The sequence below is a fragment of the Heterocephalus glaber genome, unplaced genomic scaffold (assembly GCF_053883595.1).
Source record: "Heterocephalus glaber isolate CG9 unplaced genomic scaffold, H.glaber_assembly_v1.0 deba00001662, whole genome shotgun sequence".
NCBI lineage: Eukaryota > Metazoa > Chordata > Mammalia > Rodentia > Bathyergidae > Heterocephalus > Heterocephalus glaber.
The window spans coordinates 16,654,327-16,726,415 of NW_028258403.1; the positions used below are offsets into that span (position 1 = coordinate 16,654,327).

At 36.7% G+C, this 72,089-nt stretch overlaps 1 protein-coding gene and 1 pseudogene across 4 annotated transcripts; one reads left to right on the forward strand and one right to left on the reverse strand.

Moving 5' to 3' along the window:
* The first annotated feature begins 17,831 nt into the window (after window positions 1-17,831).
* On the forward strand, window positions 17,832-52,473 carry Brms1l (BRMS1 like transcriptional repressor). Of its 4 annotated transcripts, none has more exons than XM_087197121.1 (11): window positions 17,832-18,126; window positions 21,635-21,725; window positions 26,114-26,241; window positions 28,572-28,651; window positions 42,781-42,877; window positions 43,877-43,960; window positions 45,093-45,157; window positions 45,853-45,892; window positions 48,278-48,404; window positions 50,040-50,107; window positions 50,903-52,473. In XM_087197121.1, exons 1-10 carry the CDS (start codon window positions 17,985-17,987, stop codon window positions 50,092-50,094), a joined length of 909 nt encoding a protein of 302 aa, XP_087053247.1. In that variant the 5' UTR covers window positions 17,832-17,984; the 3' UTR covers window positions 50,095-50,107; window positions 50,903-52,473. The 4 variants fall into 4 exon arrangements, with proteins under 4 accessions (XP_087053247.1, XP_004867609.1, XP_004867608.1 ...); XM_021246637.2 differs by lacking the exon at window positions 50,040-50,107 and adding an exon at window positions 20,435-20,496 and having other exon boundaries at window positions 17,850-18,126; XM_004867552.4 differs by lacking the exon at window positions 50,040-50,107 and having other exon boundaries at window positions 50,428-52,473.
* Window positions 52,474-59,773: 7,300 nt separating this feature from the next.
* Window positions 59,774-60,212, reverse strand: LOC101707339 (small ribosomal subunit protein uS13 pseudogene; annotated as a pseudogene).
* Between the last annotated feature and the right edge of the window lie 11,877 nt (window positions 60,213-72,089).

A 72,089-nucleotide genomic window follows, 5' to 3' on the forward strand; every position in this document is an offset into this window, starting at 1 on the left:
ACTGTAAAAAGCTGAAGTATTAGGGATGGGCACATGACTAGATCAGCCCAATGTAACTCTCCTAAAGGATTGGGAAAAAGGAGTTCTCTTTCTGATGGACTGAGTGTAAATAGGATGAAGGTCTGGCTGGAACTATTGGAAACCGTGTGAAAAGAATCTGCTGGGTAAGTCATCATGAAGGAGAATGGGGAGGATAGAGTTTTGATAATATGATTTGGGGATTTAGACCAACTTGGCTTGAAGTACTATGATCATTTTAATTTCACAAACCAGTAAATTTTGCTTAAGCAGTCTGAGTTGGATTTTAATCACTTGCAGTAGAAAAAGTCCTGGTTTTCACATTTTAAAGATATTATACTAAATTGAATAGAAATAAGGATGTTAAAAGAAAAAATATTATTTGAAAACAATATTTCAGTCCTCTATGAGGTCCTCTACCATGAAACTTTGTGCAGTCGTTCTTTCATTCTTCTCTCTCTCTCTCTGTTTTTGAGACAAGTCTCACTATGTAATTTGGACTAGCCTTGAACTCACTGTGTATCCCAAGCTAGCCTCGAACTCCCAGCGATCCTCCTGCTTCAGCCTTCTGAGTGCTGGGATTATAGGCACCTTCAGGTCTCTTATATGTGACTGTAATCTCTCTTAAAGACAGATTAGGGTTTTAGGGGCTGGAGATTTAGATCAGTGGTTTCACCACCTGCTGTACAAGCGCAAGGACCAGAGTTCGATCTCCAGAACCAAAAAAAAAAAAAAAATTTTTAAAAAGGGGCCGGGGATTTAGCTCAGTGGTTTTGCCACCTGCTGAGCAAGTGCAAGGACCTGAGTTGGATCCCCGGTACCAAAAAAAAAAAAAAAAAAAGACAGGTTAGGGTTTTGTATGTTTCAGTATTCCACAATCCAAGATTTCAAGCCCACTCTTCAGCCTCCCTCCCTCCCTCCCCCTCTTCCAGATCCAGTAACTCAATATATATTTATGGAAAGAATGAGTGAACACTAGGCATTCAGTAATTACTTACTGAATTTATGCAAATACAATATAATTGCCATTTTTTCAGTTCATCCATTAAGTTACCTACTTTAGGGAACACCAGAGGAGGGGAAAATAAGGGCAAGAAAAAGGAGAAACATGCATAACACAGGCAAACCAGAATATAGGGAAAGTAAATCTTTTACTGTCCAGGTTTTCATTCATAGGGAAATGTGTTCTGTGTTCTCCTTAGGCTTTGAAGTTGAAAACTTTCTTTTTATGTTAATCTATTTCAACTGTGGAGGTTAAATTGCTGCTATTGTCTTAAAATAGAATGTTATATATGACTGAGACAAGAATAAAGTACAGAGAGTAAGAGACAATGACAAGAAAAGGGAAGTAATCTTTATTAAACATTTCCTTGATTAATCCATGAAAACATGCATGGTCATCAGAGACCAGCAGAATAATAAAGCTGAAGCTACAGTTTGGTGGTGCCTTTTCTCCTAAATCTATTACTGAGAGTATTTCATACAATATTTATGTGTTTTCTTTGGGTGGGGCAGTACTGGGGACATCCCCAGCCCTTTTTTATTATTTATTTTGAGATGGGGAGGGTTCATGAAGTTGTGCAGGCAGGGCTCCAGCTTCTGATCTTCCTGCCTCAGCCTCCCAGTGCTGGGATTTCAGGCATGCATCATCATGCCTGGCTAATGCATTTTCTTTCTCTTGGCTATAGCACATATCCCTGTTTTGTTTTGTACAAACAACTTGACAACAAATACTTTTAAGCAGAGATACATAGGATTTTTTAATTTTAGTTTTTAATTTGGGACAGGGTCTCACTAAAGTTGCTAAGTTGTCCAGGTTGGACTCAAATTTGTGATCCTCCTTCTCAGCCTCCCACAGTATTGGGAGCCACCATACCTGGCTGATTTTTGTTTTGTTTTACATAAAATAGCCTTACTTTTCTCCTTACTTCTATTTTTAAATCCTCTTCCTTATCTGTACCCAACATAAACATGGATATGTAAACTGTGCATGGTGGTGCATGCCTGTAGTCTCAGCACTCAGGAGGCTGAAGCAGGAGGATCATCACAAGTTTGAGGCCAGCCTGGGCTGCATAGTGACGACCTCTCTCAAAAAACAAATAAACAGGGCCAGGGATTTAGCTCAGTGTTTCTGCCGCCTGCCTTGCAAGCACAAGATCCCTAGTGGGATCCCCAGTACCCAAAACAAAACAAAACAACCAATAAACCTCAATAAACAAAAAAATTGACACATGAACATAAAGTAAAAATATGGATGTGTTAGGGCCGGGGATTTAGCTCAGTGGTTTCCCTGCCTGTTGCGCAAGCGCAAGGACCCGAGTTCGATCCCCGGTACCCCCCCCGCAAAAAAAAGTGCACTTGGAAAAATATGGATGTGTCATTAGTTTTTCCACTGCAAGGAAAAACTTAGGATATCTTATTACATTAATGAAGACATCTGAAGAATCTGCAGTACTTGAAAAATATCAGTGAAATTCAGAATGATAGAAATTGAAATTGCTCTTGGAAACTCTGTTCATAAATTAATCTGGTTAAGAGTAAGCCTCCTTGTTTGCAGAACAACTATTTCCTCCTATACTGTCACCAATAGCGATACTGTAGTCTTGTTCAAAATGCAATGAAATATTTAATTAGTATAGAAAAATAACAAAATGAAGAGAAACAAGACATTTGCTAAAATTGTGTTAAAATACAGTACTGTGCTGAGTGAAACCTTGTTTCAAAACAACTCTATAAGTTTTTGTTGTTATTGTTTGTTTTTTGAGACAGGATCTCGCTATGTACTTCAGGCTGGCCTTGAATTCACTATGTAGCCCAGGCTGGCCTCAAACTTGTGGTGATTCTCCTGCTTTAGCCTCCTAAATGCTGAGATTAGAGGCATGTGCCATCATGCCGTGCTCTAAAAAACAATTCTATAGTTTTAAAAGGTTACAAAAATGTATTCAGTTCCTACATGTATGGTTTGTATAATCCAAGTTACAGAGCTTGTTTTGAGAACATTCTGATATAGTGGGAAAAGAGTGTATTTATTCAAGAGATTTTAGTTCTGGTTTCCCTCATCATCAGTTTTCTTATTAGAAAAATCAAGATAAAATTTGTCCTTCCCAGGTTTGTGAAATTCAGGCAGCAGTATAGTGTTTTCAACCATAAGTTTTAAAATTATGTCTAAATTAGACATTTTGTTTCAGTATTTACTTGCTCTGGGGTCCTTGGCATGGTTTAATCTCTCTCTGCCTCATTTTCCTGATATTAAAGTATGTCAAGGATTGTGATAATTAGGTGAGAAAAAGTGCTGAAAGTTCCTTCTATTGTGGTTAATATCTAATAACATTTCTTTTCCTTTACAGAATAGTAATTTGTGTAATTGTTTAGAGATTTGTATTCCCACTAGGATGTAAACTCCCTGAGGACATAGACCATAAAGGTTTTCTTTAAAGCTGTATTCCAGCCTGCAAAGTATTCTGTTACACTTTAGATCTAAAAGGTCCCCTAAATTCTAATGTTCAGAGGTGGGGCCTAGTTGGAAGGGTCTGGTCCCTGAGGAAGTGACTGGAAGTGTGTGTTCTTGTTTCCACCTCCTCCCTTCTCTCTGGTTCCTCACTGCCATGGGTTGAGCACCTTTTTCTCTGCCAGGCCCTTCTGCCACCCTGTTTCTCCCTCGGAGCCAGCCAAACTAAAATTGTGAACTAAAGTAAACATCTCCTTTAAGCTGCTGGTGTCAGGTACTGAGGCTCACCTGGGAGAAAAGTGACTAAGACATGCTCTCTACAAAATAATCACAATGAATCTTTATTAAGTGAGAGAATAAATTTGAGTTTACCTCTCTTGCTTTCACATACACTCAAGTGTTTGGTGAATGAGTGAAATCATTTAAAAAAATAAAAATGTAATACAGTGGCCCCCCAAAATTCAGTGTTACGTTCCTAGAGCACCCATGAATCGTGAAAAGTCACGAATTTCAGATGTGGTCAGAAAAATGCCTATAAATGCCTATTTTTATAGTTTCAGCCCTAAATATGCTATGTCTCCCATAGTTATGTAATTTAATTTAATAGAATACTGTATTAATAAAGACTTAGAAGGTGCAGGGTGTTTTGGTGGCATCTTAGGGATGTTAGGGCTTTAAGAAGAACAAAACCAAGAACACTGGAGATAGCTACACGAGGTGCAGCAACCCAAGAGATGGGTTACAGGGCAGCAGCCAATCAGCAGCAAGGAGAACTGAATAACGCTCTCGGATTGGCTACTTGCGAACTTCCCCCCAAAAAACAATTGCAAGGGTATTTGCGGTTTCCACGAAATTGCGGTTTTCTGGGAACAATTATTAGTTAGGTTCTAAGGAAAACTCCACAATCAACTGAAGCCGGGAACTCTGAACCCTGACTTCATGGAGGTATACTGTAATAATTATATGGCTGGCATACTGAGGAAGAAAAATGGGAACACCATTGCAAAACAAACTAGCATCATATAATTTAGATATGGAATGTCCAGCCCACTGCCTGATTTTCTCTCCTCATTGACTTAAATACATACTAAAATTCTTTGAAAGTGTAAGCCCTCCCTTCGCTGGGTGGGGTGGCACATACATATGATTGTAGCACTTTTTTTGGGTGACCGAGACAGGAGGGTGCCAAGTACAACTCCCACATGGGGAACATAGTGACATCCCATCTCAAAATAAAAAATAAAATGGGCTGGGAATGTAGCTCAGTGCAAAGGCTCTGGGTTCAATCTCCAGTACCAAAAAAAAGGAAAGAAGGTAATGAAGGAGGAAGAGCTCTCCTCACTAGAGACACATTTACTATGAAAAGAACACCCCAAATTATTTTTGAAATATTGCTTATGAGAACTAGTATTTAAATTTATGTCTAAAAAATCATGATCCTCCCAAAAATATGCATTATTAATCTCTCAAATGTGAACGTTACAATACTATTTTTATAAAGTCAGGTATAGTCAAATGAGACTGTAAAAAATTAACAGAATTATTTTTACTACCATTTGAATTTACAGAAAAATTGAGTCAATAGTATGGAGAATCCCCATGTACTCAACTCCCAAACATTATTTTTTTTTTTTCGGTACCGGGGATCCAACTCTGGTCTTTGAGCTTTTGAGCCAGGCGGCAGAACCACTGAGCTAAATCCCCATCCCCTCCCAAACATTATTAACATGATATATTAGTAAGCTATTTTTGTTGAGATTAATGAACATTCTTATGAATTGAACCATATGGTTTATTCAGGTTTCCTTACTTTTACATATAATAATCTTCTTTTTGTTGCAGAAACTTTTCTAGGATCCTGCTACATTTGGTAGTCATATCTCTCTAGGTTCCTTTTGGCTATGGAAGTTTCTCATACTTTCCTTGGTTCTGATGACCTTGATGACTTTGAAAAGTTCTGTTCAGGCATATTGAAGGATTCCCCTCTATTGAAATTTGTTTGATGTTTTTTTCTTATGATTACAATAAGTTTACGGGTTTTGGGGAAGAAGACTACAGAGGAAAAGTGCCATTTGTATTATGTCATACCAGTGGTATATACCACCAACATGATATCACTGTTGATGTTGACCTTGACATTCAGCTAAAGCATTGTTGATTAAGTTTCTCCAGTGTAAAGTGCCTTGTTTTTTTTGTTTTTTTGTTTTTTTGGTACTGGGGATGAACTTGGGTCCTTGTGCTTTCGGGGTAGGTGGCAGAACCACTGAGCTAAATCCCCGGCCCCTATTTTTTTTCTTTTTCTATAGTGTACTCTGGAGGGAAGTCATTATGTGCAGTCATAATTCTTAATTGGTTGTATTTTATTATAAAAGTTTGTATATTTATTTCTATAACTTTAGCTGTGGTATCTGTTTTAGTTTTATTACTTGCATATGAGAAGTCTAAAATTCCAACAGTGTTGCAGTGGTAAGAGTAGTTGCATACTGCTTACCGGATATCATATGAAACACAGGTGGCAAGGATTCAAATTTAGCAATTGGAAAGTTAAGACCCAAAAGGAGTGGTGAAGATAAAGACCCGAACTTCTCAAAAATTTTAATCTTAGGATCAATATTATTGCGGAACTCCAAGAGGTCCCTTTGCTTATTAATTGCCTTACTAAAATCTGAAGAAACTATAAAATTCTGACAAAAGAAATCAAGATATAAATGAAAAGAGCACTGAATTTTAAGATGTTAATTCTTTCTAATTTGATATGTACATTCAATATAATACCAATCAAAATCCCAGCAAGCTATTTTGTAGATATGGACACACTTATTGCCAGATTTATATGGAAAGTCAGAAAATGCAGAATAGTCAACACAATTCCAAAAAAGAACAAAGTTGGAGTACTCATTCAACCTGATTTCAATACTTACTATACAACTACAGTAACCAGATAGTATAGTATTGGTGAAAGAACAGACACAGCAATCAATAGAGCAGAATAGATATACCCAAATATAGTCAACCAAGCTTTGACAAAGACTAAAAGACAATTCAATGGAGAAATAGTACTCTTTTCAACAAATGGTGCTTGAACACCTGCATCCATTTTTATATGCACATACAAAAATATGAACCTAGACAGAGACTATACAACTTTTATAAAAATTAACTCATAATGGAGTATACCTATAGGTAAACTGCAAAACTATAAAAGTGGCAGAAAAAAAGAAAAAAAATCTAGGTGACCTTTGGTTAGTTAAGTTTTTTTTGGTAACGGGGATCAAACTCAGGACCTTGCACTTGCGAAGCAGGCGGCCACACCACTAAGCTAAATCCCCAGTCTCTATTAAATTTTTAAATACAACACTGAAAGCATAATCCATGAAAGAGAAAGTTAACAAGTTGGACTTTATTAAAATTTTTCACCTCTAATCTGAGCACTCAGGAGTCCAAGGAAGGAAGATTGCCATGGGTTGTAGGCCAGCCTTGGCTATATAGTGAAATCCTGTCTCATAAAATAAAATAAAATTTGTAGTCTGTGAAACATATTGTTAAGAAAATTACAAGACAAGCCACAGACTGGGAGATACAACATATTACAAGACTGATTATATCTATATCTGTATCTGTATCTATATCTATATCTGGGCATAGCCTAGAAGAGTTTCTTAGTTACTTTTCTTGTTGCTAAGAAAAACACCTGACACCCAAAATTAAAGAAAGGTTTATTTCAGCTCATAGTTTGTAGAGGTTTCATTCCATTGTCATCTGATTCTAAAGTAGGGTGGCATGGCAGAAGGGCATTGCAGAGAAGAACCATTCCATGGTGTGACAGGCAGGAACATAGCAAGCAGCCAAAGCAGTGAGCAGCACCAGCAGGCCTGCCTTCTTTCTGTCCCTTTATAGTCCTTCCAGACTTCAAGCCTACTGATTGGTTCCACCCATGCCCAGGGTGGGGCTTGCATTATCCATACCCTTAATTCCAGGATCACATCCTTAATCCACATTCACACACCCTAATCCAAACACATTCAAAATTCCCTACCCATGACCCCATGAGGCTTTGAGGGGACATCTAGATACAAACCATAACAAAAAGTATACCTCCCTTCCTGGATCCTCCATTCTGTTTCCTGACTGTCATGATGAGAGCAGTTTTCCTTGGTTATGCCCCTCTACTATGCCATTTTTGCCTTGGATTTGGTTAGCAATGGACTGAAACCATGCGGTAAAATTGACCTCTCTTCTTGAAGTTGTCAGTGTCAGGTATTTTGTCAGTGACAAGAAAGTGACTGAAACAGTTCTGAAACTATTGTAATTGTGGATTTATGGTCCTACACATTTGTCAGTACTCATAAATCATAGAACTTTATAGCACATAGAGTGGACCTTAATGTATGGAAATTAAAACAAATAATTAACAGCCTAAGGATGTAACTCAGAAGTAGAGAGTGTAGCATGGATGAGGCTATGGGGGTTTAATTTCCAGTATTGCAAAAAAAATAGTAAGTAAGTAAGCAAATTATGAGATTTGAGGATCCCAAGTTGGAATATAGACTGTGACAAAATAATCTGTCTGTATTACAATATATGAAGTAACCTCACTGAAGAAGGTGGGGGAAAGGTACTCATTTTGCAATGAGTGGCATCTCTAAGACTAAAGGCAAAAGAAGCTGTACCTATGCACAGCACTCTATCAATAAAGATGTTTCCCATTAGCCTGTGGGTTAACAAGTCTAATTCTATCTACTACATACATATACTGGAATTAAATAATTGAATAAATGGATAGTACATGGTGAGAGGCAAGTTTCTCATTGTGGCAGTGGAAGTTTACAGTAACATATATAAGGCAAGGGAGGAAAGTGGAATGATTCATGTAATATATTCGAATTAGAGACACCATATTGACAGGAACTAACATTTGGCTTAATATAGATAGATATGGATGACTACATATAGAAATATTTATAGAGACATGTATATAGATGGTCAGTAAATGCATGCATTTCCTTGTTCTGTTTGCTGAGAGGCTTAGAAACAGTGATACCCTGGTAACAGGAAGCATACCTGGCACCTCTGTCTTGTGGGGTTTTTTTCTTTCCTCCTTTGCTATACTGGGGATTGAACCAGGCCCTCTACACTGAACCAGATTCTAATCCTTTTTTAAAATTTTGAGACAAGGTATCACTAAGTTGCTAAGTCACCCAGGCTGGGTTTCAGCTTATGATCCTCCTGCCCAAGCCTCCCAGAGTGCTGTGACTATAGGTATGAGGCCAACTCTAGATCTCATTTTTAATACCATTTTCCAATAAAAGAAGCCTCAGCTCTTTGAAATACCTGATTCTAGGACTGGGATAGGAAATATACAAGATGGGCCAAGAACATTTTTTAGTCCCTAAAAATAAGGAAATAAAAAATATTACACAAAGAATACATGTATTGAAACATGTTACCACATTAATATGTACAATTATTGTGTTTTTACATATCAGTTAAAAATTGCTTTTTTTTTTTTTTAAAAAAAGGAACTAATAAAAACAAACACAAAAGCACAAAGTGATAGGAGTATGGACAACTAAAAGAGCTCTTAAAGGACAAAGCTGAAACAATGTGAACAAATTCGAGTATTAGGTTATAACTCAAAATATAAAATAAATACCTAGCATGGTAGCACACACCTGTAATTCCAGCACCTGAGGAGGCTGAGGCAGGTGGATTGACATTTCAAGTCCAGTCTAGGCAATTTAGCAACTTAGTGAGAACCTGCTGAAAAAGGGGGTGGGAGGGAGAGGTGAGCGGGGCATGTAGCTAAGAAGGCCTTGGGTTCAATCTCCAGTACCACCACATACAATTATGAAGACAAATTCCAAATGACCAGTGTTCCTCAAAAGTGTCACAGTGATTGAAACCACAGAAAGTCAGAAACTGTCATGATTAAGAGAAGCCTAAGGAGAAATGATAATTAAATATAACACAGAAAGAATTAGGAAGGAATCTTGGAAGGGAAAAATTAGTAAAAATTAGTAAAAACTGAATTTGATGGATTTTATATAATAATCTGTCACCATTCATTAATTGTAATATACCATTTATATGTAAGGGAAACTGGGTATAAGGGACATGAAAATGTTCTGTGCCATTGGCTCATTTTTCTTCCTTTTCTTTTTTCTTTTGTTTTTTTGAGGTAAGGTCTCCCTATGTAGCACAGGCTGGCCTTGAACTCATGATTCTTCTATCCCAGGCTCTTGAATGCTGGGATTACAAGTGCACACCACCATACTTGGTTTTAATTTTGACTTAAAAATGTAAAACTGTTCTAAAAAATAAAGCCCATTAAAAATTAAACCTGAGAAATTTTTAAACTTTTTAATTTTAGTTTTTTGGCGCTGAGTATTGAACCCAGAGCCTTGAGGATGCCAAGCACATACTCTTATCACTGAGCTACATTGTAGCCCGAAACTATTTTAATTCATTTGAAAATAACAATTATAAAGCTATTCCATGATGACACTTAGGCATTTTTTGGAAAAATGTACTTATGAAAAGCATGAAATAATTTAAAAATTTTTTCTAAACAAAAATATTTAGTGAGAAAGTTTTATTGTTCTACTTTTTCCCCAAAATTTCTTCGATGTTGGCCTGGTAGACGATAGCTGGATTCTATGATACAATATTGGACTAGGGTATAGCTCAGTGGTAGCTTAGCATGTGTAAGGCCTTAGGTTCAGTCCCTAGTACTATACGGAAAAAAGAAATTGTAATGTAATCTCTTCCTTTGGGTGAAGTATATGAAAAAAGCCTGGTTTCATATATACATAGAATTAGAAAAGGAATATTTTAATATCTTTTCATATAGTTGTGAACATCACACTAAAAGTCAACAAGTGGCAATTTTTTAAAGGTTAGTTGCCATATGGAATATGAAAACACACCAGCAAACTTAATTTATTCTCTCCATTAAAATCCTGTACTTTGAATATATCACTTACCCATTCATAACTCTGTAACACTATATACTCATTATTTGGAAAATAATTGTGCACTGAGTTATCCAGGTCTTTCAAATGTTAAATTTCACAAACATCAGAAAATCCTTTTTAAGTATTGGAAAGTTCTGCTTACTGTGGCTTTTCAAAGTCCTAATTTTCACAGGAATCTTGGATTTTATCCTTAGTAATAAATACGTACTCTTGTAATAGCATCAGAAAGCATTCCCGATGGCTCACTGTTTACAACTTTATTTCTCTATGCTCCATAGAGCTATAGGCTATTTGGTTCACCAATTAATCTCTTGAAATTAGCATATAACATATAATATTTCTTCAATAAAGAGTTAATACATTAATATGAGAGGGGATTTTTTAAAAAAAGAATAGGTAAGAAATTATTCTAGGAGACCTTAAATATTTTATTGTTTCCATTCAAAAACATGTTTGCTTGCCTTTCTTTCTTTCTCTTTCTTTCTTTTTCTTTCTTTCTTTCTTCTTTTTCTTTCTCTTTCTCTCGCTCTTTCTTTCTTTCTTCTTTCCTTTCCTTAATTTCTTTTTGTTTTATTTTGAGACAGAGTCTTGCTATGGAGTCCAGGCTGGCCTTGAATTCCCAGCAATCCTCTTGCCTCAGCCTCTCAAGTGCTAGGATTACAGGCATGTGCCATCACGCCTGGCTAAAAACATGCATTTTTTTTTTTTTTTTTTTTTTTGGTACTAGGGATCGAACTCGGGTCTTGGCGCTTGCGCAGCAGGCGGTGAAACCACTGAGCTAAATCTCTGGCCCCAAAACATGCATATTTTAAAGAAAACTGAGCTACTTGTATTAATCAGGACTCCTTCAGCTGCAAGTGACAACCAACCAGTGAATGTAGCTTCAAAGACTGAAGATGTAGTTTAGGGGCAGAGCATTTGGCTAGTATGTGTGAGGCCCTGAGTTGGTTCCCCAGTACTGCAGGGGAAAAAAAAAATCAGTAAAAAAGAGGAACGTATTGGTTCACATAACTGAGAGTCTAAGGATTAACACTGAATACACATGCACCTGGATGCCTAGATAATGTCAGTGGGAATTTTTGTTTCAGCTTTGTCCTTCTTCTGTATTACCTCCACCTCATCCCTCTGCAGTCAGACTTGGGACAAGCAATGGCCCTAGTAACCCTAGGCTCATAGGCCTAAAAGGATTTTTAATTTCAAAAAGAAGAGAATTCCTTCCTGATAGTTCCAATAAAAAGTTCTAACAATGCTCATCATGGCCTACATCAGATAACACGTCCATACCTGAACCAGGAGAATGTAATATTGTGATTAGTCACTTGGGCCCCCTGGGCTCAGTGGAGCAAGGAAAGTTCTTGAAAGGAAAGTCAGGCAGCTAAGACCTTAAAAAGGAATGAGCACCAGGAAGCCAAAACAAAAGTTGTCCATTCTACCAACTATACAGAAAAATTATTTGAAGAAGAATGAAACAGATTTTTTTTTTTGGTACCAGGGATAGAACTCAGGACCTTGTGTGGCAGGCTCGGTGCCACTCAGCTACATCCCCAGCCCAAGAATGATACAGATTTTTAAAATAGCACATAAGGTATTTACCCCTGAGAAAAGTCAAGAGTAAAGAAAAATTTCCCAACTTAGAAAAATGAGATATCAATTACAGAAAAGACATAATTTGAGCCATGAGATAATAACAATATTATGAATATAACAGAACTATTGTCAAATTTACAGTAGCTGATCCAAGAACTAATTTATACAAGTAGAGAATTAATATAAGTATAGCTCCTGCACCAATGAACAGGCTATTTCAAGCCCCATTACGTTATTTTATTCTTAAGCACTGAAAATCAGTCTCATATAGCTGGCATAATTAAAAATTGGGTCTCAGAGGGCCGGGGATTTAGCTCAGTGGTTTTGCTGCCTGCTGCACAAGCACAAGGACTGGAGTTCAATCCCTGGTACCAAAAAAAAAAAAAAAAAAAAAAAAAAAATTGGGTCTCGGGCTGGGGAATTAGCTCAGTGGTTCTGCCACCTGCCTCGAAAGCACAAGGTCCCAAGTTGAATCCCCGGTACCAAAACAAAACAAAACAAAAAACCAAAAATTGGGTCTCATTTAGTTGTCAGTCAAGGTCCCTAAAGTCCCTTTAGTTTGAATGATGAAAATGCCTACTCTGATTTGAATACTAGTGATTAGTGGCAGCTTCAGGACTTCTGCTGTTGCTTTTCAGCTACCAGCATCTGGCCTGGGTCAGTCAGTCAGTAGTGACGTTTGTGGACCTGTGTAGTTGGAGTCTCAGCCCCACCATGTGGTGAAGCTTGGAATTGTTTGCTTCCCTTCAAAGGCAGCACCTGCGGATTAAAAACAAGTTAAAGAGGATTATGAGGGTAAGTCAGAATTTGAAAAATATAATAGTTGTTTTCTATATCTAATTTATTCAAAACATAGATGAAATTGAAAACATTACAAATAAAAGTTTTAATATTTTCTTTAATATCCTGCCCCTTTGAATGTATTCCCTAGATACATAGATATGCCCCATTTTGGAGATTGCTGATCCACAGAAATTTTCACACATATTTCCTTATAGATGAACAATGTTCATTGAGGCAACTTTGTATATTTTGTTTTCTTTTTTTTTCCTGGTACTGGGGATAGAATTCAGGACCTTACGCTTGCTTGCAAGGCAGGTGCAGTGCCACTGAGGTAAATTCCCAGCCCTGTATATTTGGTTTTATGAGACAGGGTCTCCGTATGTAGTCCCAGCCAGCCTTGAATTCACTAAGTAGCCCAGGATGGTCTCCAACTTGGTATCCTGGTTCAAGCTCCCAAGTGCTGGGACTACAGGCATGTGCTACCATGTCCTTTGAGGCAATTGTTTTTAATAGTGAAAAAATTAGAAGCAACATAAATGTCCATTAACAGACAAATAGTGAATTTGTAATAGTATTCATTGAAATACATTTAACCAATGAAATATATTAGAGCAGGTAAAAAATAATTGAATTAGAGCTACTTCTATCACAAAGGATAAATCTCAAAAAATGCCTGTTAGAAAAACATTAAATTGTAGCATAATTCATAGTATTTGAGATCATTTTAAAATATCAGTACTTTAAGCCAGGTGCAGTGGTGCATCCCTGTAGTGTGAGCAGCTCGGGAAGCTGAGGTAGCTTGATCATAAGTCTGAGGCCAGCCTGGACAACTTAGTGAGACCCTGTCTCAAAATGAAAAATAAAAAAGGGCTATGGATGTAGTTCTGTGCAAAGGCCCTGGGTTTAATCTCCAGTACCACAGAAAAGCACTTTAAGGCATGCTAAACAATACTACATATTATTTATGGATACACACATATACAAAAATAGAATGTACACTTGTATGATAAGCAAAAGCACCAGAGTCTGTATAATGGTTGGGATTGAAGGGGATCTGAAACAAATGTGGTAAAAATGCTGTTTTGACAAAGTGCAGAGAAACGCACTCTGTCATATATATATATTTGAGATAGGGTCTTGCTTTGTAGTGCAGGCTTGCCCTGAGCTCACTATGTAACCCAAGCTGGCCTCAAACTCCTGGCGATACTCCTGCCTCAGCCTCCTGAGTGTTGGGATTACAGGTGTGTGCCACCATGCCTGGTACTCTGTCATATATTTTAACTTTCTAGGTGTTTACATTATTACAGAATATTAAAATATTCAATAAGGCATATTAGAAAAAACCCATACCCCTTAAAAGACACAAAGGGGGCACTAGAAGGAAAACGCCACAATTAGTTTATATCTACTTTGTGCCAGAGTAAATCCAATAGGAAATGGAATGGTACAGGATCAACTTCATAAATACTACCATGGCTGAGAATTATGAAAAGGATATAAGAATGATGCTGATTCAGGAGCTAAAATCTTCAAAAAAAGAGGGGGAGTGTTGTCATGGCTTGTATCTAGATGCCCCCACCCAAAGCCTCATGTGGTCATAGGTGGGGCTTTTTGGAGGTGGATGGATCTACAGTGTGTGAGGCTGGGATTAAGGATGTGATGCTGGGATTGACTCACAGTGCTAGGATTAAGAGTGCCCCACTCTAGGTATGAGTGGATAGAATATAAGGGACAGAAAAAAGTTGCTGTTGTCACTTGCTACTTCTTTGATACTTGGCTGCTTTGCTTCCTTCTGCTTGCCATGAACTGTTTCTCTTCTGCTATGCCCCCTGCCATGCCGCTCTGCCTTGGAGCCAGCCAACTATGGACTGAAACCTCTACAAACTGTGAACTAAATGAACCTTTCCTCCTTTAACTTTGGGTGTTGGGTATTTTGTCTCAGCAACAAAAGTAACTAAGACGGAAGTTACCCTGGAGATATATAGGTGACAGCAACAGTAGAGGTACAAGCCAGGGGTTTCAGGGAGGGTGTGGAGAAGTGGAAACAACAAGGAGGACAAGGCTCCATGACAAGTCACTCCATGACAAGGCTCAGCGGGAGGTAGGGTACGAAGGAGCAGGGTTCTAAGGAAGGGCTATATTTCCTTTAGAACAAGAAAGTATTTCTTTGCTTTTTTCGGTAACTGGGATCAAACTCGGGACCTTGTGCTTTTGAGGCAGGCACTGGAACCACTGAGCTAAATTCCTGGCCCTAGAACAAGAAAGTTAACAGGATGGTTCAGAGAAGAGGACAAAGATACAGGAGAGTTTGCTGATGACTGAACATGAGTTCCAGAGGCTATCAATAGATGTATAAATAGTGCTACATGAGTGTAAGGGATCATTACTACCTCTTTAAGTGTCTTGAAATTTTATTCTGCTTTCCTGGTTTTGTGTGTGTTTGTTACAGGGGATTGAACCTGGGTCCTTCACAGTGAGCTACTTCTATTTTTATTTTGAGACAGGGTCTTACTAAGTTGCTAAATGGTCCAGGCTGGGCTCAAACTTGTGATCCTCCTGTCTCAGCCTCCCAGAGTTCTGGGATTACAGGTATGTGCTACGACACCTAACTTGGTTTTCTTTATACTATTTTTTATTTTCTGTATACATGATACTCTTTCCTAGACTCATTAATCTTTCCCCTTATGGTTCCTCTTACATTCCCTACACATCTTTTCCAAAATCTGTTTGGGGTTAGGAGAGAACACTGCTCTTAGTCCAAATACAACCATATAACTTGTAGTTGCCTTACTCCTATCATTATTATTATTATTATTTTTTGGTACCAGGGATCAAACTCGGGACCTTGCACTTGCAAGGCGGGTGGTAGAAATGAGCTAAATCTCTGACCCTCATTATTATTATTTTGAGGTAGGGTCATGCCATGTTGCCCAGGCTGGGCTTGAACTCCTGGTCTCAAGTGATCCTTCCTTCCTTGGCCTCTGAATGTTGGGACTACAGGCACATACCACCACTTCCAGATAATCTCAGTACTTTTGTCTGCCTTAAACACAAATTTAACAATGACAAGAATTTTAGAGCTGGAGGAGAATTTAAAGATAACATAATGCAAACTTCTCAATTTAGAACTGTCCAGAGCTTATATGTTTTGCCAAATTTAATCAGCTGGTTAGTAGGAAAATCAAGGCTTGAACCAGTGCCTCCTCCTCTCCAGTTTGTTTTAGTTTGAAGAGCAGAGACAGAAAGCACCCACTAGAGGCACACTGTGTGCCAGTGGCTGCATGCAGGCTCTAATGCCAGACTACCCAAGTTCAAATCTTCGATCCATTACTTGACCTTGGCCAAGTAATCTAGCTGCTCTGTACCTGTTTCCTCATTTAAAAATTAAAAACATAATAACCCTTCTGGGGTTGTTAAGAGAATTGAATGAATTACTTAACATGCGTAACAACGCTTGGCACATAAAAAGTGCCAGAAATCTAAGCAAGTACAGTAGACCCTCAAGTTACGACTGGCTTGACATACAAACAACTTGGGTTAATTAGGTTAATGGAAGACTCATCTGCCTCTTGTTACTATAGCGTGTACCCAGGTAAACATCCAGATCTCAGCTGTACTGATTTACAACCAACTTGAGTTACAACCAGCCCTTGGGAAGCAAACAAGTTTGTAAGTCAAGGGTCCACTGTATTACTATTGTATGTAGCACACACTCTGCTAGCTGCTGATACAAGGATTAATGGAAGCCAGGGATTTTACCCACAGCTGTTCTTATTTGGTCTGGAGTTGAAGAAAGAAAACAAAATCCCACTTGAGAAAATATTTACAAATCTGGATAATACATATAAGAGATGTAAATGTCCAGTTTCTCTTGAAAATCAGAAGTTCTGACACCCTTTGGCTAGAATTCTCAGATAGAAACAACTAGCTGGTAGTAACAATGTACCTGCTCCCTTTAGTCCATACTACTCACAGGAGGTTTCCATCTTAACCTCGGCCACCTGTCTGCTGCTTGCCTTTGAATTTCCATCTAAGACTAAATCAGTACTCTCTAGGAACTCAATCCAATGAGTGGCAAGCATTTGCTAGACAATTCACAATACACTGTGATAGAAACAAGTACAAAGTCATCAAGTACAAAGAACAGGAGGAACTTGATGGTGTATCCTAAATGGTGGACATGTTGATAATGATGATGTCGAGAAAATGAAAGGGAGAGGAATGGGTTTCCAGAACGAGTAGAATGTGCAGACATTGAAATGGGAAACAGCATATGTGCTTAGCAACTGTAAAGAGATGAGTTTTGGAAAATATAGTCAGAAGGGAAGAAATAGGTTGACATCACATAATAAAGTCTCTTATTTGGATTTTACTCAGTAGGAGCCTGGTGGTATCTTCTCGCTGCATTTGGTAACAAAACCAAACCACAAAACTAGATTAAACATGCGAAAATAAAATGTCTCTCCGTCTATATTTTTGATTGTAAAAGTTTCGATACCTATTTAAAGATTTTTTTTGTGTAGCATAGTACAAGTTATTTTTCTACAGTTACTATCCCATAAAATAGTTTATTAGTGATAATAAAAGTACCAAGGCAGAAGAGATGATTCTCCAGTTCTCACAGCCTCAAAGAGCAGGCAAAGACCCTTTTTGGTAAAAGACCTTTTGCCATCTTACAGAAATATCTTGAACAGCTAGGGAGGTCAGACAATCTTATGGCGGGAAAAAAATACATACAGACCAAATTCGCACAATCTGTTTCTGTTTAGTTTATAAACTGCGATCAAATGTGTTAGCTTTTGTGCCTTGTGGGACTTGAAGTCCAGAGGGAAGTAGGGCTCACGGACTGCTGAACCATGTAAGCCCTCAGCCCCTACAGAGCTGAGCACTAAGGACTACAACTCCCGAAATACACCAGGAGCTGCACCGTCACTATGGGAAGCCAATCGTAGCCCAGCAGAGCAAGTCCCGCCCCTAGCCTCTGCCAATGGCAGAACCCCCGGCGCAGAGCCTGCGGGTTAGGTTGTGAGGCCCGGGCCGGGGGCGGGGAGGTGCCGAGCGGGACCGGAGCTACCTCGGCCGCCGGGTGGGTCGAGGCGTTCGGCGCGCCCTTCATTGAAGCGGCGGTGGCCGAGCTGGGCGCCGGGACTGGGAAGCGACGGCGCGGGTGGAAAATGCCGGTCCATTCCCGCGGGGATAAGAAGGAGACGAACCATCACGATGAGATGGAGGTGGACTACGCCGAAAACGAAGGGAGCAGCTCCGAGGACGAGGACACAGAGAGCTCGTCGGTGTCGGAGGATGGCGATAGCTCAGGTGCGCGCACCGGCGGGGTCGGGCTCCGGAGTCCCCGCGCGGGGCGCGCGACAGGCCGCTCACTCCACGCCGGGCAGCTGCGTCCTGTGGGGCGCGGGGCGGGGAGTCGCGGAGGGGGCGGAGACTTGCTGCGGGCTTGCGGCGGCCCTCGGACCCGTCCCTGGCCGGTCCGGGGCTTGGGCTGGGGGCTGTGGTTCTGGGCTCGTCGGCTCGGGGCGCGGAGGCGCCCAGCTCGCAGTGGGACCCACCCTTGGGACCGCCTGGCAGTGCCTGGGGGCCGCCGACCCAGGCGAGGAACGCCCGGCAGCTTGCCTGGAAGACCGGGAAATATCCGCAGTCCACCAACCTCCTTCCTTATTTTCTGCTTTGCAACCAGTTTTTTGCGTGGGTGGGTTGTCCGACAGAGGATAGATTTGTATCTGTCCCCGGCCGAGGTGGAACGAATGAACAGCCTGTCTGTCACCAGCACTTTATCGCCTCTGTGCTCTTTGCTATCTTGGGAGTTGTTCTGGTGTCATCTCCCTGAGGTTTTCCGGATGGAGAGGGAGGGGCTAAATCATCTAACCTAATGCTTTCAACCTTTGGGCTGTTTTCAGAGTTTTCGAGGTGGGGTGGGTGGTTAGGGCAGATCAACATCACAAACTTGAAAAAAAAAAGAATGGAACTTGTGAATACCTGGATTCTTTCTCTTCTATAAGGATGGGGTTGATTTCTTTGTTTTGACTTGATTTTGGCCACATTAGGGAAGCATTGATGACAGGTTAATGACAGTCTGCTATCACCTCCTGCCTTTTCAGGTTTCCCTTTCAGAGCAATCTCCATACAAAGGTGTAATTTCAATCAATAAATCAGCCATCCAAAAAGAAATACTTCTGAGTGACTTCTTTGTGCAGCACTGGGCACTGTTCAGGATGAGGTATAAATAAATAGTTCTGATCTGGTCTCAAAGAGCTGTCATAAGCCAACAGTTGATGAAATTGCCAAATGAATGCTCAACTATAAGACTGTAGGAAGTCAGAAGCAAAGGAAGTATTTCGAGTTGGGTGGTCAGCAAGGAAGATAGAATGACCTTAGTTATCTTGAAGACTAAGTAGAAAGAATTTGGACTGGAGTGGTAATGGGCTCTCCTAGAGGACAAGGAATGTAAGAAAAGGTGCAAAGGGCAGAGTTTAGTCAGAAGAATGAGAAAACCAGTTTGGTTGGGAGAAGGACTTGAGCCAGGAGTAGAAAAAGGAAAGTATGGATGTGAAAGGTTTCAAAGAAAGCACAAAACCAGAATGATAAATGCAAGTTTAGGAGTGAAAGTAAGAGAAGAGCTGAGACACAGGGGAATGGTGGAGACATAGAAAAAGTAAAACATCTGAGATGAAGATGGAAGAAAGTATTTTAGGCCTGTTGCTTTTGAGCCGATGGGGGTATAGTTAAGAATGCCCAAACTGAGATCACAGTAAAGCATTGGGAACTGCTTGAGATGGGAAAGTAATTCTGAGATTATCTGCCTAGCCATGGAAGTAGGTGAGATTTCAAAAGTGGATTATATAGACAAAGAAGAACACTTACACTGTATGCAAATACATTTCCTAGAACTATAAAGTATTTTTATGTCCAAGTGTTGTGCAGGGGAGTGAACCCAGGGCCTTGTGCATGCTTGGCAGACACTTCCATTGGACTACATCTCTAGCCCATTCGTGATGTTTTTTTTTTTTGAGACGGTCTCACTGTATAGTTTAGGCTGGCCTTGAACTCACTATATAGCTCTGGGTGGCCTTGAATTTGAGGTGATCCTTCTGCCTCAGCCTCCCAAGTGCTGGATAACAGGAGTGTGCCACCATGCCCAGCCCATTCTTAACTTTTTAAATGGGAGCTGGGATCTTACAAAATGTCATCTGTTTGTTAAAATCCTCTCACTCTGATTTTATATTGTATATTGTGATTTTTAATTATTTTCTATCTCATCCTAGAAAATGATGAGAGACATACTTAGTTAAAATTATAATAATAATTTGAACTACTAGTCAGATCTTTTTAAATGCATAGAAATTATTTAAAGTTGGGTGTAGTGGCACATTCCTGTAATCCCAGCACTTGGGAGGCTGTAATACGAGGATTGCTATGAGTTCAAGGCCAGCCTGGGCTATATAATGAGTCAAAGGCCAGCCTGAACTACATAGTGAGACCCTGTCTCAGAACACCAAAAAAAGAAATTATAAAGAAGAAATTTCTTAAATATATTTCACGGTTTTGTAAAATCATCTCTATTTTTACCATATATTTTTCATGTTAAACTAACAGTTTTATTCTTCTCAAGCCACGGTACTGAACAGATCCTAAGGCTACAGAGAAACATGGACTGTACAGAGAACATGGGAAGTGAGTCATCTCAAGGGACCAAGTTTTAAATAACCACATACTAAACTATTAAGTATTTTAAATCTGTTTTAGAGAATTAAAAAGAATCATACACTTACTAAACATTATCTTTTCTTTAGTTTGGCTTTTATTTTGATGAACATCAAGATGCAGATCAATTTGTGCTTCTGCTATTTTGGTGTGTTTCATATATGTGATGTAAAAATAGAAGATGTGGAATGTAGGACAGACCCGGTAATTTAAAAGTTACTTTCCTTAAAAGTTTGTTTGTCTCCTCCTTTACCTTTTTCTCACTGACTGGGAAGAGGGAACAGTGACAGTGTACGTGGCAGTCCAAGATTCCTTGTGGTAAACATAATGAGATGAATTTCTTTTTTATGTGACTAGCAACTCAGCCATGTAGAAATTCTGAACTAAGAATGCCAAAAGTATTTTTGAGCAATATTAACTTTTAAGGACACAATCAGTTTTGGTGCTAAGTTCCAGTGTTTTGGTGCTAAGTTCCAGTGAATTGGTGCAAAACAGACCAAAGGTGGGTTAATTACTTTGTAGTCATAGCTTAGTCATAAGCTATGTAGTCATAGTCAGTCCTATGATATGATTTAAGAATGAATAAATATAAGAAGGTCTAGAGAGCACTGTAGTACTGTAGTTGTAACTTTTATCTATATTTTAGGCTAGTTCTTCAGTGGAAATTATTTTGGATAACTGTCTCTGATTCCCTTTTGTGGTACTAGGGATTAAACCCAGGGCCTTTGCGCTGAGCTACATCCCCAGCCCTTTTTTTGCGGGGGAGGTACTGGGAATTGAACTCAGGGCCTCACACTTGCCAGGCAGACGCTGAGCTACATTCCTGACCCCTCCACAGCCCCTTTTTAAATTTTATTTTTTATTTTGAGACGGGGTCTTGCTAAGTTGCTCAGGTGGGACGCTAACTTGTGATCCTCTTGCCTTAGCCTTTCAGGTGTTAGGATTCCATATGTGTGCTACTGTGCCTGCTTGTTTACTTCTCTTAAAGCTTAGTATAGACCTTACACATCCAACTTCATATTAGTTTTGTTTCCTATTTGAATTAAATTCAGATATAGTTGAAACATAAAGTTAATTTTAACTTTGATATTTGCCTTTTTATTAACAGAAATGGATGATGAAGACTGTGAAAGAAGAAGAATGGAGTGTTTAGATGAAATGTCCAATCTTGAAAAACAGTTTACAGATCTCAAAGATCAGTAAGTCGGAATTTCAGAAGGTGGTTTTACCCATCTCAGTTGTGTTGCATGCATACTAGCACAAGAGCAATTACATTGTATGCATTGTTTTCCCTTTTTGTGTTTCATGGAACTGACTGATCTGAAAGAGGCACCAACTATTGTTTACCTGTCCAAAAACCTCATTAACTAAGCCCACGGTTTTGAAGCAGCTATTTTGGGCTGTGGGCTGGACTGTAAGAGTTCTGTGTAGATGTTGGTGATTAAAATGTTTTCCATGTTGCTGTATTTTTCAAAAATTCTATGTCTACTAAAATGAATATGTTTATATCTTACATTGGGTAGTGTGTACATTACATGTTTCACGTACATTATTTTGTTTGGTTCTTGCAACAACTCTGTAAGGTTGGAAGATAGTCTTATCTCCATTTTTACCTATGAGAAAAGTGATGCTCAGAGAGATTGATTCCCATAGTTTATCAGAAAGTGTTAAACACACCTAGACCTTTTGTCTCCTAGTGCTGTTGTCATTATGTTCCTTCCACTAAAGCACATTACTTTGGAGGAAATGTGTAGAATAAACAAAAGCTCTGAATCCAGGCTTTCTTGGCTGATTTAAGGTGATAATAACATTCTTATTATTTTCCATGAGGATTGAGGAACAATATTTCAAATTCTTGGCCTTTTGCTGTGACATATGGTGGGTGCTTATTAGATTCTGGTTCCTCCACCCCCATGCCAGAACCCTTAAGTGAGACTGGTAACAAGAATGGCCCGTGGTGATTTTAGAGAACCAACGGAGATAGAACAGATGTAAATGCAAGTTAAAAAACAACCTCTTAAAGGGGAGCTTTCACTTTGGGACTTGCTGGCATGGACATAGAACACAGCTACAAACTAGGAATTGTAAATGCAAGAGGGAAACTTCTGAGAATATGGACACCTTAATTTATTCAGAAGCTGGCTCTTCAGTTTATGAATTCTTCATAATTTTCCTGCTTATTTTTCTTGTACTTCCCTAAAGAAGCCAAAAAATAAGAGGTGAAAAGCCATTTAATATATCCGCAATTATATGACCAAAATAGAACAGTTTTGTTTGCCAATATTAATTCAACTATTTATATCATTTCTCCTCTTAGCTTTTAGTAGTATTAGAGGTAAATATATAGATACTGTTCCACGCTAGTTCAACAGATTAATATAAATGATCCAAAATAGTACAAAGTTTAAAATTTTGGCTTTGAAAACCATGGTAAGTATAATTTTCTTATTCTAAAGATTTATATTACTAATTTTAAGTTAAAATTAGTTTAGATCCACAAAGAATCTATTATTTGGACAACATAGAGGGTTCATCTAGGATGTTCTGGAAAACAATCAAATTTGTGTTTTTGTATTTTAGTACAAGCAACCTATGAATGAATAATTCTCATGCAATCAAGTTGTACCTATTGAGCTTTTAAAGTATATTTTAGATTATCTGAGGAATGAAGATTACTGTAAGTTCTACTAAAATATATTACATAGAAAAACTTTGCAACTACTTAGTCATTAGGATGGATTTATGTTCACCTTGGGACAAGCAGTGCCTTGATTTTTGCATTCCCATGAGTTACAGTGGCCAACAGCTAGTTCCCCCACCAGCTTCATTCTTCTCTGAAAGTGTTAAAAGTAGACGATGACCAGCATCTTGGAAGTTCTTTTCTTTTGGTACCAGGGATTGAACTTGGGTCCTTGCACTTGCACAGCAGGCAGCAAAACCGCTGAGCTAAATCCCCGGCTTGGAAGTTCTTTTCTTAAGAAATTGTTTTCCAGATATATATTTCAGAAAAATTAATTTTTTACACCACATTTATAGTCATTTTTTTTCTTCTTGCTCTAATTACCTTGTTTGCCATTTTTATCTTGTCATACTCTAATCTTTGTAAGCAATCTCAGGTCTTTAGAAGAGGTTCAGGAAATATAATAATAGCAATAATATAATTATCCTGCTTCTCCTGTTCTAGAAACGCAGGGCACAATAGCACTCCCTTCATAATGCAGAAAACTCAGCATTTGCAGTTTGTATAGTGGTGGAAGGTGAGTTCTTCGCCTTCTTTGACAGATAGAGGCATCTGTCCCATCCACCTTTCCAACATCCAACAAACATTAATTGAGCATCTAAATAATACTGTGATTGCTGCTGAAGGACTGATGATTCTTGCCTTTGTTGAATTTATACTGGAATCTTTGGGCTGTGAAAATTTTGAGGCATCTATTCTTTCAAAGTTAATAGAATAGTATCAGTTCATATGTCTTCTTCATTCATTTGTGCTTGTCTACAGATGTTCTTCAGGTATAGTTGCCTTTGTGTCAAAATTTTACTGTTTTGTCTAAAATTATAATTGTCATGTTGTACTTTTCTAATGTCCATCATACATTGGTTTATCAGTGTATCTTAAATTTTAGAAAAATTTAACCCAAATATGATGGTGTATTGTTTTGGCAGTTAATTCTGTAAGTAATATTGTGGTTGCTGCTAAAGGACCACAAAAACAAAACAAAATGAATATTTATTGCATTAATGCTCAAACTTGCCTCTTAGGAATCATCGTATACATATCTTATGCTAATTATAATGATCAATTATAGACAATTAGTCTTGATTTTCTTAGTTATATTGGTTTATATATATATATATATTTTTTTTTTTTTTGGTACCAGGGATCGAACTTGGGACCTTGCATTCGGGAGGCGGGCGGTGGAACCACTGAGCTAAATCCCTGGCCCTCCATAACATTTTAAAAAGCCAGCTGCTACTTATACTAACACAAGCATGCTCAGGGGTCCCTCCCCAGTGGTTTCTTTCTTTTTTTTTTTCAGCACCGGGGATCAAACTCAGGACCTTGTGCTTACACGGCAGGCATGGCACCACTGAGCTAAATCCCTTTGCCCCAGTAGCTTCTTTGGGAGGTGACTCCATGCCATGCTTCTGACATAGTATGGCATATGCTTGTCTATGATAAAAGTAATAAATAGGGAAAATCATTACAAAATGATCTGTTTGTTAATCTTGTTTGAATTTTTTAAGGAGATCCTTTAAATGCCACAAAACCAGGATTAAAAATGTAAACATTTTTCTGTTACAAAGAATTAGTTCTATCCTTTAGGATTCTTGCCAGAAATAACACTGAGTTGTTTCACATACTCAGTCTTTGATAGTCAGACTAACTTACTGTATTGTGATAGCTGGCAAATTAAAGTATTTGTCAGTGGCCTCATAAATGGGGGGGCCACAGGGACCCCTTGCCTCATTTTTCTTTTTTCATCCATTGAGTAATTCATTTTGTGACAGCTGCTTCATAGTCAATATGAACAGGTTCTAGAGCTATTGGTTTATATTTGTCACTCTACTTTCTCTTTGTTCTTTTAAAAAATTAAGTAGGCTGGATATTGTACTGACTAAGAGGGAATTATTTATTTTGACAACTAGTAATGTTTCAATATTTGGAATGATCACCTTGCTTCTTTTAAAGTCAGTGTTTAAATTATCTTTTCTCTTAGAATTAATTTATTGTTCTTCAGTTAAAACAAAAACAATATATAATTGAGAGGTTCAGCTGAGTGTGGTGGTGCATGCCTGTAATTCCAGCACTCTGGGAAGCTGAGGCAGGAGGATCAAAAGTGAGACCCTGTCTTAAAATAAAAAAGGGTGAGTGGTTTTTTATTTTTATTTTTTTTAGTTTTGCTTTTAGAGACAAGGTCTCACTGTGTAGTCCTGCTTGGCCTTTAATTCTCTGTGTAGCCCAGGCTGGCCCCAACTTGTAATCCTATTGCTTCAGCTTTCTGAATCCTGTTTTTTCATTTTTTTTAATTTTTAATTTTTAAATTTAAATTTAAATTTTTTTTTTAAGAGTCTCACTATGTAGTTTATTCTGGCCTTGAACTCACTGTGTAGCCCAGGCTGGCCTCAGACTTACTGTGATCCTCCTGCCTCAGTATCTAGAGTGTTGGGATTACAGGCCTGTACTACCATGCTCAGCTTGCTTTTGATTTTTTGGAATGAGGTCTCATTATGTTGCCTAAGCTGGCCTCTGTCTCTTGGGCTCAAGCAATCCTCCTGGCTCAGTCTCTCAAGTACCTGCAACTACAGACACATACTCTGTGCCTGGTTTTAAATTGTATTATTTGTATTGTAAATTAAACATTTAAGACTGGTACTGATTTAAAAAGTCATAGACATACCTATTTTATGACTGTGTGCACAAAGTCAAATAATATAATTGAGATTTCCTCTTGAGATCAAAGCAAAAAGACATATGATAGGTTGTTAGAATGTGACTAATATTAAGAAATAATGTATAGAAATGACAAATTGTTGACCCTTGTTGAGATTTTTAAATTAACATCTTAATTTTTGCTTTGTTAAGACTTTATAAAGAACGATTAAGTCAGGTGGATGCAAAATTACAAGAAGTCATAGCTGGAAAAGCTCCAGAATATTTGGAACCATTGGCAACCTTACAAGAAAATATGCAAATTCGTACGAAGGTAGCAGGTAGGAAAATGAAATATTTTTTTCCATATAGTAGACTGTACTCTTTAGCTTTAAAAGGTGTATGTCAAGTGTTTGTTGTTGATGGGATTAAAAATATATTTTCAATGTTGATGAAATTACCAATATATTTATATATTTACATTGTATTATAAAAATGTTTACATTAATTGTTAACTCATTTATTAAAGCTTCTTGTTTTTCTCTGTTGCTGTGGGGGAATTTAAAAACAACAGTGAAAAACTCAAGTTGCTCACAATATTGTTGCAAAGATACTTTTACATTTGGTGAAGCAGTTAGAAAACATGATACTTTCGTTACCGTTACCGTGACCATTACAGGTTAATACCCTGAGAAATAAATTATTAGGTTTTCTTGATTGTTTTCATGTGTAAGAGTCATAAGGATTTTTATTTTTATTTTCTTAAATGATGAGTTTCACCATGTTACCCAGGCTGGCCCTGAACTCCTGGGCTGAAGTGATTCTCCTGCTTTATCTTCCCAAGTAGTGGGGCTATTTTTTTAAATCTATAAAAATTACTTTTTAAAATAATTGATTATGATATTATAGAAAGGAATTAGCCTTCAACCAGATAATTTAGTAATTCCTTTTTATTTTGTTAAGTTTGGTTACTTGTGGCTATGACTAGATGAGATGTACTATATTTGTGCGATGAAACTTCAGTCTTCTGTTTATAATTGGGTCCCTGCTTCAGTGCTGTGCACTAGCACTCATAATCACAGGATATAGCCATTGAAATATCACTTATGGTGCTGGGCATGGTGGCTCACACCTGTAGTCCCAACTACTTGGGAAGCTGAGGGAGAGAATTTCTTGATTCTAAGAGTTTGAGGCCAGCCTAGGGGGCAACATAGACATTGTCTCAAGAAAAAAAAATCACTTTTGGTTTATGGTTTTTTATATTGGAACTAAAATATGAACTTTAGGGCTGGGGATTTAGCTCAGTGGTGCTGCTGCCTACCTCACAAGTGCGAGGTCCCGAGTTCAATCCCTGGCACCAAAAAAAAAAAGAACTTTAATAAATGGAGTTGCTGTTTTTGTTTTTTGTTTTTTGTGTTTTTTTGGATACTAATGGATCCTTAAGTACCCGTTAAATAATACCTAAGTCACTGTTAATAGTAAGTTTTTTTGTATTAACACCAACCTAAAAATAAATTTTATTCTTGAGTGCTTAATATTAGGTATATAGATGATATGATAATTAACTTACTATCTTTGTGTATTGACTTAGCTTACCCTTAAAAGTAAAAATGTCCATCCTTTTCTTTGATGTTCTTTTAGACGAAATGAAGGATCAGGAGATGTGGTTGAGTGTATTATTCACTTTTTTACTCTATGACCACCCTTGCTTTTTGATTGCAAAGAGTAGTATGTGTGAATGTGTTGCTAATGACATACTTTCAGCTATCTGTCCCCTGCCTTTACTATACAAAGAGAGAAATTTCTAGGGTCAGTTACAGCATGGAGTTTAGTATCTTTGTTTACCATCTAGAGCTCTTTGTTTACCAATTTTGGGGTGGCGTATTTGCATGGCTATGTTGCCCATTTTATACTATTGTCTCAAGATAAACTTTTTCTGGCATCTCTTCTCTCCATAAAGCCCTGTCAGGATTACTTGGAACATCATAGATTTTGTTATATCATTTTATACATTCATACATCATTTTATACATTTCACCTTTGGACTCTGAAAATAAGCAGTAGTTTTTAAAGTAGTGGTTTTAGCTGGGTGTGGTGACACATGCCTGTAATCCCAGCATTATAGCAGACAGTGGCAACAGGGTTACAAGTTAGAGCCAAGCCTGGGCAACTTAGTGAGACCCTGTCTCAAAAAGGTTGTTGTAGAACACTCCAAGGTTCAATCCCCAGTACCTGGAGGTGGGGAAAAAAGTGGTTTTGAGGTATAAGTACCCACTTATTACTTTGAGTTTATATGATTGATGAAAACCAGAGTTTATTGTCTTATCTCTCTCTATTATGAGAAGCCTGAGGGATTATTTTTCATAGGAAGGGATATTATTGTTCACTTTGATCATTCTCTATTAAACAGGAGTATTCTTTAGGAGAATGGAGCAAGAACAAAATTAGCAGTGTAGTTTCTTTTTAGCTCTTGAATTCTTAGTTTCTAGTCTTCTTTGATACATATTTTAAATAAGCTCATTTCTTTTTACTTTTTAAAGATGAAGTTACAATGACTTACATTTTCTTATGATTCATCCTATAAAATATGGTGAGGACAGAATTCCTGTAGGGTAGTGATAATGAAACGCTTTACTACTAACATAATCAGAGTAATTGTGTTTGGTTGCAGGAATCTATAGAGAGCTCTGCTTAGAGTCTGTAAAGAACAAATATGAATGTGAAATTCAAGCTTCTCGTCAGCATTGTGAGGTACTGTCATTTTGCTTAACTTTCAAGCTAAAGACATCTCTTCAATTCTTTCATCAGTGTAGTGATTTAAAAAGTAAATAAAATAAAATAAATAGTACTTTAGCTCATCACTTGTGTGCAAAGTTTCAAAAGTATAGTTGTACAGGGAACTGTGTAGGAAATACAGTACAAAGGGGAACAGAAAACAACTGAGACAATTTTAGAAGCTTTGAAACTTTTACTTTGGAAAGACTTTGTGATGATTATATCATCTGGCACCACTAAAAATATTAACATAATTAGTATAATATGGAAATTTAGACTAAAAATAGCTATATCTGATTGTGCAGTTAGAATGTTGGCATATAGAATTAATCCATCTCCACATTTTTATAGCTGCTGATGTAAAATAAGCATTCTATTTATGTGAAGCATTCTCTATGAAAATAGGTGTGGAAAAAATAGATGTGTTTTTCTGTATGTTCTCTTTATTTCAAATAGTGTTCTAAAACAATGCTAATTTTGCAAGTAACTTTTCATAAAGCCTACACAAGATCACAAGTATACTGAAGGAAGTAAAAGGACAAGTTCCACAATGACTCTTCCCTCTTTAATGCACCATATGCTAAGAGCAGATAGGCATGAAAGTGATAGAATTTGTTACTTCACTTTCTTGATTACCATTAAGATGAATATTTTTGTGGTGTTAACTAGCTGCTTAGATTTTCTTTCCTAAGAAGTAAGTGTTTGTTTGTGTCTTTTGCTTTTGCAGTGGGTTCTTTATCTTTTCCTCATAGAAGGTCTTCATACATTCTGGTTATAAAAGCTTTGCTGTTTATATGCTTTGTCTGTATTTTACTCAGGGGTTGAGATCTTTTCACGATGACTGGAGGCACAAAAGTTTTACATTTTAATGTAGTTGAATTTGTCATCTTTCCTTTCAGTATGTGCTTTTCGAATCTTCCCCATGTGAGGTAAAAAAGATGTATTTTTGCTTTTCTTCCTCCCTCCCTCCATCACCTCACTCCTTCCTTCTTCCCTCCCTCCCTCCCTTTTTGGTGGTACTGGGGTTTGAACCCATTGTATGGAGCTATATCCCTAGCCTGTTTTATTTATTTTGAGACAGGGTCTCATTAAGTCCTAAGTTGCATATGCTGGGTTTGAATTTATGATCCTCTTGCTTCAGCCTCCCAGAGTGGTGGGATTACAGATATGTACCACCACACCCAGCTTGTATTTTTCTTTTAAAAGTTCAAAGTTTGCTTTTATCATGTGGATTATTAAGCTACCTTTAATTTTTTGTGTAGTATAAAGTACAGTTCTGATTTTCTTTTCTTTTACATATGGGTAGGTAATGTAAATACTTTATTATCTATCCCATCATTTTTTAACAAATCAGCATTTCTCTTTTTGAATATCAAATGTTCACATAAGTGCTGGTTTGTTTCTAGTTTTCTTTTTCCTTCTATTTAGTAGTCTTTTGGCTACTTCTGCAAAAGCATCGGAATATTTTTTCTATATTTTTCAGTTTTCATATTTTTAAAAACTTCTTACAATTGTTACTGTAATTTTTTAAGTAACAACTTAAAAATCCCTTTTTATATTTTGAATAGAAAAGTTAATTCTGTGTATTAATATTATATCAAGCATCCTTTTCTGCTTCTCTTAATTCTAATAACTTGATTCAGATGATAATATTTATTTGTGAATAATAGTAGCTTATTTCTTCCATTCTCATTTTCCTTTTATTTGTTTTATTTGCCTTTAGCATATTGATAAGGGTATTCATCATTGTCATGTTCTTGATCTTCTAACAGCTTTCTAATAAGTATGATTTTTGGGGGAGTTTTGATAAATACTTTTTATCAAGTTAAAGGAAATTTCCTCTTACACTTTTCTAAGAATTTTTATCATGAATAGTTGTTGCATTTTATTAAATGGTTTGTCTGCATCTATTGAATTAGTCAAGGTTTTTTTGCTCTTGATATATTAATATGGTGAGTTATGCTACTAATATATTTCCTAATGTTAAACTGTCCTTTGATTCCTGGAATGATTCTTTCTCTTCTGCATTGTCAAAGTCACATTATGAATATATTGTTTAGAAATTTCATTTCTATATCTATAAGTGAGATTTAACTTTCAATTCTTATAGAGTCTTTGATTTCATTTTAAAATTCATAAAATAAATTATGAATGTTCCATATTTTTTTTTACCATAAAGGTATATGTTTAAGATTGAAGCAGTTCTGTCTTTAGTACAACTTGTCCAGGGGGGAGGGAGGAGAGGAGATAGTGAAGTAAAAAGAATTAAGATGTGTTATGTACATGTACCGAGTCCCCACAATGAATGTAATCATTATGTACTCCAAACATATACTAATAAAAGTAAAATGATATATTTTTAATAGTCTTATACTCAGAAAAGTTTCAAGAAAGTATGAAGAACTCTGTTTCGTGAACCATTTGAGAATGAGTTGAAAATATGCAGCATCATTACCCCAAATCCTGTAATGCATATTTTAAACAAACAAGGAATATTCTCCTATGTAACCACAATACAGTTATAAAAACCAGTAAATACACTTTTTTTTTTTTTTTACAATTCATTTACATTTATCATTGGGTGTTTGTACCTTATGTTGCTACCCCATCAGACCTGAATCCTCAGACCCATTCAAGTTTTAGCAGCTGTTCCAGTAAGACCTTTTGAAGCAAGGAGACCCAGAATTACATGTTTTTGTCATTGTATTTAGTCATCTTCATGTCTTTTTGTTTGTTTGTTTGTTTTTGATACCAGGGATCGAACTCGGGTCCTTGTGCTTGTGAGGCAGGCAACAGAACCACTGAGCTAAATCCCTGGCCCTATCTTCATGTCTTTTTAATCTTCTACAGTGTGGTGTAATTCCTCAGTCTTTTCTTGACTTTACTTATCTTTGACTTTTTTCTTTTTCCAAGGAATTTAATTCAGGGTCTTGTGTGTGCTAGGTGAGTGCTCTACCACTGAGCGGCTTGCTCTACTTGCCCTGATCTTTGAATTTTTGAAAGATTTAGGCCTGTTATTTTGTAGGATATTTCTCAGTTTTGAGTTAGTCTGCTAATTCTCCATAATTAGAGTCAGGTTTGTATCTTTGGTAGAAGTATTACAGCAGAGATGCTGTTCTCTTCTCATTGAATTCTCTCAAACAGTGCATACTTTTGATATGTTCCATTTTTGGTGGTCTAATTGGTATCTTCTAGGTTTTTCCAAGTAAATTTACTTTTTTCTCAGTGCAGTAAATATTTTGAGAATTACTTTTGAAACTATGCAAACATCTCTTTCCCCACAATACTTTCAATTTATTTATTTACTTACATCGGTATGAATTCATTGTCTCCTTACTCATCTGTTTGGTGTACTACTTCTTTTACACTTGATCTTAGCCAAAAGGCTGAGAAGCGATGTATGTACTACTTCTTTTAATTATGGAGAGCAATAGATAAAATTTCTTTCCGTGATGGTTTATTTGTTAATACGTCCTTGTATTTCTTTCTTGCTTTCTTTTTGTTACTTTTTTTTCTTCATTTTCTAAAAAAAAGGTCCCCATACCATTCTTTTTCAAATAGTAAAGTCAGGCTGGGGGTATAGCTTAGTGATAATGGATTTTCCTAGCATGCACAAACCCTAGTTTTGATCACAAACAATAAAACAAAAAAGTTATTCACCATTCAAGATTTGGAGCTCAGAGTTACCATGAGGCATATCTGCAGTGTCAGATTTCTTTGATCAAAAAGGATAGTGCTAAATACTTGTGATTCCAGAAGCTTAGCTCTTACAGAATTATTATTTCTGTCTTGTTGAAATCATTTAAGTGAGATCTAACCTTTTATTTTTGTTTGTTTTGTTTTTGAGATGGAGTCTGACTAAGTTGCCCAGGCTGGTCAACTTGTGAGCTCAAGGGATCTTCTTGCCTCACCCTCCCAAATACCCAGCTGAGATCTACCCACATAACAAGTTTGTTTTTTTAAAAGGATGTAATACAGCATTATTAACTATAGGTAAAATGTTGCACAACAGATCTCCAGAACATAATTATCTAGTGTAAGTGACACTGTATAACAGTTGAATGCAACTCTTCATCAACCCCTCCCCTCCCCTCTGGTAAATGCCATTCTGCTCTTTGCTTGCTTCAGTGTGTTTGATTCATTTCTGTGCCTTATGCGAGTGGTGTTGTACAGTATCTTTTGCATGTGGCTATTTGGTTTTCCCACTAATATTTTTTGAAGAATTTATTCTTTCCCCAGTGTGTATTCCTGGCACCATTATCAAAGCAGTTGGCTGTAATGGGTGTATTTATTTCTGGGCTCTCTTCTCTGCTCCATTGGTCTGGATATCTGTCTTTATGCTAGTACTGTTTTGGTTACTATAGCTTTGGAATATATTTTAAAATCAGGTCGTATGATGCCTTCAGCTTTCTTGCTCAAGATTATTTTGGCTATTTGGAGTCCTTTGTAGTTTCACATGAATTTTAGGATTCTTTTTTCTGTTTCTGTGAAAAATACCATTATCTTTTGTGATATTTTTCTCTGTTCCATTTTCTCTACTTCCTTCTTCTGGAACTCAGTCATATGTAAGTCATCATTTCGTAGTCCATGTCTAATAATAATTAATATTTTAATTTAATAAACTGTTACATGAAATTCTTTAGAGCCTATTTCTGCCAAATCTCACAGCTTATTTCCTCATTTCATGATTCTGGATTATAGTAGACTTTATTGTTTGGAATTTTTTTTTTTGGTACCAGGGGTTGAACTCAGGACCTTGCACTTTCGAGGCAGGCGCAGTGGCACTGAGCTAAATCCCTGGCCCTGTTTGGAAGTTTTTGAGCCTTAGACATAGGATGTAGTTCCTCAGCATCTGCTTTTCTTTCCTGTGTATTGTTTCGGGTTGGCATAATGTGTGCCACTAGCCAGTGACTACTTTAATCTTAGTTCTTAGGCTTTCTTGGAAGATGCAGATAATCCATGTTTGAATCTCAAATATGTAGGTATTAGACCTGAGATGACATACTTTCAGGGAAACCCTACCACCACCTGTTCATTAGGCTGAGTCAAATGTATTTCCCTCAGGTAAATGTTTTTAGTCTACTTTTTTACTGAAGACATAAACCTTTAGGGCTTTATGTAGAGCTCCTGGTTTCATTTTCCCATTTTCTCCTTTTCTCAAGTAGCAACTGAAAGCCGTGTCTCCAAGTTATTGATTCTAGCTAATTCCCTCAAGGGAAGGAAGCTACTCCTTCAGGATCAGATTATATGCTGATTTCTAGCTTTTTGAGACTGTTCTTTATTTTCTGAAGAGCTTAGCTATATCTTTATAAGGATACTTACAGTATTTTGTCCAGGATATCTGTACATGTGTAGATGGTCTTTTTTTCCTCCCCCAGAATTTCTGGTTTACTAATTGCCAGAAACAAAAATCAGTAAATAATGTTTTTAACTTAGACAAATGTATTGATCATCTTTCTGTTTTATTATTTTTCAGTTTTGAAAGTCTTCTCTCCTCCACAGATACTAAATATTAAGCACATTTTCTTCTAGCGTAGTTATAGTTTCGTGTATTTTGTTTAACATATAATTAACCTGCTATAAATAACTATTTAATTATGTAATTATTCTGAAAATACCAGTAATTCAAGAACATTTTAGAGGAAATAAAGGGTAAAAGGAACTTAAATTTCACATATTACATATTTTGTATTAATGCTCACATTTTAATTCTTATAACAACTTCATAGAATAGAAATTATCTTAATCATGTGAATGGGTTAAGGAAAGCTAAGGGAGGTTCAGTAATTTGCTAAGGATCACACATTTAATGAACAGCAGAACCAGGATTGAAATCCTTTGATCTCTCTAGGCATTTATAAGATTTATCATTAAATCTGAACTTCATTATTCAGGACTTAATATGTGCTTATTCCTTAGTTTTTACACTTGGCTCATATAGAAATAACTGAGAGGCAGGGAAGTGGGAAGTGGGAAGAAGAAAGGCCCTCTGTTGTCAGAATAATAGTTTGATTAGTAACTGTTTCATCACTTTATCATTGCTGAGATACAGTACTCCATACCTGCAATCTAAAGGAGAAAAGGTTTATTTTGTTTCACAGTTTAAGTTGGTGGTTGGGCAGTTCCAGGGCAGAAACAGGATAGCAGAAGGGTGTGACAGAGGAAAAAGTGCTCAACCCATAGTAGGAAGCAGAGAGAGAAAAGAACTGACTTGTGAGATATACCCTTCCAGGTCACACCCCCATGACCCATCTATAACCAGGCCATAATAGCTCATTCAGCTATGAACTCACCAGCAAGTATAGTGCCCACATCATCCAATCACCCCACCTCTGAACACAGGCTTTTGGAGGACATTTTAGATCTAAACCATAACATCATTCTGCCCTTGACCCCAAAAGACTCATGTCCATCTCATACAGAATGCATTTAGTCCATCTCTAAGAATCACCAAAGTCTTAACATTTTCTGCATTGCTGAAATTCTTTGAGACTCAAGGTGAATTACTTGTGAGCTTCTGTAAAATCAAAAAGAAAGTTAAATGTTTCCAAGATACAATGGCACAGGTTAAACATTCCCTTCCAAAAGGGAGGAATAGGAAGATAGAATGGAATCCCAAAGCAAGACCAAAATCCAGGGCTGGGGATTTAGTTCAGTGGCACCACATGTGCCTTACAAACTGAAGGTCCTAAGTTCAGTCCCTGCTATCAGAAAAAGAAAAAAAAGAAAAAAAGACCAAAATTCAACAGGTCAAACATTAAATCCTATAGCTCCATGTCCAGCACCAAGGGTAAGTTGAGATGTGAGCTCCAGACAGATTGGGCAACCCATCCCAGTGGTATTACCAGTTGCAGCCCACCTGGCCTCTTCCTTGGGATGGTTCTGCACACTGCCCGTGGCTTTTCCCAGCAGACAATTTAAGTTCCTGGCATCTCTAACTTTTTGGAATTTTCACTGCCCTTTTGCCTTCACTCTCACAGCTTTATATCCTGCCCTTTCAGAGCACACTGCCTGACCTCCCAGGCTTCCTTCTGAAATCCATTTGGAAACTTCTGTGGCTCTATAATTTTTGTATTCTTCATCCTAAAAAACAGCACTACATGGATGATGTCAAGATCTGCCATGAGCTCAAGCAGTAGCTGAGCCCCCTTGGATCATGGCTGTAGAAGCCTTTATGTGCCTGGATGGCTGAGCATTGTGAAACTAATTTCGGGAAACCAATTTCAAAAGTGGCTCTTTTCAAACAAGGGGCCAAATGAAAACTTTACAGTTTTGTACCCTTGACCCTGTGAAAAATGTGGTCTTGCAGATTCCTGAGATGCCCTTAAGCCATTTTTTCTATTGTCCTGATACAAAGTACTAGACTTATTTTTTTTTTGGTACCAGGGATTGAGCTCAGGACCTTGTGCTTTCGAGGCAGGCACAGTGCCACTGAGTTAAATCCCCCACCCTTGACTTCTTTTTAATGATTATCTTTTCAGCAACCATGCTTTCCATTGCCCCAATTTTGCGGGTATAGTACTTCTTTTCTGGCAAACTGGAAACTTCCAGTCATTTAGCTTTGCCATTTGCTCCTGACTTTTACCACAGGTCTGGCTAAAAGCAGCCAACAGTGCCATGTGAACATTGGGCTAACTTGAAATTTTTTCCACCAGATTAATTAGTCTGCTACCCTTAGTCTTAGTTTCCCACAAAGTCTTAGCATGTGGGCAAAATGTAGACAGATATTCTGCCAGAGCATAACATACATGGCCTGTAGTTCAACTGCCAAAGAAATCCTTTTTCTCAGTTGAAACCTCCTGAGACTGGCCTTTACCGTCTGCCTTTCTGTCAGTATTTGAATCTGATCTCTGACTAGACTCTCCTATCAGTATTCTAGGGCTTCTGTAGCTGGCATTTTCAAGCCTTTCCAAACTCCTCTCATGATCCATTTCTAGACATTTCTGAACCACAGGGTCAGGTACGGTCATACTAATGACCCAACTTCTCTGGTACCAATTTTTGTCTTAGTTTCTTTCCCCTTGATGAGATATAATACCCCACACCTACAATTAAAGGAAGAGAGGTTTATTTTGGCTCACAGTTTCAGGCCATGGTCAGTGGGCTTTAAGGCAGAAAAAAGATAGAGAAAAACACATGGCATGCAGACAGAAAGAGAGAAGGAAAGGAGATACACTTCCAGGTCACACTCTCAGTGACCCACCTCCAACCAGGCCCTGCCTCCTAATGACACATTCAGTTATGAACTCAAAAGTCACTGTTCAAAAACCCCACTTCTAAACTCATGAGGCTTTTGGGGACATTTTAGATCTAACCCAAAACAGTAGCAGATTGAGAGGACATGAGTATCCTCCTCCTACTTCCAAACTCTGTGTCCCAGTGGCAAGGACCAGAGAGTGGACATGTTCACATGGGCATAGATGCAGTGTGCCAGAAAAAATCACAAAGGCAATAAAAGTGGCACATGATTTGTATCAAATTAAGGAAGGAAATCACATTTATAGAATACACAGTGTCAGACACTAAGGGTGGAGACACTTTATTTAGGTTATCTTATTTAAGCCTCACCAGAGGGCTTGAGATGATTGTTAACATCTGATAGCACAGTGTGGTGGCACACGCCTATGGTCAAAGCACTCTGAGGCAGAGGCAGGAGGATTGCAAATTCAAGCCCAGCCTGCACAGCTTAATGACTTAGTGAGAACTTGTTTTAAATAAAAACAAATCTGATAGCAGGTGGTAGTTAAGGTCTCAGTTAGAATCCCTTATGGTTCCAAATTAGGATTCCAGTTCTTGATAAGTTATGTGGGAGCTCTTCAGGGCTTTAATTTTTATTTTTTGGTACCAAGGATCGAACTCAGGACCTTGTGCTTTCGAGGTAGGTGCAGCGCCACTGAGCTAAATCCCCAGCCCCTTTCATTTTTTTTGTTGTCTGTGCATTTAATTGTTTTTTTTTTTTTGGTTGTAACATAAATGCTTATTGATGAAAGGAGAAATGAGTCTAAAGAAGGAACTAAAATGAATCATAATCTACAACCCAGGGGTAATCAGTTAATAAGTGAGCATATGTTTGCATATATTTTTATATCCCACTGGTATGATTTTGTACATACTATTTTGCATCCTAATTTGTTTTCCAGCAGCATTTCATGAGCCTGCTGTGGTTCTAAATACTTGTTTTAAAAATTTATTCTAGCAGATAATATGTGTACACATTTGAAGGCACAGATTTGTAATGAAAGTCAGCAGTGCCTGGTGATATTTCTAAACTCCATATCCCAATGGCAATTTTCTATCTCTTTTACCTCTTTTGGCTTCTACTTCTGGAATTTACCCTCACGTTTCTAAATAATACCAGTTTAGACATTACCCATAATTTCCTATTATAGAAGCTGAGAATTTCATGAGTTCCCTCATCTCATTCTTGTTATATTGTTATGTTATAGATTTTGTCTTGATTATAAATATTATCTACAGAACCATATTATGCTTAAATATTCCTTCTCACACATGTTTTTAAAGCCATGGGATTAATAACCGCCTCACTTATTATTTGTTTTTTCTGTTTTATCTGTTCTTCTCAAAGTCTCCAGCAGATCTATGAAAGCCACATGCAGCTGTTACTTTTTTTTTTTTAATTAAGCCAAATATATACGGCTTTAATGGTTTTTCACAAAGTATTTGGCAAAGTAAAAGCCATGTTACCTAATGAAGTCAAGAAAAGTTAAAATAAGCATGGGATTTGTGATACATTTTCAATTTTGTGAGGATTTAAACTCCTATCATCATGTCCTGTAAAGGTCAAAACAGCTTATTTTAACATTCATTGTAACAGTGTCCTCTGGTGATTTGTAGGATGACCTAGAAGTGGCCCTCATGTTTACTTCTGTCAAAGTCCTCGTGTATTTTCTAGGTGACCAAATGATAATGCATCAGCCCTGCTTTTTCCTGCAGTGCTTCCTCCTGGGATGCTGCCCCATCCAGTCCCTTGTCTTCTTGCTCCTTGCTCCATCCTTCATGTGCTTTGTAGGCCAGCTGCATCTCTGTCTTCCTGGAAGGTCTCTTCACCATCAACCTGGAAATTCCTTTCACTTCTCTTTAGCTAGGTCCCATTTTCTCTTGCAGTTTGTAGAGTATATATTTCAGTAGCTTTTTTTTTTTTGAGGCAGGGTCTCTCTTTGTAGTTCAGGCTGGCCCTGAACTCACTATGTAGCCCAAGCTGGCCTTGAACTCACAGTGATCCTCCTGCCTCAGCCTCCGGAGTGCTGGGATTACAGGCGTTACCACTATGCCTGGCTTCATTAACATCTTAAGAAAAGATACATAGAAGTCAATTTTTTTGAGACTTCTTACATTGATTATGTATTGTTTTATAATAGGTAAATTACTTAAAAACTAAGTGGCTTAAAACAAAAATAAGCATTTATTATTTTGTAGTTTCAGTGGTCAGGAATTGGGGAGCATTTCAGCTAGGTAGGTCTGACTTGGGGAATCACATGAAGCTGCAGTGAAGATAATCTGTTGGCCAGGGATGCAGTTATCTGAAGGCTTGACTAGGGACTGCCGGATCTATTTTCCAGGAGACTCACTCAAACCTGGCAACTTGTTGCTGGTTCTTGGTTGGAAGTCTTAATTCTCCCCATATCGGCCTCTCTATAGCCTATTTCTTATCTTCATGATCTCCTAGATTGAGGGATCCAAGAGAACAGGACAGAAATGACAATGTTTTTTATGACCTATATTTCTGTTATATTCTGCTCATTAAAAGTTAGTCACAAACTCCTGCCTATATTCAGGGAGAAAGCAGTTAATCTACCTTTTTAAGTTAGGAGCGTTCAAGAGTTATTTAAAACCACCACACTTTTCCTGTCTAAACACATCTTGAGTCTGTATGTGTTGGGGGGTGGTACTGGGGACTGAATCCAGAACTTTCACGCTGAGCTATATCTCCAGCCCTTTTTTTTTATATTTTGAGACAGGATCTCACAAAGTCACTAAGTTGGACAGGTTGAGCTCGAACTTGTGATCCTCCTGTTTTACTGTTCCAGATTGCTGAGATTACAGGCAAGCGCTACTGTGCCTGACTCCAAACACATCTTTACTCTCACACTTAAGAGTACGGAATGTCTAGAATATGTAAAAGAACTCTAATTTAACAACAAAAGTACAAGTATTCAACTAATAAATAGGCAAATAATCTGAAGAGGCACTTCACAAAAGGAGTATAAATGTATGTGAAACTGTTCAACATCTTAAGCCATCAAGGAAATACAAATCAAAACTACATTGATATTAAATCTCACCCTAATCACAACAGCTATTACAAAAAAAAAAGAGGTAATAAATATTGGCGAGGATATGACAACATATGAAGAAACATATGTTGTTGATAGGAATGTAAATTAGTACAACCACTAGGGAACACAGTATGAAAACCCCTCAAAAAAAAGAGCTAACAAATGATCCAGCTATACCACTCTTGGGGCTATTCCAAAGGAAATGAATTAGCATACAAAAGAGATAACCTGCACACCCATGTTTATCATGGCACTATTCATAATAGCCAATTATAAAAATCAGTCTAGGTGCTTGTCAACAGATAAATGGATAACGAAAGTGTAGTATTTATATGCAACAAAGTATTATTCAGCTATAAAGAAGAATGAGATCATGTCATTTGCAGGAAAACAGATGGAACTGGAAGTCATCATTCATGTTAAGTGAAATAAGCCAGGCACAGAAAGAGAAGTATTATGTGTGTTCCCTTTAGTGGAATTTAGGGGAAAAAGTGACCTGGAAACAGAGGAGGGACTGTTAGGGAAGGGGAAGGGGAAAGGGAAGGGGTTGGGGGCGGGGGGGGCAAACAGAGGAGAGGGTAAGAGAAGACAGTAGGAAGGGTAGTTCCAATCCAAACATGAAACGTGCATGTGTGTAAAAGTTGTAGTGAAACTCATTACTTTGTCCAATTATTATGCACTGGTAATAATAATAAAATAAAGTTGGGATATTAGAAGAGAAGAAAAAGGGTTTGGAATTCTAGATGGTAATCATGGTTCTTCAGGAGTTTGAAGGCATAGTTCCATTTTGTTCTAATGTCTAGCATTGCCTTTGAGAAGACGTTTGTTTTGATTTCTGATGCTCGCCTATTTTATTCCTGAAAATCTTTAGGGTCTTGCAAGGTTGGAGAAGAGGGAGAGAACTTTTAAAAGAAGGGGAGAGAAATAAGAATAAGAATAGACTGAAGGCATTCCTATCTATATTCTTTAACATGTACCTTTAAAGTCTTTTTTTTTTTTTGGTACCGGGGATTGAACTTGGGACCTTGCAATTTTGAGGCAGGCGGTGGAACCACTGAGCTGAATCCCCAGCCCCCGTACCTTTAAAGTCTTTAGAAATCCCTTCAAGATTTCAAACCCTTCAGTCTCATTATGGATTTTTAAAAGAAATTATAGAGAATAAGTAGTGTACTTATTATAGAATTTCTGCTTAGCCTGTTGCAAATTTATCAATAGGAAAAGAAGAGAATAAATCAGTTTTTATATTTTTCCGAGGAAAGGCTTATCCCTCCACCTCTGCATTTAGGGTCATTTTTGGTTGGGGAAATTACCAACTATTTATAGCTGCCATAGGGTCTTGACTGTGGAGGAGGCCTGCTCTCCCTTTTTCTTTGATAAATAGCACATTAAGCCTGGAATATTTAGTAAGACTACCAAATTTAAGGAGCAAGCAAAAGAAATGTGGAGGGCAGCATGCGATGAGGTAACTTTTCATATGACATTGGATTTTAGTCTTTTTTTATTCCACTCTGTACTGGGGATTGAACCCAGGGCCTTCACACTGATCTACACTCCCCAGCCCTCACTTATTTTTTATTTTGATTGTTTTTCTTTTTTTGTTGTTGTTGATACCATTGATCGAACTCAGGACCTTGCGCTTGCAAGGCAGGTGGCGGCACCACTGAGCTAAATCCCCAGCCCCATTTTTTATTTTGAGACAGGGACTTGCTAAGTTGCCTAGGTTGAGCTTGTTTTAGTGTTCTTCAGCTTTGGTTTCCCTTTAGCTCTTGGCTTGCCTGAAATTGACAGAAGCAATCTTTTCTCTACCACCTCGGAAAACAACTAAGCACACAGAGACTGTAAATTATTTCAAACCCAAAAGGAAGGACTTTGTGATTGACTTTGGCCATGTTTCCTACATGGCGTGCCCTTTGTCTTCCACAAGAAGTCCTAAGTCACAGTAGCGTCCATGAGATAGTCATATTTACCTAAAATTACAATAGCCTGATACCTTTCTGGAGATAAGCATATGGCAGTTGGTTGGAACTTTATCATAGGTTTTATTGTAATGGATCTGTACATTATATTTATGCATATTTTATAGTTTTTATATAATAAGGGTTGCAGTGTTATATCATTTTTTAAAAATGGACTAGAACTGGTAGACCTGGATTCTAGTCTGATCTACCAGCAAACTGTCTTACCTGGTTTAGCAAGTAAATCTGTCTATAGTTGTGTGGAGAGTTTTGAATATAATTAGTCTATAATTTTGACTATAATTAATTAGTTTAAGTAATTATAAAATTTAGTATGATGCTGAGATAGTAAAGGCCCAATTAATATCCTTTGAAAAAATAGGGCCCATTTTTTTTTTTTGGTACCGGGGATCGAACTTGGGACCTTGTGCTTGCGAGGCAGGCGGTGGCACCACTGAGCTAAATCCCCAGCCCCATATGACCCATTTTGTAATGACATATTTTATATAAGAGGCTCTCCATTATGGTGATAGGTGGGACCTGCTTATATTTAAGGAGGCCCTAAGAGTTTGCTATGAATAAATATTTACTTCTTTATTTACATAATAACTTAGATGTTCTTAAGCAGAATGTAATTTCATGTAGTTAAATCTACATTTAGATTCTATGCTTTATAGTTCTCTTTATTTTATATATTTGACATTTATTTCTTTAAAATTTTTAATTGAACTAAAAAAGTAATCAAAAGTACCATATATTGAAGTATTTTATGAGTAAAATTCTTCGGTGCTCTTAGTTAAATAGACCTGGGTTTTCTTTCTACTTAAGTGTAATTTTTTTTTTATTTTTCCAGAGTGAAAAGCTTTTGTTATATGATACAGTCCAGAGTGAGCTAGAAGAGAAGATTAGAAGGCTTGAGGAGGACAGACACAGCATTGACATTACCTCAGGTAAGGGGAGTGCGGTGATGGTGATGTTTGTGACTTCTGGCCCTTTTGATTACTGCAGTGTCCCATACTATCTTCATCTTCTGAAATTATTATGTAAATAAATGAACTGTCTCAGTAGATGGGCAAACTTCCAAAGAATTATGAATGTGATTGTTACTTTGATTTGAACTTATGCTTTAAAAAGAGGTAAAAGTGGAACACATGAAAAGAAGTGCTGACAGGCACCTGACAGGAAATAGAAGTGTGATGGGTAACTACTATAAGAATAGTACTGGAAGACAGCAACAGTGTATGTTCCTTCTAAATTTTAAGAGACTGTCATGTGGGGAAAGGATTGCAAACCTCTTTGACAGAGTCAAACCACAATAAATGGAAAGATGTGTAGTTTTTTTGTCTCAGAAAAAGGAAACACTTATAAGTAATAGATTAGTCCAGAGTGAAGTAGGCTATTTCAGAGGTATTGATAGAAAGGTTTTCTACATTGGATGCAAGGTTACTAGGTTATCTTAAAGTTCTTGAATGTGTATTCTTTTATCTGCTGAAAATTTATTTCACTGGAATAGAGCAGGCACAGTGCAGTCAGATATCCTGAGGTCTAATGCCAGTGCTTCCTCACCAAGTATCTGAGCAACTTGGGACAGTTACTTAGGTTTTCTAAATCAGTTTCCTTGTCTGTAAAAGAGAAGTAGTAAGAATATCTACTTCACAGATAGCTTGAGGATTAGGTGAAACAGTGCTTGTAATACATATTTTGTAAAGTGCCTGACATACACTGATCATTTGTAACTACAAGTGCCAAATTAATTTTTCCTTTAATAAAGGTAGAGGAAAATTCATAAATATATAGCTGCTCATGAAATAATATATATGTATATATCTCCTCACCAAAGTATTATATAGTTTTATAAGTAAATAAATACCAACCATTTTATTATGTAGTCCTTTTTCCTCCAGTGGTCACCAGAATCAACTAATACTTAATTTTTATTTGCTTGCCAGAGCTGTGGAATGATGAACTTCAGTCAAGAAAAAAGAGGAAGGATCCTTTTAGTCCTGACAAAAAAAAGCCAGTTGTTGTTTCAGATATCCTTTTCCAAATTCTCTGGATTTTTTCCCTTGATGTACATTTCTGTATTGTGCATACCTTTGTAACTTTTACTAGTACACATTGACATTATTTAAATGGTCCTGTAATAAGCAAAAAATGCTTAGTGAAACTGATTGAAGGCAGAAGATATAATTTAGATTAAGAAGGGTCGGGGAAGGGGAAACATTTAGTCACCATCATGACTTTGAAAATTCATCTAGTTTTATAGTTCACAAGGGCTTTGATATGAAACAGGTATTTAGTATACACCATGATTATTTTTCATGTACTTTTTAAAGAACATTTTTCATGTGTCTGAAATTGGAATATCCCTGAATAATAACCAATATGTGGGTTCAGTCTTAGCATTCCTGTGGCAACTTTCCACTGCCCCTGGCTGTTTCCCCTTCCACCTTAAAAACAGTGATTAGGTTGGTGGTGTATTTTAGAATCAGTGATATCATAGGATTAAGGGAATATGCTTATGGCATTGGAAGTATGAAAATATATCAGAAATAAAGAAATATATTTATCCTGGTACTGTTTTTTAATTTTTAATTTTATTTATTCATTTATTTTGGTACCAGGGATCGAACTAGGGACCTTGCGCTTGTGAGGCAGGTGGCGGAACCACTAAGCTAAATCCCCAGCCCCGGTACTAAGTTTTTAAAATTGGAATTAGAAGTCAGAATTTAGGATGCCAAAGAATTATGTCCATATATCACTGTTCCATTTTCTGAAAAATAGAACTTTGGAAATAGAACTCAAAGTGTGATACTCTTTTTTTCCTGTCCCTTTCCCTTTTCCTGTCCTTCCTTTTTTCCCCCCCTCCTTTCCTCCCTCCTTTCTGCTGGGGCTCTAACCTATGGCTTCACTCATGCTTGGCAGGGGGCCTCTACTCCTGAGCCACACTCCCAGCCCTATTGTAAGTTTCTTTGGATGTGATATTCCTTTTGTTTTGGGGGAGGGGTTTTGAGACAGGGTCTCATTATTTAGTCCAGGCTGGCCTTAAACTCATGACAATCCTCCTGCCCCAGCCTTCCAAGTGCTAGGATTACAGGCATGTGCTATCATGCCCAGTTTTTGGATGTGATACTCTTACAGCTAAATTAACCTTAACTTTTCAACGTCCATATATTGTTTATATGCTACAAGATCTTGATATTCTTGAAGACTGGACAACAATTAGGAAGGTATGATTAAAGAATGGTGTAACACAAGTATATTTTTATAGTCTTTAAGATTTTAGATTTTTCCCTAATACATCAAGATACCATAAATACTTTTGCTTTGAAGGATTTTCTCTAAAGCAGTTAATACTATTATAAATAACAGTGGATTGCAAGAGTATCTTAGAGACATGTCAGCAGTGTGTATTTTTTCTTTAGTAATATAATTAATAATTTATATAAGAGTATATAAAAGCATTTATTTAGTTTACCCAAAAATAATGGTATCACTGTTTGGTGCCTAACACTCAGCCTGGTCCTGGATCATGGTAGGCACTCAATAATTATTTGTTGAATGAATAAAAGTGAATATTTAAACCCTTACAATGTGTCCTGTGTTCTACCATTGAACAGTCAAGAATTACAGCTTTTCAGTGTTTATTTAAAAGTGGAACCTTATTTTCTTTATTTTTTCATTTTTGTAAACTTCTTGAGAGTGAGAAATTATTTGAGATGTTGATAACACTTCTAGGAGAAATTAAATTTGTTATATGTATTCTTTATGGCCTTAGAGATTAAAAATTTATTGGAGCAGCTAATGCTTATATTTTACCATATTTGTTATTGACCCAATCAGTATTGTTATATATAATAGATACCAAAATATATTTTCTATCTGAACTCAGACTTCTTTCTTCTTCTTTTTTGTTTTGGTCAAGGCAATGGCTACGCTGGGTCCGCACAGAGTAAAAACAGAACGTAAGTGGTGAATTGAGAAATACTCGCTGTGAAGATTTGTTGAATCAGGATTGTTAAATCATGTCAATACTAAAGAGCTTCCTCATCAATAGTTTCATTTCATCAGTGGACACTGTGCCTAAAATGAGGAATTCTTCTGGAGTTTATTATGTCACATAAGAGTTTCAGGGTTTCTGGATACAGTGTATTTCTTCTTCAGTGCTCAGCTACATCACTTCAGCTAAAGGATCAGTAATTCAAAAAGTATTCAGTGTTTTTTTAACATTTTTTTTATTCAGTGTTTTTTACTGGCCCAGTAATGTTTTTAGAGAAGATGTTTGGAATTTGTAGATTGGCTTCAGGAAGTCTGGATCCTCTGAAGTTGTTCAGAAAATTTCTTACACGTCTTCATTTTCTTAGGAGAGAGAGAATAGAAGGTTGACAGCAGAGTCCATCCAAGAAATTTTTCTACCACAAAGATTCACACATCTTTTTTTTTTTTTGGTACCAGGGATTGAACTCAGGATCTTGCACTTGTCAGGCAGGCGAGGTACCACTGAGCTAAATCCCTGGCCTTGACAAATTTTGATATGCCTTAGTAAAAATCACATCAAATGACAGTTCCTTGATTTTTTTTTTTTTTAAATCTAAAAGCACTGCCAAAGTCATGATGGATATTAGCTTTGTTTATGCCTTTTTTCACTAGAGGTCAGTTTTCCTCATCCTTCTAAGGACCATGAAGCCAGATTTTTGTTTTAGGGGAGATTTTTTTTTTTGGTACTGGGGATCGAACTCAGGTCCTTGCGCTTGCGAGGCAGGCAGCGGAACCACTGAGCTAAATCCCTGGCCCAGATTTTTGTTTTAAAGGCATGTTTTATATACTAAGAAGATCTTTCCAATAGATAATCTGTAAGAGATTGATTTCTATTTTAACTTCTAAGGATTTCTTTAAAATTTGTATTATGTCAAGAAATCACAGCAATATTGTACTAAAGTACCACCCTTGGGGTTTAACTGGAAGGGCAACTTCCTAAATCTCTAGAGCCGTGGTTTTTAGCAGTTGTGGGATCATAGACTCCTTTGAGTCCCCCTCCCACCCCCCACACCAATCCCTGTTATCTTTAGCCTAATATCACATTAGTTTTATTTTTAGCATTTACCTCAGTTTATACTTCTTAATTTATTATTTGTTTGTCTCCTGACTGGATGGTATGGTCCACGAAGGCTAGTACACTATCTCTGCTAATCACATTTTTCATTCAGAACCCAGCACAATTCCTTGTGTACAAGGACAAACCAATACATACTTACTAAACACGTTCTCCACACAGGGCACTATTTGAGAATCTGGAGATACAATAGGGAGAGACTTCCTGGAGCCTCCTTGGGAGTGGTAGAATAATATATATGTAAATAAATAATTAAGATAGCTTCAGATGGTAATAATTGTTATGAAGGAAATACAAAATTATTATGACAGTTAACTGAGGAGTGAGTAGAGTGGCTGGGGAGGACCTATCTGAGGGGGTGACACTTGAATGACAAAGAGATACTTAATTCATGGGTGGTGTGTGAAGAATGCTTATTCACTGTGTGAGTCTTGCCAAATGATTTCTGGGATGTAAAAATGGAAGTTCTATTTATTATATTTTCTTTTTAGAATGAAAGGCCTAGGGAACTCTTGGAATACATATTAAAGTTGACTTTTCACGTGGCTGGGCTGTAGCTCAGTGTTAGAGCACTTGATATGTGCAAGGACCTGAGTTTCATCTCCAGGTCTGAAAAAAAAAAAAATGAAAGAAAAATCAAACAAACCACAAAACAAAAGAAAAACACCCTCTGCTTCATTGGAAACTATCAGATTCCTTGCAATGGAGAAAATATGGAAAGTGTATTTTCTAGTGGAAATACGGCAATTGATATTTTCAGTATATTTAAAACTGGCATTATTATTTTTTTTTTGGTACTGGGGCTCGAACTCAGGACCTTACGCTTGTGAGGCAGACACTGGAACTAAGGCATTAATAATAATGTATTTGGCTCAAAAAAAAATGTATCTGCCTCCCTTTCTGGCACTTATCTCATCAATTAGTGACTTATTTTGCATTACTTGGCTTTATTTATATTAAAACTTGTTGAGATTATATGAAAGAATATAAGAAATCCATTTTTTATTAGATTTTAGGTTTGTTATCTAAGAAATACTTTGTTTTTTTCACATATATGCATGGGTTGGATTAACACTTAATGTTCTGAACTTTTTGGTACCGGAGATCGAACTCGGGTCCTTGCGCTTGCGCAGCAGGCGGTGAAACCGCTGAGCTAAATCCCTGGCCCGAGTTCTGAACTTTTTGTTCTTCTGACAGTGTCTTATTAATATAACATTTTTTGAACTGATCCCTTTAGCACCTGTGAAACTGGAAAAACATCTGCACAGTGCTAGATCTGAAGAGGGAAGACTGTATTATGATGGTGAATGGTATATACGTGGACAAACAATATGTATTGATAAAAAAGACGAATGTCCTACAAGGTAAGGAGCTGTTATCATTTCAGTGTTACTACTCAGTAGTGGTTTTTACATTATCATCATCAGTAAATATTTGCAGCTTCCATGGGGCATTCACAATGCATCATTAGTTGCCTGTGGATGTTTTTTTCACATTTGATTGCATGTGTGTACACATGTCAATATCTGTACACCAGACTTCCTGTTCAGCTCATGAGCACCAGTACTAACACAAATAGAAGTGTTGGAATTTTTTTTTTTTTTTTTTGTGGTACCGGGGATTGAATTCAGGACCTTGGGCTTACAAGGCAGGCATGGCGCCACTGAGCTAAATCCCTAGCCCAGAATTATTCTCTAGTAAGAGATCCTGTTGGTTAATTCTTAGAGTAGATGAACTGTCATGATTCAGATATAATGACCTATAAATCAGACTGATAGGAACTTTTGGAGGATCTATTCATCCCTAACTTTTTGGGGTCTGTTAGAAAAATTTGTATCTATTAAGAGAAGAACGAAATGAAAAATTAGCAAAAAGCTAGAGTAATAGTAATTAAAAGTATAACTTGAAATCTGGAAATTGCCTTTTAAAAGTCTTAATCTCTCTAGGCTCAAAGTTTATATTATTACATATAACTTCTAAGTTTTATCTGGGTTTGGCCTTTTGAAAATATTAATATGAATCATTGCTTTCATTCATAGTTCAGGACTTAATTCTCAGAGTAGTAGCCTTCTACAGTACAAAAATATCTTTTTCTAGATAACAGTAGTAAATAAAATATTTGAATTTAGTTTAGAATACTCATTTTCCAAGTACAGTGATTTTAATTGGATTATAATTTCATTTAAAAAACTTTAAGGATTCCAGGAACATAGTGTAATTTTTTTCATAGAAGTTCATTGAACTGATTACTAAATTATGTATCATACTCAAGGATACTTCTTTTTACTTTATTGGTCTTGTAACTTTTTACTACTAGTTAGCATTAAATTGGTTAAAAAAGAGATGACAGTATAAAAGAGGATAAAACACATCTGCTTTATAAAAATTTCTGTGCAAAGACTGCTAGTGTCAGAAAAGTCCATCTAAGTGCCTCATGAAAGATTTCCTATAGTCAAGGCTAGTGTGAGTTGGGTATGTAATACCATATCAGTTAATGGTTTAATTCCACTCTGTCTTTTTGGGGGGTGGAATGGGGAAGGAATAGAGACGATGTACATTTAGTACAGCCATGTGTCACTGAGCAACAGGGATATCTTCTGAGAAATGCACCGTCAGGCATTTTGTAGTTGTACAAATACCATGCACAAACCTAGAGAGAATATAGGTCAGTCCCTTGACCTGCCCGCATGATGTATGTAAAGAATGAGGCTGCTGCCATATTCCATGGCAGGCTGTTTTACTGTAAGCCTTTTCTTTAAGTAGGAGCACACCCTGAAATTGTGGCAAAAAGTATATCGCAGTAAATACATAAACTGGTAACTAAGTCATTTATTATCATTATCAAGTCTCATGTACTATCCCTATTTTATGAATCATACTTTTATTCCACTGGCTGTGCAACAGGTTCTTGTGCACCAGCATCACCACAAACATGTACGTGATGCGTTGTGCTTCATTCTAATTGTTTTTTTGTTTGTTTGTTTGTTTTTTGGTACCAGGGATCGAACTCGGGTCCTTGCGCTTGTGCAGCAGGCGACGAAACCACTGAGCTAAATCCCCGGCCCTGGTGAATTCTTAAATTAAAAAAAACTTATGTAGAAGACACATTGCCTTTAATCCCCTTCGGAATGTTCCCCCTCACTTAGAACACACATACTTATCATTCTTGCCACTTTCTGAAGCAGTTCTGGAAGTGCTTTTTCATGAGTTTCTTTAGTTGGGCTGTCATGGCTGCCTTGATATCCTGAATTGATGCAAAACGTTTACCTTTCATGGTTGTTTTGACTTCTGGGAAGAGGCAGAAGTCACGTGGTGCCAGATCCAGTGAATAAGGTGTGTGAGGGCACACTCATGTTTTGACAAGTCTGCTTTTCCTTTGGATGGTAGTTGGCAGCAGGATTCACCATACTTTTGATCATCTCTCATAAAGACATGAAAGAGAACTTCAGAACTGCATCAGAAAGTGACAAGAAGGATGAGATAAGTGTGTTTGAAGTGAGGGGTAATATTTTGAGGGAGGTTGATAGCAGTGTGTCTTTTATTGTATTAATTCCTTTTAAAATTTTAACCTTAACATGTATTTTGATCATTCTCACTATGTGGTCTCTTATTAACTGAATGTCTTTTTGAGCATATGACTGGAGATCTAATAGAAAGTCAATTTTACTAATGGTGTTGAAGACGGGATATTATTATTAAGTGTTGCTGAATATGATATTCTTGACCTGCTTATTGTGCAGCCATCTGGTAAATGACAGTTATATACTTGAATCCATTGTCCAGTGGTTTTGGTTTTATAGCTAGTATAAAATGAAGAGATATATTGTAACTCATTCATTCTTCCTCTTCTCCCCCTTTTTAGTGCCATAATTACAACAATTAACCATGATGAAGTTTGGTTTAAGAGGCCTGATGGAAGCAAATCTAAGCTTTACATTTCACAGCTACAGAAAGGAAAATATTCAATTAAACATTCATAATCAGGATTTAAGTGTTATGTAAATCTACCTTGTTAGTGTTACCAATTTCAGTGTGCCATGGGAGTAAAAAAATGTATTCAGTAACTTAATATTCTCATTGAATCAGAGAATGTGTATTTGTAGGCAGTAGACCTCATATTGATATGTTATTAAAAGAAACAGTGATAAAAAAGTTTAATTATAATCATTACATTTATTTGCCTCTTAGGTCCAATTACCAATAGCTATATATGGTAGGGATTTCTTTCTAAAAGTTTTTTTTGTTTTTTAAAATAATTATGCAAATCTGTCTTTAGTGAACTATGGCTATGTTTATCTTCAATTTTTTATTGTTCATATCTTTGTCACTCATCGTGTTTGTAAATAAGACTGATAAAATGTTTCCTATAAATGGTTTGTATTAGTATATTCGTGTTAAATCAGAATTGAAATTTAAACCTATATATGTGAGTATGTATATATGGCATCATCAGCTTATTTAGAACTGATGGTCTTACCTTACAATCTAGTTTTACCCAAAATTAAAATACTGGGTTTGAAAGCTAAAAGGAGCACTTTTGTAGAATAGCTTTCCTTCTCCTCTTTCTTGATGGTATGGTGGTGACCTATTTTTTACAAATTATACTTAATTAGTAAAATTAGTGTCAAGTGATAACATGTTTCTACCTGTATTTCTCGTGACCCTTTAAAGGGCAAGTGTTCATCTCTGGTATTTATGATCCAGTATGTAAGTGGTGAACAGTAACTGACAGTATTGTGGTGCTTGCTGTACTTGTCTGATATTTCCAAGCAGATTTTTAGTAAGTGTTTTCCAGAGGTAAAACTAGATCCTTATTCTAATTTTAATCCTAGGGCAAAATGGACTGAGATAATTTCCTTGAATTTATTCCCAAATTAATGTTTTTATCTTGGGTGTTTTTACACTTTAAGGCCATTTGGTGCAATTTAGGAAGTGTTGGCCTCCCTTACCTTAGCCACATTCAAAATGAACTTCCAAAGCCTCAGGAACAATACAAAGCATTGAAACCCTCAATATGGCAGCACAGTTGGCTGTAGTACATATTTAGGGTGCAACCAAACCAAGTATTCCTGGTGGTCTTGTGCACTTTAATTTCTGTTACAGTGAGACTTAAGAGGATAAGGAAGGAATCTACTTATTAACACAGTACAAGAATATTGGCACGATTCCTTTTGTTTTCTTACTATTTTACCTCTGCAAACAACATCCTATGCAGATCACTACTTCATAGTTGCCAAATTTTAAAACATTTGACTTCTGAAATTCAATATTAGCAATTATGCTACTTTGTTCTGTTTCTAATTAACATTAGTAAGTGTACATAATGTCATAATCCAATAGTATTTGACAGTACTTATGTATACAATGTTTGATAAGCATTTTTAATAAGATTTGTATTTTTTAATTTAGATAATAAAATGTGTTTGAGTGTCATTTGTCGTGTTTTGAATTACTTATGCGTATTTGGTTCTTACATTATTTATAAACGGTCCAATTCTAAATAGAAAATTTTTATTTTAAAAATTATAGTTTTGTACATTTACTTTTCAAAATATTTATGTACTATGTATGATTCTACCATAATATTAAGATCCTGGCAATCATACACTTGTCTATGATTAAAGTACTATAAAAATAGTCATTGACAGTTTGCAGGTAGTGTTCTGATGTAAGATTTAACTTAGAAGAATTGTTAGAAACTCTAACAGTGTGGCAGCAGCTCCATATGATAATGATGAACTTCTGTCTTAGTATCAATTGCTGCCTTTCCTGTCACACCTCCTAGTTTTTCCTGTTCAACCCACCTGTTCTTGCCATTTCCCACTTTAAAAAGGTACCCCAGTCATCACTCATCCAATTTATCAAGTAATAATTCTTACCAAACATTAGTGGTATTCTCCTCATTTATCCCTTTTCTCATTGTTCCTATTGATACACTGATCTTTCCATTATGGTCTTCATGTAAAAGTTGAACTGATGTGATACTGTTACTCAGGACTTCACTTATAGAACCATGCACTCCTCACTAATAACTGTTTAGAAAGAACACAGAAGTTGGCTATTTTAATATTTTGCTTTTGGGCCCAGTATGTCCAGTATAAGATAGAATAAAAATGAACTCTTTATAAGGAAAATGGATATAGGAGAAATGAATGTTAAGTAGGATTTATGTAGTCTCTAGCCAAATTGGAACACAAGCTATTTTATTTGTTAAAGATGAAATCTAAAATACCAGAAAGAGAATCTAAAAGCACGGAATGGGATTAGAGAAAAATGCATGTCCCTTCCATTGTTTTTTGGTGAGATTTAATGTGCAGTTCTCTCATTGCACATTGAGGGCCACAAGCTCCCTCTGAATTCTTTCCTAAGCATGTACCTTGCCACTCTGGTCAGTTTTTGGACTAGTGTGGCCCTTGACTTATGGGCAGCTGGTGATAATAACATTTGAAATTTGAGTGACTGCCATGTACCAGGAGCTATGTTTAATGTAAAACTGAAAGTTGCTATTTAACATTTTAATGTTCAAAGTAGAATGAACATAAATGTCATTTTTCTTTCTTTCTTGGTACCGAGGATCGGACTCAGGACCTTGAACTTGCCAGGCAGGCACGGCGCCACTGAGCTACATCCCTGGCGCATAAATGTCATTTTCATGTTCAAAACAAAATGAACACAAATGTAATAGTTTTGACAAGTTTACTCTTTATAGATTTGCCATATATTAGAAATTTCTGGCCATGATACTTTTCTCAAGGTATAAGAGGCAAAATATTGTAAAATTTATATTTTCAATGTTCTCAAACAGTTATCTCAAGTTGCTAATCTTTGTGGAAAATGTATATGTGTTTAGCTTTGGAAAGCTAAAATTTATCAGTCTAGAATTGTTCCTAAAGTTGAAGCTAGTGTGTTCTCTTTTAAGATACATTTTGTTGAAGGAAGGTTAAGATAGAAGTCATACAGTAACAGTCTTTGGAGTCATTTTCTCTTTCCTTTCTATTTTCCTGTGTCTAATACAGGTTTGAGGTGGGCGACCCTGCCAGATTGTTACATTCTCTGAAGAGAGAACTACCATCATTCTAGTCCAGAAGCAGGCCACATGGTACCATTTCATCTCTGCTACTGAAGATTACAAATTATGTTAAACTGCACAAAAAACCCAGACCTTTAAGCAGAGGCTAAATGATCTTCTTTACAGGGATAGTGAAAGAAATATATTTCATTTGTTATTGAACGAGTTTGAAAATGGCATTATTAATGGAGGAAATAGTAAAGTGCTTGCACTTGTTTGAAGATAAATTTATGATTTCAGATATTATGCTTAAGTACATCTATGGTAATTGCCTTTATAGACTAAAGGCACCATTTATCCATCGACTAGCAGTTTTTGATTTGAACCTTGTACTCCATGGTGTTAACTTATATTTTAAAAATACATTTATATACTGTATGTGCATAAGTAATACAATATCCATTACACAAGGACCAACTTGGTTGGGGTCTTTTCACATACTACATCTGGGGTGGCAAACCTGGGGCACGTGTTACTGTGTTCACCTTTCGGAAGATTTCATTCATTTCACTGGCTTCAGATATTACCAATTTTTAAATCGCAAATCTAAATCTCTCCCTAGTTACATATTTCAAATTGCCCATTGGCAAGTTCCATTTATTATGCTCTTCACATTTTTTAAACTTATGCCTATAAAACCAAACAGATCCTCCACTAACCTTCACTGTACTCCATTTTTGTTTCCACCCTTGGTGCACAGTACCATCCATGCACTTCAGACCTTGGAAGAAGCTATGGCAGGTGGGTAAACTCAAGGAGTTTAGGGTTGAATAACTGGTGGTGAGCTCTGCCACTTAGCAGCTATGTGGCCTTGAACAACTTCTTTATCTGTGTTGCCTCAATTTCCCTATCTAAAAAAAGGAAAAACTAATACCTAAAATAACAGGGTTGTGACGAGGATTTAATGAGTTAATATATGTCCAGTTAGAAGAGTACTTGTTAATGATAAATCTGATGCAAGTGGTATCTACATATTTTGACTCCTCACTCCTCATATCTTTATAATTATCCAGACTTACAGATTCTAACTCAAAAAATTTCCTGAAACCATCTTTACTCCCACTGATCTGCCCTAGTTCCAGCCGCTGGTATATTTTACTGGAATGATTATAATGGTCTAACTGCTTATGTTTCTTGCTTTTTTCTGTCTATAGCAAATATTACAGTATTTCTAAAACCCAGAACTGAGTTTTTGAAATTTTCCATCTGGACTTCAATTCTTTTACAGTTCTGGACAAGTAGGAACTGCCTGGTGCTCAGAGCTAAGTCTTGAATGTTCTCCTGTGAACATTAACAATTTCATGTAGTATCAACATCAAACAAGACCAGTCTGTGACCATGATGAGCTGAGTACAAAAACCAAGATTTTTTCCATGTACCCCCATAATCTTGCCTAACTATATATAGACTTAAACAAGATCAGTCTGCAAACAACAAAAGACTAAGGATTTTCATCCTGGCTAATATGAATGACTGCTGCTGCTTTACTAACTGTATTAGTTGTGTTCCTGTTGCTGGAATACCTGGCACCTGCAAATTTAAAGAGGGAGAGGTTTATTTTGGCTCATGGTTTCAGAGGGTTCAGTCTGTGCATGTTTGTCCAGCTCCAAGCCCAGAAATGGCATGGTGGAAGGGCATGGCAGAGGAGAACTGTTCACCCCACAGCAGCCAGAAGTAGAGTTAAGAGAAGGGAGGAGTTGGGGATAACAATACACCCATCCACGGCTGGGGATTTAGCTCAGTAGTTCCACTGCCTGCCTTGCGAGCACAAGGTCCCGAGTTCGATCTCTGGTACAAAAAAAAAAAAAAAAAAAAAAAAGAATACACCCTTCCAGGTCACACCCCTAGTGATCCACCTCTTCTAAGCAGGCCCCATCTCCTAACACCACAGCACATTCAGCTGAATCCACGCATGAGTAAAGTGTCATGATCCAAAAGCCCTGGCTCTGAACATATGCGACTTTGGGGGGATGTTTTAGATCTAAAGTGTAATGTCAACTATAACCTTAGCCTCCATTACTCCTGCTTTACAAATAAGATTTATTAAATACTGGGTGTGGTGGCCCATGCCTGTAATCCCAGCACTTGGGAGGCTGAGGCCAGCCTGAACTAATAGTGAGGCCCTGTCTTAAAAAAAAGAAAAAAAAATCCAAAAGATTTATTAAGACTCATAGTATTGTCCCCACTTCCTGACAGCATTTTATCCAAAGAAAGCCTGTTTCCTTGACCCCTACTCAAGATGTGTTTAGATAAGCCCAAGTTCTGTAAGTTCTTCCTACTACCTTCTTACTCAGACACTCAGTTCCCCATTGTGTGCTTTCTTCCTCACTGCAATGAGCAAGAAACCCATCTCAATTGTGTTCCTGGTCATCTCGTGGCAATCCTGCCTCAGCCTCCAGAGAGCAGGGATTATAGGCATGTGGTATCACTCTGTGGCTCCACCACACCCAGTTTTGAAATAATTTTGTTTTGAGTTTTTCATTAGATTTAGCCTACAAATACTTAATTGTATTTTGGACAGTATTGTAAGAGCTTTCAGTATGTAATTATAATGATTGGTAGAAAATAACTTAGGCTTTAATTTTCAATTATGTATTAGTGAAAAAATAAAAAAAGGCAAAATAAGGTGAAAAGACTTTTCCTGAACGACATTTGCATTGCAGTCGAACTTAGTATTTTGCTTTCCAAAACAAAATATTTCTACTACCTAAACCAAGGGTCATCTATCTCCTGGAAATGTGAAAGCTACTGTTCCAGTGCATTTTGAATAAAACCTGAAGGTGGCAGTAAATTCCTACAAGACTCAAGTACTTAGTTTAGAATTTATATTTTTCCTTCTAATTATTCCAAATTGTATAATGAGGCTGCAGTTGTATTTAATCCTATTGCACACTAATTAAAGGATATTCATGAAGAAGATAAGAGTTCTAAACAAGGATTATATTTTTATTACAGTTTACTAACTGAAAAAAATTCACCATGGTAAAATTCTTAGAGACACTGCAGCTGATTATATACTTTAGGTTGCTATAGAAACAAAATGTAATTGAACAAAATGAAACAACTTTTAATATAGATCAAAGTGCTCTGGGGATGTATGTCAGTAAATATATAAATAATAGTTTATATTTGACTATTAAATCAATAAATATGTAGGTTTTTGTTTCACACTTCCCTGAATTTATCCACAAAATTATTAACATAGAGTTTTGTATGGCTGTGTTTTTACCTAATTATCTATTTATAGTCAATAGAATCTCTAGGACGTTATTTATAGAGTGTTCTACCTGGGCATGGTGGCACATGCCTGTAATCCCAGCTACTAAGGGGGCTGAGGCAGGAAGATCAAATTTGAGCTAGCCTTACAACTTAATAAGACTTTATCTTAAAGTAAAAAATACAAAGGGCTAAATATGTAGCTCAGTGGTAAAGCATCCCTGGGCTCAATTCCCAGTACTTTGAAAACAATCAAACAAATAAAAATCCCTGATAATTTAATATAGAAAATTTACAAATAGCACATTAGTAAACATTAATTCACATTAAAAATGAATTTCTTCATTGGTCTTTATATAAAGATCTAGAGCTAGATCGTTTCATAGTTTCTTTTCTTTTTTTTTTGGTACCAAGGATCGAACTCAGGTCCTTGTGCTTGTGGAGCAGGCAGCACAGGCAGCAGAACCACTGAGCTAAATCCCCAGCCCTCATAGTTTCTTTTTATAGGCAAGAAACATTGTTATTGGCTCATTCAGTTATACACAAAGTTGTGGGAGGCTTTAGTGACATCAATATACATGCACAAGACTATTACAAAATTGAAAAAAAAATTACAAATTTGAAAATTGGGAAGGATAGTATTTCAATCTCTCTAGATAAAAGATGAATAAGTACTATACATGTTACTATATAAATACACAAATTACTTTTGTTGAAAGATAAATGATGCTGATACTTTAAATATTTTGTTGTGATTACATTTACACAGGAATATATGTACAGTTTATAAATTATTAATTTGAATAACCTGACTTTTCATGATGTTATTTTATCTCTTCACTTAATTTACTTAACTTTCATTTAAATCCCTGTTCATACAATAGTAACAAATTATTAACTACAGCAAATGTAAATTTAATTTTAATAATTACACAAAATTTACATTTTATTCTTGTTTATAGTCACTGTTCTTTGGCATTTAAAATTTTTACATAACAACTAAAAGGACAGACATAAATTTGGTTTTGACCAAGGAAAAATGTGAAATTAGAATAAATACGTGACCTACACTTATTTGAGGAATATACCTGTTGGTAATCCAAAATTTCCAAAACAGTTATTTTTAGTATAACAATTATGCTCAACGATTGCAAATGACCATCTCTATTTTAAAATAGTATACAGATTAATTTTTTCTATAATATTTGAAAACATCATAAAACAGTCTTTTAACTGTGCATTCTATGGAATTTAGAGATACTTAACTTATGGGGCTTGAGTTCCATTTTGTCACTTGGAAAAAATAATAGTTAAAAATATAATTAATTCCCCATATATGACCAGCAGCTTAAACATTAGTATGTACCAACAGGGTCTGCATTACGTATTTTGTAGCTACAGACTAGTGGTGGTTAACACTGGCTGCCGGCAGAGGGCATTTGGGGGTTTTTATATGTCAGAATTCAATGATGTTGGTTGCCCAAGAATATAGACTACTTGTCTTCAAACTGTTTTCATAAGAGTAAAGACATTTTTAAAAACATTTCTTGATTCATGATTTCCTATCTCAATTTACAAACCCCTGGACTGTCTGTGAAGGGTTAGGGATATTTTAAAAACCCAGCTTAGATGCACAAGTGTGAGAGAGGGTCTGCATAGTAAAATCTGGGGGAGGCTGCACATTCCCTGGGTTTTTTTTCTCTCAGCCCCTTTCAACCCTATTACCATTGTCATTATTTCTCCTCTAGAGATCAGAATGGAGCCCAAGAATAAAAGCATGTGGTTTTAAAATGGTCTAATTGAGTCAATAAGGAGTTAAACATCAAATGGAAAAGATGAAGCCAGAGGGTGCCAAGGAAGCCTCCCAGGTGAGCGAGGGCACAGCTTTTTGAGGTGGCACACATCTAATATATCTGCACAGGCATGCACCTTACATGCCACATCTGAAACAAAAGTCTCTTAAACAATGCTTACCTTTATAACCTGTGATAAAAGTACGTATGATTTACTTAAGTAAAATATAGAAAAAATTTTAAATTATAAAAATTTAAATATTTTAATATTTATACATGCTTTCCTGATCACAAGTTTCATATGAGTCTGGGACATGTAATCTATACACATATATACATCAATGAACCTGTTTATTTTTACTCTTAAAAAAAAATGGGACTCAGCTGTATAAACTTGAGCTGATTAAAATCTTTGATTAAAAATGTGCTATCATTACCACTGGTATATATGTGTGATCCTTTTAATTTTATTTACTCATAATATAATAAATTTAAAGAAAACTATCCTCCAACCCAAGAACTAGAAAATTACTAGTTACTTATATGTACTTTTTCTTTCTCCTTCCCCCCTTCCCTCCCCTCTTCCCCTCTGTCTATCTCTCTGTCTACCTATCTATGCACATATGTACACTATCAGCAGAAAATGCCTGCAGACTTATTTCTTCTTGGACACATCCACAGTGTAGACACACTGGCCAGCAGTCTTGGTGCCCTGGCTTCAGATACGAAGGCTCCAGAAGTGGCACTGCTCTTTATGAGCCTGAATCTTCAGTTGCTCCAGGTCTTCATGGAGCTTGTTATCCACACCACTGGCCAGCACCTGGCTGTATTTTCCATCCTTTCCATACTTCCATTTGGTCAGGCACCAGTCTAGGATCTTGTTCTGGTGTGAGGTGATCATAGGTTGTACCTCATCCTTGGTGAGTTCTCTCACCTTCTTGGCAAGGTCACCATCTGCTTTCCTCCACATCACATGAACTATCTTAATGGTACACTTATGGCTGTGGTTGCAAGGGCTGTTTTCTACTGGCCATTGATATTGTGTTCAGTACTTGAAAAATGTGTTGGAATGTCTCGGGGATCACTAGAGACATGGCAGCTGTAGTCAGAGGCAGCAGGAAAGCTTCACTGAAGAAGATCTGCTTTTATTTTCTCCCATTCTGTCCCTGCTGCCTTCTTCCAATAGGTAATCATTCAACCAATTTTATTATTGTTTTTCATTTTAAAAGTTTATATGCATCACATTTGTAATTATAGATATGTCTATATATATGCATGTGTGTATATGTCATTTTTTGTATGCACATATATGCATTTGTATTTTGAAGTTTGCAAAAAATAAAGTCTTATAGTCTTCTAAGACTTCCTTCCCCGCTCTATGTTGTGGCTAAGGTTCATTCATTTTTTTCACATGTATCTATAGTTCATTCTATTTTGCTGCTATAGGGTATTTAAAGTATTTTTTTGCTATTAAGGTCAGTACTTGTATATTTCTCCTAATGTTCATATGCAAGATCTCCACTTGGATATAGATAACTAGGGGTGGAATTTCTGTATAGATTGGCTATATTAATGTTTATCTTTACAAGATAAGACTAAATTATTTTACAAACTGACTTTCAATCTATCTTAATACTAGCAGTGGATAGTGATTTATATTGGTTCCTGGTTCTTTCCAAGTAAGTTACTTGCCTCAGGGCTTGCAACCAGGGGACAATTTTGTTCAGAGATTGGAGTCAGGCATACTTACTTCCTCATATCAAATGTTTGCCAAGAGATAAAGCAGGATTCATAAACTGTAGTTGAAAATATTATTTCCAATAATATTACTGGCCAGGTATCCTAGCTTATCTTGTTTTTGTAAGCAAGAGTGCTTCAAAATTATTTTTAAGACAGGTGTAGGGTGCACACCTGTAATTCTATCACTCTGAGAGGCTGAGAAAAGAGGATTTCAAGTTTAAGCCCAGCCAGCCTGAGCAATTTAGCAACTTAGTGAATCCCTGTTTCAAAATACAATTTAGGTAAATTTACTTTTTAGTAAATCCTTGACTATTTCACTAGCTCTTCATATTTTTGTGAAGAATTATTTTTCCAGTACTGGGGACTGAACACAGGGCCCTTACACTGAGCCACATCCCTAGTTTGAATTTTGATTTTTTTGCTGGGCTTGTGATGTGCTGTGATGTGTAGTACACTACTCCTGTGATGCTGGGCAGCAGCAGGCAGCCTCAGTGATTAGTTAGCCATGAGATTATGGGGGCAAATGGATACCCTACGGTGTACTGTGTTTTTGGATGTTGTGTTTTCACATCCCATGAGATCTATAAACATGCATGTGTGTGTGCAGAGGATATAGTCAACACTTTATTATAAAATAGGCTTTATGTTTGATGGGTTTATAGGATAGTGTTCTGAGTATGTTTAAAGTAGGCTAGGAAAAGCTGTAATGTTTAGTAGGCTAGATACATTAAATGAATTTTCAACTTAATAATATTTTCAGTTTATGATGGATTTTTTTGTTGTTTTCCAGTAAGCATTTATTTTTTTCCATTAAGTTTATTGGTACATTTTAGGTATAAAATACAGTTACATTCATCATTGGGATCTTGTACCTTTACATGATTATCTTGGTTCTTATTTTTCTTCCCTTTCCCCTGCCCTATCTTCACCTCCTACACCCTTCCCTATTTGCAAAGACTTTGTTTTCATTTTCTTTTCTTACATTTTTTCTTTTCCCTTCTTTCCTTTCTCCTACCCCTCCCACTTCCACTACTCCTTTAGACCTTTTCTTCTTTTTTTTAAAATTAAATTCTTTTATTGATACATTTTAGGTATACAACATAATTACATTTCTCATTGGGAACTGTACCTTTACATAATGCATCTTGGTTCTTTTTACCCCATTCCTAGCCCTCCCTTCACCCCCTCCACCCTTCCCTATTTACAAAGACTTTATTTCCATTTTTTCCATTTCTCATCATTTTTCTTTCCCTTCTTTCCTTTCCCCTGCCCCTCCCACTACCCCTACCCCTTTGGACCTTTTCTTCCTATTTTGCATTATTGATTATTCATTCTAATCATTGGTACATTTTAGGTATACAATATAATGACATTCATCATTGGAAATTTGCACCTTTACATAGTCTCTCTTGGTTCTTATTTTTCACCCTTGCCCACCCCTCCCTTCAACCTCACCATTCCTCCTTATTTACAAAGATTTTGTTCCTATTTTTCCATTTTCTCATATTAATCCCATTCAGGGACAAATATGTTTAAAGTTGCATTTTTTCCAGGCATAGTGGTGCACGGCTATAATCCCAGCTCTTGGGAGGCTGAGTCAGGAAGATTGTTGTGAGTTCAGAGACAGTTTGGGCTCCATAATGAGCTCAAAGGCAGCCTGAACTACATGGAGAGAGCCTATCTAAAAAAAAAGAAGGAACATAATCATATGGAAGCTCCAGAGCTATTTCCAAGAGAGAAGATTTGTAAGACTATAGAAAGGAGACTTACAGAGAAATACATTAGATTATCAAGGCTCTTCCTTGTGAGCTTCTGGGTCATTAATGCTATCAGCATTTGAAATAAATGAGGCAGAGGTTGGGATACTTAAAAAAATAACAAAGTTGCATTTTTATTAGTATCTTTTCTGGGGAAAAGATGGGAATATGTGTATGGCATGTAAGAAAGCTATGTATTAAATCAATGATAAAAAAATCTTAAAGGCAGCCAGAGAATAACAAAGATACATGTTTCTTGTTACTATCATATAAATTATCTCAAATTTAGAGACTGAAAACAATATACACTTATTACCTTACTGTTCTGTGGGTCAGCCCACAGGCTAAAGCCAAAGTGTCACCAGGGCTACATGCCTTTCTGGAAGCTCTAGGAAAGAACCAGCCTCTCCATTTTCTCTAGCTTTTAGGGGCCAGCTACAAAGCATCTCTCTTATCCTTCCATCATCACTTGTTTTTTCTAACTCTTTTGTCTTTCTTCTCTTTAAAATAGGCTTATTTATTACATTGGATTCACCTGGATAACCTCTCTATTTTAAGGTCATTTGATTAGCAATCAATTCTATCTGCAACTTTATCCTTTGCTATATAACTTAACATAGTCATAGATTTCAGGAATTAGGAGATGGACACTTTTGGGAGGACTGCCTACTACAGTCCACCTTCTGATCCCTAAATATACCTATCTGTCCCACATGTAAAATGCATTCACCCCATTCCAAGATCTCCAAAGGTCACATACCATCATAGCATCAATGCAAAGTTAAAAATAGGTGCTAAAAAGCCCAAATATTATTATGTAAATCAGGTGTGCATGATTATTTTGCTTACCACATACATGTTACATATAGAGGAACGAAGACAAAGGTGACAGTAGATTTTTCATTTGAAACAATGAAGAAGCATCTTTCAAGAAAGTAAAGAAAAAAGTTCTAATCTAGAAAAAGTACATTTTTATACCCAGTAAGAGTGTATTTATTTTACTCAATTGAAAAGAAGGCAGGAAAAAGAAAGAAAAGGGAAAATAACAGATGAACATAAAGAAGAAAATAGTAATATGATATCTTCAAACCTAACTATAACAATGATGACATTTAAGACAATCTGAAAACCCCAATTATAAGATGCAGATAATCAGATTGGATAAAATATCTAAGTCTATTTATATGCTGCTTACATGAAATGCATTTGTGTGTGTGTGTGTGTTTGTGTGTGTGTGTGTCTATGAATTTGTTTAATTTGGATATAGGGCAAGGGTTGGAAAATGATACCCTGAGATATGTCTCTCCACCAGAGAATATCCATTCTAATTTTCCTGGAATAGTTTTTGTAAATTTCTTTTTCTAAATCTGTTTTTGCTGCCTGTAGCCTCTTTAAGTTCACTACTGACTAATTCTTTCTTGGAACAGAATTTTCTCTTTTTCTTGGAGATATTCCTACTGTCTGCCTCTTTCAGATTACTTTGCTCTTTCTCTTTGGTTGAAGATTTCTTATTGAGAAGACTTGCACTGACAGCATCTCTACAAGATCATTACTAACCAACTCTTTGGAAATAGATTTCTTTTCCTTGGATTTAGAGAAAGACAGATGATTTTTCCACCCATTCTCTTGAGGAGTCCCTTGAGTCTTTATCTTTTTCTTCTTTTGGGTTTTATTGTGTTTCCTCATAGTCTCTTGGAGTGCTAGTGCTATTTTCCAAAGATGCCAGAATAAGCAAAGTGTATTAGTCAGTTTCACATTGCTGCAATGCAATACCTGAGGCAATTAACTTTTGAAGAAAGAAAGGCTTATTTAGCTCATGGTTCTGGAGGTTTTAGTCCAAGATCAGGAAGCCTCAGTGCTTTGGTGCTCTGGTGACGGTGCTGGATGGCAATGGTGGGAAGTGCATGTCAGAGCAAATTGCTCATATCATGAGCCAGGAAGCAGAGAGAAAGAAAGAGGAAGAGACTGGGATCCCATAATGTCTTTTGAGCACATCCATAACAACCAGATGGCTTCCTGGAGGCCCTACTCTATGGCACCTCTCAACACCACCACCTGGGGGACCAAGCCTTTAACACATAGACCTTTGGGGGACACCATCCTTATTTAAACCATAGCGCACAGCCAGTGGAAGAATCACATTTTAAACAGAAAGACACAAATAGGTGAAAAGTAACAAGACGGGCATTCTGTGCAAATATTATTCAAATGAAAGCTGGAATGATTTTTCTTTCATTTCTGGAGATTGAACCCAGAGCCTTGTACATGCTAGAAAGAGCTCTACCACTGAGCTACATCCCTAGCCCCTGGAGTTATTGTTAATAGCAAACAAAATATATTTCAGAACAATGGCTATTAAGAGGGATTAAGAATGTAATTTCATAATGATAAAGGAGTCAATTCATCAATAGGACATAACAATCCAAAATATCTATGTACCTAAAAAGAGATTCAAAATACATGAAAAAAATGAGAAATAGATAAATCCATAATTACAGGGACTTAAACATTCTTCTCTAAATAATTAGGCAGAAAATAAGCAAGGATATAAAAGACAAACAGCATTAACCAATCTGATCTAATTGATCAATTTTAGAAAACTCCATCCAATGGCAGTAGAATGCACTGTGTGTGTATGTGTGTGTGTGTGTGTGTGTGTGTGTGTTTGTGTGTGTATATGGTGGTGGAGATCAAACTCAAACCCTTACACATGCTGAGCTTGTACTCTACCACTGAAGCACTGAGATTAAACCTCAGTGCACATTCTTTTCACACACACACAGAACATTTATGAAGTAAACCATATTTTGGGGTCAAAATGTATGTCTTAATATGTTTATAGGTTTTCAATTCATAAAAATGTGTGTCTTTGTTCATAATAGACTTAAACTACAAATCAATAACCAGAATATCTTAGGAAAATTCTCAAACAATGGAAACTAAAAGAACATATTTCTAAATTTTAAAGAACCCATGATTCAAAGAGAAACCAAAAGAAAAATTGGAAACTGTTTTGGAATAAACATGAAAATATGACACATCAAAACTTGTAGAAGACTGCCAAACCAGTACTTAGTATGATATGCCTAGTACTAAAGGCCTACATTAAGAAAGCACATATATCTAAAATAAATGATAAAGAGTAAAGTGCTACCATGCCCGGATCAAAATCTTATTATTTGAAGAGATGAGTTAAAATGATAAACCTCAAAAAAAAAAAAAAAAAAAAAAAAAAAAAAAAAGATAAACCTCTAGCCAGAGTGGTTAAGAAAAGGCAAAGGAAGATACAAATTATCAAAATCAGGAATGAGATAAAAAATCACAATAGATCTTTTAGCAGTTAGAAGGATAATAAAGCATTATTATGACTAACTTTATGCCAGAAATCTGACAACTTCAACACAATGGACAAATTCCCTGAAAGGTATAAATTATTAAAACTTACTCAAGAGAAATAGATCATCTTTAAATAATTGATAATTTGAAATATTGAAAGGTCCAAAGTTGTAGGGGTGGTGGGAGGGGAAGGGGAAAGGAAAGAAGGGAAAGGAAAAATTATGAGAAAAGAAAAAAAATGGAAATGATGTCTATGTAAATAGGGAAGGGTGGAGGGGGTGAAGGGCACACAGGTAATGGGGAAAAAAAAATAAGAACCAAGATACATCATGTACAGGTACAAGTACCCAACGATAAATGTAAACATATTGTACACCTAAAATGTACCAATAAAAGAATTTAAAAAAGAGAAATAGATTATCTTAATAGTGCCATATTGAGGAAGTTGAATGTGTTTCTGTATAATTGAAAACCTTTCCACAAAGAAATTCCAGATCAGTGAGTTCTATAAGATATTTAAGGGAAACGAAAACCAATACTGACTCATATTTTCAGAAAATTGGAAAGGCAGAATACTTCTCAATTCATACTACGGGTATCATTACCTTGATATCAGTACTATGGAGTCATAGCCTTATGAACATAATAAGCAAAAGTTCTAAACACAGTTTTAGCAAATCAAATCCAACAATATTGAAAAAAAGATACATTATGACCAATAGTGTTTATCCCAGGGATTTAAGATTGGTATAACATTTAAAAATTAATCAATGAAAATTAGCATATTAAGAAACTAAAAAAGAAAAACATAAAAAGCACTGGACAAAACCCAAACTAGGCATAGAAAAGAATTACTTTAAGTTGACAAAGAACATCTATTAGAAATCTAGAGCTCACATCATAGTTAATGGGCAGACATTCAATGCATTCCCCCTGGATCAAGAACAAGGCAAGAATGTGCGTGCTCATCATTTCTATTCAACATTGTATGGAGGGACTAGCCAACATGATCAGGAGAGAAAAAGAAGTAAAAAACATCCCAAGACAAGGGAAGAACTAAAACTGTTTTTCAGCAAATAACATGATTGTCCAATGTAGAAGATCTAATGGATTCTGCAAAATGATATTATGAATTTACCAAGGTTGCAGAATACAATATCTTCAGTTGTATTATACTATAAGAAACACTATAATTAGCTGTATTTCTATAAAACAAGGAATGAAGAATTAGATATTGATATAAATCATGCCATATATGTCTTAAAAATATGAAATACTGTGACAAATAAATTTGACTAAATACATGCAAGTCTTGTATACTGGAAATTGCACACCATTGCTAAGAGAAATTAAAGTTCTAAATAAATGGAGAGATATATCTAAATAGGTGGAGAGATATATCCTGTTACGGATAGGAGAAATTAAAAATCTAAATAAATGTAGAAATATATCCTGTTATATATAGGAGCACTCAATGTTAAGATATCATATCTTCTCCACATTGATTTATAGGGTCAATACAGTTTCAGTAAAAATTGCAGCAGAAATTTTTATATGAATTAAAAAGTTAAAGCTTATATGGAGATTCAAAGAATCTAGAAGAGTTAAAATAATTTTGGAAAAATCCAGGTTCATGGACTAATATGATCTTTGTTCAAGGTTTCTTGTAAAACTACATGAATCAGGACAGCATGGCCTTTGGATAAAGCTAGGTAAATAGATTAATGGAACAGAATAAAAATCCAGAAATATTACCAAACTTATGCAGACAATTGACTTTTTGGCAAAGGTGCAAAGGCAATTCATTGGAGAAAAAGAATCTTTGAAACAGAATTCTGGAGTAGAGATCTATATGCCAAAAACCTCTCACCTAAATCAAATCAAAACAAAACTTTGATCAATACCTTGTGTCATATATAAAAATTAACTTAAAACAAATCATATAGCATATATAAATCCTAAAATTAATTAAACTTCTAGGAAAACATAGAAGAAAATCTTTATGATTGTAAGGCAAATTTTTTTTAGGTACCTCAACAAGAAAAGCACAATCTGGAGAAAAACTTGATAAATTGGACCTCATCACAATTAAAAATTTTTACCCTTCGAAAGACAGTGTATGAGAATAAAAGGACTGTATACAGGCTGGGAGAAAATACAGTGGTACCTTGGTTCATGAACTTAGTTCTTTCTATGATTCTGGTTACAAACCAAATTGCATGAGAGCCAAATCCAATTCAATCATTAGGTTCAATGTTGACCTTATGTGGAAATTTGACACAGTTCTCATCCAATTTGGTTTGCGACCAGAATTGTGGAAAGAATTAAGCTCGTGAACTGGGGTACCATTATATTTGCAAAGCATACATTTGATAAAGAATAAGCAATCCAATTTAAAAATAGGCAAAAGATCTGACAAAGACACATCACCAAAAATAGATATAGATAGCAAATAAACACAAAAAGATGCTCAGTATCATTAGATGTTAAGGTAATAAAAATTAAAACTCTAATGAAATACTACCACACACCTTTTAGAATGATTAAAATTAAAGACACTGACAACAACAGGAGTTGGTGAGGGTTTAGAAGAACTAGAATTCTCATAGGTAAAATAAGTATTTGGTTTTTTGAGTCAGGGATCACTATATAGCCCAAGTTGGCCTCAAACATGCGTTTCTCCTGTCTCAGCCTCCCAAGTTTTAGGAGTGTGGGCATGCACCATCACACCTGGTTAAAGCTTTAATTTCTTTTAAAAAATGCTATATTTATTCTTCACTGTTTGACTAGAAATGGATTTTGATAGGAATGAAATCTTAAGAATACATCTATGAGCTATTTTATATATATAAAATGTGGGTTTTGGAGGCACAGAAGGTCAAGGTCACCAAGACAAGTTCCCCCTCACTGATGAGCTGCGGTGTTACTACGCAGTTGTCTTTTGCTTATTTTCCAAAGAGTGTTAGTCAAGTGTTCTAGACCAACAACAAATTTCAAAATCTTTTTCTTTCAGTGTTATATAAATAACAGTGGCAAACACTGTCCAATGTTCACTTTGACAAAACACGAAGACACTCGAAATTGGCTCATTATCCTCTGACTTCTCTCCTTTCAAACCCTCAGCAGGCAGCCTGCAGGTCATAGAATTCTAAAAGGCAAGCGCACTGAGAGGGTATCTGGACTACTTGGTTCACTGGAATTACCGTGAAGTTGGCATATACCACGAAGGAGGCTCCTGGAAAGAAACTGCAGATTTGTTCCCTGTGCAGTTATTAACTACCCTCCCCTTTGATGTACATATGATGGCATTTTTTTTTTCAAAGAACGGGATGCAAAATGAGTTTCTGGAGAAGTGGGTGTGGGGAGCCCTGGAAACTCTGGATAGCAGAGATTTTTCATGAAATTTATCTTTGAGGGCTATGAAAATTTAGGAGGGATTTTTCCCCAGGCTTTCTACCTGTGGGTTAAAGAAAAGTCCAGGGCCGGATATTTAGCTCATTGGTTTCGCCGCCTGCTGCGCAAGCGCAAGGACCTGAGTTCGATCTCCGGTACCAAAAAAAAAAAAAAAAAAAAATTAGTCCAGAAACAGCCCTACAGGATTGCCCCACAGCTTTCTTTTTTTTTTTTTTTCCTTATAAACATTTATTTTTCCTCCAAATTTATTGTGCTTTTCTATAATGATGTGAAAAGTCTTCATTTCCCTTTTCCCGTGTTAAAGTTCAAAAAGTCAGGTCTTAACCACAGACTAATCTTCATCTCTTCAATGTCTTGTATGTTGATTTACTTTCATATGTATTTATATTAGTTTTCCTTGGGGATTTATACATATGTGTGTGTATATATATATATATATATATATATATATATATTCCTACACAGATATATACAAGCTTTTTATCCTCATTTTAACACTTGAGAATACAACTTTAAGTATACAACTTGAGAATACAACTTTACACAGCTGCTCCTTGGTGAAGGTCATTTGCAAGAGCAAGTCGGTTTCTGAAGAAATCTTGTTTTGTAGGTGAAGGATCCATTGAGGGATTCTCATTAGTTTTTTCCCTGTGTTCTGATCCACTGGACCTAAAATTTCTTTTTAAAGAGCTTGCGGAAGGAGCTGCGAAAGCCCCCTTTCTGGTCTTGCCTGGGATTCTGATCGCTGAAAGACGTTTGTTCACTTTCTCTTTCTTCCTTTGGACAGAAGCGGGTGGTGTCTTCTAAATGCATTTCTTCCAAATAGGTCTGTTTTTCGCCTTGGGACCTCTGTTGGGAGAAGGAGGTCCGCGGAGCGCCGCGGGCAGAGACTGCGGTGGCGGCCGGGCCGTGCGCCTGCCCAGCACAGCTTTCTTAATCAGGGGTTTTTAGTTCTAAGGGAGTGAAAGCAACATCTTTTATCATCTGTTCTGCATCCACTCTAATATTCAGTCACCTCCAATTTAAGCCAAACTATATGGTGGCTGACAAAGAATCTAAAATATTTGTATTGGTCACTTTTGTTATATTGAAGAATGCAGGCATTAAGGAGGTCTCTAATGATGAAACAGGGTAATAGATACATGGAAGTCAGTGGACATTACCTTTCTTTTTTCTATTTATTTGTTTGCTTGCTTGTTTGTTTCTTGGTTGGGTGTTTTTTTTTTTTTTTGGTACAGGAGATCGAACTCAGGACCTTGCACTTGTGAGGCAGGTGGCAGCACCACTGAGCTAATCCCTGGCCTTGTTGGTTGGTTTTTTTCACACAGAGTCTCACTATGTGGTTCAAGCTGGCCTTCACTTACTATGTCGCCCAAACTGGCCTCAAACTTGCTGAGATCCTCTTGCCTCTGCCTCCTGAGTGCTAGGATTATAGGTGTGCACCCCTGTGCCTGGCTTTTCTGTCACATTAATAAGTTATGTGCATTACATTTGTCACTCTCCAAGACTGCTACTTGATGTTCTTGCATTTCAGCCCTCACTGCAATGACCTTGGCTCAGCTGCCAGCTCTATATTTGCTGGTTTTCATTTTTTTCAGAATCAGATTATACAAGTGAAGATCTTGCCCAATACTTATTGAGTTATGTTACCCTTTTAAAAAACAATACAGGGCTGGGGATGAAACTTAGGGGTAGACTGCTTGTCTAGCATGTGAGACCCTGGGTCCATCCCCAGTACCTCAAAACAAACAAACAAACACCTTCCAAACCAATTCACACATGCTTAACAAGCTAGCCAGTGTGTATATATGTATTTTAAACAATTATTTTGATAGTAAGCTATACAAATGCAACATACATTTTGTCATCAAATTATATCCAGAATCTTTTTTTCAAGTCATAAAATGTTGCACAATATATGAGTGTGTGTTTGTGTGTGTGTCTATGTCCTATTGGTTTTACTGTGAAGTAATAAGTAGCTTTCCATATGAATTGTGACATAGGACTCAATGTTTGGTGATCTGGTATTCATTTATTTTGGTTGGTTAGGATGAACCAGAGCTTTGAAATATTTGTGGCACTTTTCATGATCAAGCATTTAAAAAATTTACTTTGGATATTATCAGAGCTCAGATCTACAGATAAGAAATAAAGGATCAGACTAATAATTCCCTACAGTTTTAGGAAGGCCAAGTTATACTTGAGGTAGGTGTACATCTCTAAGTGTTTTTGAACCTATCTATCTTCATGTAGGATCTTACAGCTTTTCACCAGGACCCTTGAGATGTCCTCTCAGATGGCTCCTGTGGTGGACAGACTGTGGGGCTCTCAGTGGCCCCCGTGGGGGTTTGTGCCCTGCAGAACCTTCTTCCCTGGACTGTGTGCAGCCCTGTGACTTTCTTGAGCCTCCAGAATTTGTATGGCAAAGGCAAGGATGCTTTTCCAGATGTAACTAAGGTCCCAATAGTTGATGTTGAGTTAATCAAAAGATTATCCTGGCTGGGCCCAACTGGACCAGGTGAAAGCCCTTAAAGAGAGGGAATGGGGCTCTCTTGGGTGAGAGACTCTTGCCCTTGCTGGTTTTGAATAAATAAGCTCTCCTGGTCTGTACTGAAGAAGTCAGTGTTGCAAAGAACTGTGCATAACTTTTTAGGAGCTAAGGGTGCCCTCATCAAGAAATGAAAACCCGCAGTCCTACATCTGGTGGGAAGTGAGTTCATCAAT

Coding starts and splice junctions, on each gene's coding strand:
- Brms1l (XM_004867551.4), top strand. CDS start 17,985: ATGCCGGTCCATTCCCGCGGGGATAAGAAGGAGACGAACCATCACGAT. Junction 42,878..43,876: donor CAGCATTGACATTACCTCAG/GTAAGGGGAGTG, acceptor TTTGCTTGCCAG/AGCTGTGGAATGATGAACTT. Junction 45,158..45,852: donor ACTGGACAACAATTAGGAAG/GTATGATTAAAG, acceptor GTTTTGGTCAAG/GCAATGGCTACGCTGGGTCC.